Raw genomic sequence first — 72,089 nt, 5'->3', positions numbered from 1 at the left:
GTCACCCCTCAAGAAATCTTTCATTTTGGCACTCAAATGTTGTTTTTCTTTCAATATGATGCAATCTAATCCATTGCATAAGCTCCTTGCCTAAAAGGTCACATCTTGCTCCACGATGGCATGGAGGTAGCAATTCAGATCAAGGGGCTCATGTTGACACTATGCTTGGCATCAATTATGCTTTCATTCATCTATATGGTGAAAAGTGTACTATGGGCTCACATTACGCCGTTGCGCATGAAGCCCACTGGGAGATTCACTAAATAGCTCAAGTTATTGTATCTCATTTGAACATGAAGGATGATGTATCATGACTTTTGAATAGACCTACTTTCACTATTTCCAAACTCTTGTTCACTTGAATTTAAATTTGCCTCAACAGCTTTTGTTATTTCTCTTGAAATAATAACTACATCAAGAAGCTCTTTTTTGTGTGTAGGCATTGTTGCACTTTTATGCACTACCAATTGTCCTTTTGTAGTTCTAGCACCTATAACCCAGGTAAAGTGCTTAGCACTTGCCATCATGGGATCTAGCTGAGCTACTTGTTGCACATCATGTATAGTGTAATGCACAATTTGGTGAAACAAACCCAAACAACATAGACGTCTGCACATCTGTGGTAGAATTCTTCCCTCAAAGAAAATATTTGTTGCCTATTAAGCATGCTATGCCAACACATTTTATTTGCCCCAAGTTTGAATGCTAGTCCTTGGCATGTGCTCACAATAGCTTGCATGAACATCGGGGTTGAGTCACTACCTAGCATTGAAATTGTAAGGCTCCTCATTGGAGCTTCCAATTCATGGGCCTTGATTGCAGACACCTTGTTGTGCTTGTTATGCATCTTGAGTGGCACATTCACTTTGCTATGATATGATGGATGTTAGCATGGGAGAAGGCATAACTGATAGTGCAAAGTTTCTTTTACTAAAAACACCATTGACAATCACTCCACTCCTTAGGATGAAACAAAAAAGAATGGGCTAAAGAGCTCGAAGATCTTCTATGAGCCTTGATCATGAAGAACCCAAGCTTGCCAACCAAAACCATCACCTCCATGTATGATACTCAACAACCTCACAAGAGGTTTACTATGCAAGGCATCATTAAAAAGATATATAGAATCAAAATAAGCAACATGTTGCTAGAAAACAAGGTCCATGCACACAATATACCTTTTCTTAGTACACCGCAAGTACACAATATGGAAGTCTTAGGAGCATGATAAAGTACACAAAGTCAACACAAGTGGTGCTACCAAAAGAAAAAGAGGTAAGACATCTGCACAAGCACTCTATGCTAAGAAAATCAAGGATACATCTAGATTTCCATGTGTTTGATGTGGTTCACTAACATTCTTTTGGAAGTTAAGTTTATTGGATCCACTAGCAAAACTCTTCTTGCTAGCGCATGAGTTGCATCTTAAGATATTGGATGGAAAGCTAAAAGTGTATGCACTCTTTGTCTAAATCAACTATGGAGTAACAACCTTCCTAAAATTTGTTTAAAAAATATGCCAATGGCATTAAAAACATATACACTAGCATAAATGACAATTCCAATCCCCTTCGCTCAAATATGAGAGTTGACATATGAGGGTCAACTCGGGCTATGTAGCAATGTTGTGAATGTAGTTGCTGATGTCAACATGGCCCAACATGCGCTACCTCATTTTCTAATTGAGCATGAGATAGTCACGATTGCAATAAAGCACAAGCTCCACTACGCACACAACTACATGAGCAAGCTTGTCTAGCCTATGCTCACAATACATGCATTGAATGAATTATTGCATAGCCCTCTCTTTAAACAAAATCAAGTGGAGCTAAATCTACTTTGGATTGAGCACGTTAAAACCTTGCAATCAAAAGAATGAAATTCTCAAATCCAAGCAAAGCCTATGGACTTAGCAAAAGAAGAGTTGCATGCGAATACCTTGGTCCATGGTATACATTTAGTCAACAAGTAGTTGATTTTGTGGACAAAACCCCAAAACCATAGCTATTGCTCCACTAGAAGGGTTTTGAGCACTTAGTAGATTCAAAAACTTTTGGCAATCCTGACACTTTTCTATGGGCAACTTACAACTACAACATATCCAATCAAACTTCCTACCAAGACATTGCAAGGTGGGAGCTAACCAATGTTGAGAAACCATTTGCTATGTGCACTGAGAAACAATGAAAATAATGGTGTGGAAAGTACTGTCATCCACATGGGTGCATCTACAAAAAGGTCAAACAAAAGGCAGAACACTCCAAGTATAGGACGCACTACTTGACACCAACATCAAGAAGCTACTGCAATCTAAAATTGGTTATTGTGACTTCATGAACCTATGAATATCTACGAACTTTATTTTATTTTTGAAATTAAACAAGACAATTTTATTAATAGGGATGGGTAAAGTCCCCCAAAAAGTTTTTAAAAAAACATTACAAAAATGGTCAAACTAGAGGGCTAATTGCCCGAGGCACACGCAAATATGCACGAATGACTATTTCAAAAAGACAACGACCTCATGGATATGGGAGCTCACAACCTCATCTTGGGTTCCTATCGAGACTAAAAGGTACAAACTGAATCTTTTGGCGAAGAGAGCTACCATTGGGAGAAGCCACCCGCACATAGTGCAACAAATCTTGACCACGATCCCACAATATCCACGCTTTGCGAATACCTGCATCCTTTCAAAAGGGAGGCACTAGCAAAGTTCTCCTAAGAGCAGTCGCAATCAATTCCATCGCACTTCCCAACCATGCTGGCAACCCAGGGAACTCCACCCACACTAGACACTCCATGAAAACAACTCACCCACACTGAATGAAGGACTCCAAGGAAGCGATAGAGCCATGGCACCTTCAAAGACATATGATTCAGCCACCAAGTCATTACGAATGACCTCTGATGCACAACGAATTAGGAAGAAACCTTTTCCTACAAACTTGGCCAAGTAGCTAGAAGCGGGAACATCACATTCAGCAAGAAGGAACTCACGAAGCTCCAGATACGACAGTACCCTCCCGGTGAAGAATAGATAAGCCCCACCCCATGCAAGCCTCTCAAGCTCAGGCTTCACAACCTCAAACGACAACTCACACACAACAGAGTGTTCTTTATCGTCATCAGCCAAGCCCATCGTCTCTACTTCTCTTGGGCAACATGCAAGCTCTTGCTTCAAGATCTCTTGAGTCTCTTGATCAAAAAGGGATGAGAACCCACTCAGCACCTTACGAGATACCGTTTCCATGTATGACAACATCCCCTCATCTTTCCCATCCCTCTGCTCTGCATGCGCCTCAGCTTTGCCTTCGATCGTATCAACACTAGTGACAACCAGTGCTTCACCACCTCATACCTCACTTGCAACAAGAGACTTGACCTTGGAACCCTCCCTCCTCCCCTTGAGAGTCCCACAATCACTCATCAGTGGCCCCTTGGACAACCTGTCTTCCTTCAAATCGCACCGACACTTTGCACCCTTCCCTTCCACTCCATGTCTAACCCTCTTAACCACGTCGGGCATACACAGACTCTCAAACACTCAATGAGCCAGCAATTCAACATCACGTTTTCAGCATGTTTGAACATCTATGGATTACAAACACCAACTAAAGAAGTATCTGTTCACCATTCTATGACAATTGTGCTCGCCTACTTTTTCATGATGCTATCCACTGGTAAGGAACAATGGGATACCTTGCAAGATTGTTTGCAAACCTTGCAACCATGTTTGACAATACAAGAGGCATCGAACCATGCATACTATGTTGGCAACCTAATATTGTTAGACCTTGTAACCACAATACGATATTACATGCAGAGGTTCCAGGCATTAAAGACCTTGCTAAAGAAGCATACTAGTATTCTTGGAATGATTGAAGACTTCTTTTTGGTGATCGAGTTTCAAAACAGAGGAAACCAACTTGACCACAGTTTGATATGGGTAAAAGATTCACTTGTGTACATAACATCCTCGAATGAGGACATTGAGTCTTTTATTGATCAATTCGTCATGCTGGACATATCAAAGTTCATGATTCATAAAATTGACATCCAAACACATAAGCATTACAAAATGTGTACAAAAAGAACAAGAAATGTAGATTCAAATTTATGTGTCTGCCCATGAAAAGAACACATTTTTTGCTCTCACTACATAGCATACCAAAAAACAAATCCTAACAACACCACCACAAGCACATATTAAATTTCCTCTATGAGGAGTCAACATTGTTGCTAGATTTCAACATGTTCTTCAATTCCTTGGCTTGAGTGGAGAAGAATACATATTAAACTTGCGTGCTTCCCTCTCACAACCAACACTATTCCTCCAAAGACATCCAAGGGACATGTACCCTAACAACTTCAATCTAGCATTGTCAAAGTTTTGGGAGCTAATATGGATGTTTAATCTGTTTTGAGCCCATGTGATGCAGCTGCTTACTACACATCCTATATCATGAAAATGGACAAGACCACATCCGAGGCAATCAAGGCAACACTCACATAGAGCATACAAGAAAACGCTCTCGCCAAAGACAAAATTTAGCATGTTGCAATACATAACTCAACACACAACACATCAGTGTAGTTTACCTTGCCCTTTCTTTGCCACTTATGAGCTCTACATGAGAATTCATATGTATGAAGCACCGATGTCAACTACAACAAATGGACCCAACAAACATTGACATTTTCTTTGAGGACATTATGTCCAAATACCAATGTCAAAATCCAACACTTGACAACAACATGTACAAATGAAAGTGCACAAAGGTTATCTACTTTAACAAGTATAGCAAGTGTAAAGATCTCGAAAACCACATAGAGAGCTCTCTCTGCTATACTTGCCTTTCATTTCATAGGTGCATCTTCTCAATCATGCCACCTCTACATGGAATGAAATGTACATGAGTCATAAAATAGGAATAGATACCAACAAGAAAAACTTTAACAAGCTCATTTTCCTCCCAAGCACCACTACCACCACAAGTGTGAATGCTTGCACATCTTCCACTACAAGATGCATAGAACACAACGATGATGGATTCGACCTTAGCGTTGCGATGCACATGCAACCAATCAATTCCACCACCCCAACCACTTCACCTACAACCTCCTACAGAATGCCACATACTATGACTCACTCCAAATGCTAAATCCAATACGTCACATAATGTTGGAGGACGTAATGCTAAAAAAGAGGACAAATCCTAACCATCGGCTACAACTAATTCTGTTTGGGAATGTAGGGACATGGAAGACTTCCAAGTGACTACTCTTAGTCCAAGCACTTCTATGTCACTATACACATAAGGTAACTTCAGATGTAGACAGATCCTAACCATCAGCTCCAACTAATTCTATTTGACAATACAGGGATAGGGAAGACTTACAAGTTCCTACTCTTAGTGCAAGCACTTCTACATCACTATACACACAAGTTAGCTTCAGACGTGGACTTGCCAAGAGCTCTATTGCTAGCATATATTGGAAAAGTAACATTCTGTTTGGCAATGCAAGGATAGGGAAGACTTACAAGTTACTACTCTTAGTGCAAGCACTTCCATGTCACTATACACACAAGGTAACTTAAGTTGTGGACTTGCCAAGAGCTCTATTACTAGCATATATTGGGAAAGTAGCATTCAACATAGGAGGAACAACTATACACTCAGCGCTCCATCTAGGCCCTCATGACTTCTAATTACACCAACCTTTCATTAGATAAATTCCAAGCATTATTTGCTCAATACAAAGACTTGCCATTGCATGGCTCATGAAGGGAGGGCATGCCTTCTCAATTGACCTAGTCTTGTGAGCATACAAGGTCAAGCAAGCCTTTTGAATAGAGGTGTATGATGCATCGCCATCTTCTTATGTTGCCTCGATGCCCTCGCCAGAAGACAGTGCTTGGGAGATAGTGTCCAGCATTACAGGAGCATTACAACCTAGAACATTTCAGTCACATGGTGCAATCAGGTAATGGGAGGACAACAGATCACTCCAATAGTTACCCTCGTGGCCATCTAGCTGGGAATCATCTTTACCTTGTGTGCCATTTGGGTATGTGGATGTGCTTCTCTACGAAGACTTGTGCCAAGCTAGCCCTCATATATTCTTTTGCAATGATCCAATTCAATAGCAACGTTGCCCTTGTTTTGGAGAGACCATGTGCTATACTACTAGCTTACCACTCCAATTCACCAAAATGAAATACACTTCATCAATATTCTAAAATTTATCCAAGTTGATGCACACACAAAAGAAGATTTCATTCATCATAACCATTTTCTATGCACTCTAGTAGAAAAACATAAAGTCACACATCTTTTCTATACTAATTCTGCAAAGGACACACATAATCTGGAAGTCTTTGACATGCTTCAAACAATTCAACACATACTTCAAGCATAGGATTCAAGGCACACTTAGTGCAATGCACCAATAAAAATACCAAACGATGAAAAGTGCATAGGTGGATTACACAAGGAGCTTTGTCTAAAACAAGGTATGATGGTAAAGATTTGTACTAGCAATCTAGACATTTTAGATGGTTTGGTAAATGGTACAAATGGCATTTTCAAGGACTCCAACACAAAAACGTTGAATTCAACAACATGAAAATAGGGGCACAAAGAAGATCCCATAGTGCATTCCTATATAAGGCTAACACTCCATGATCTTAGACCCCATCCTCCAAATTGCACGTGAGTTTCAAATCGAGCAACTAAAATCACACTCCAAGCTTCACAAAAACTGTTGAGTTGTTGGATGGATTCACCCTAGCTCAAGGGAGTTTGATTGATGATAGATATTTAATGTCATTTGTGAGCAGTGCCTCGTGATTATCTATGAACCAATTTAGCCAATTGCAGAATAATCAGACATGCCAATGGCTAATAATTTGCCATGCTCAACATTTCAAACATGGCAACAATGCCCAAAAGGCAACCATGTTGATCTTGTGGGTAATCTGTGTGAACTCTTTGGTCCACTACCTTGCTCATCACCTCCTCCAAATAGCTCCTAGGAAGACTGGTAATGAAGTTGAAGTTTCCAACATGATGGCCTTGCCTATTAGATCCGCATTAGCCAGCACCTCCAATCCCACAAGCACTCGTGTTTCCTAGCCACGTAACAAATTCCAACACACTTGATTTGCTCCATAGGCACAACCCCTTTGAAATGTAGCCTCTCAAATTAATGGTAGAGAAAGTGCCCACTAGCTTCTCACCTTAGCCTACAAGCGATCAAAACAAACCAGATTTCCTAAGATAGACACATTTGTTGTTGAGGACATCACCGGCCAACAGCTGCATTAGTTGTAGAATAAGTCAGCTGCATCGCAATGGAATTAGACATTTTGGAAACTCAGTATGAGAGTTTAAATGAGATCAATTGCTAAAGTGAGAATATATATATGGACGAAAGATTTAGTAGATATGTGGGGTAAGAGTTGCAAGGGTTCCTATATTTGCATGCAAACAGACCCAACAAGTTGCAGTGCAAGCGTTGACATTGTATCCTACTCACATGAAGGCTCCATGATTGCAACCGCTGATAAAGAGGCTTGGCTCATGCATTTTTGGCCCTACAAGGGTCCTAAGGGATGAACTTGATTAGTTTGTGCCAATCATGTCCATCCCATTTTTGGCAATGCATCTCGTCTAGTTGACTAGTTTATTTAGTGTTTAATGTCAAGATTAGTGATAGTTTAGGCCATTGAATGAGGTTTAGGTTTACGTTTTTATCTCTTTGTGGAGATCGTAAATGACCTTGTCACTTTCTGTGGACCAAGTTTTTGGCCTTACATGAGGGATAGAGAATTATTTTGTCATTTAGCTTATATGACACCACCTTTATTAACAACATGTGATAGTATTGCCAAAATGGCCACGTCCCCCCGCATATTTAATGGTCCATCCCCTCTTTCATCTCTTTTCTCTCATCTCTTTTCACTCATCTACCTATCCCCATATGAATTCACCTTCTCTTACATTCTCTCTTTTTCTTTCCTTTCAATTTCAACCTTTCGTTTCCCTTATACAAGCTACTAGATTTTTTTGGGGTAATATTTATGTGAGCTATTTTACATTTTCTCTTAATGAGGACTTAGTGATTGTGCTACCTTGTTAAGAGCAAGGCCATAGTGGTGACTTGAGCATGGAAACCTCTCAAAGAACACCACAATCAACAAATCTACACACCATGATGGACTACTTTCATTTCAACTTAAAATTCAAAGAGCCAAGAACTTATGACTGTCATTTAGACCACATTTGGGGCAACCTTGAGTGAAAGCACGTACCTCATTCGCATACTGGATATACCATTTCATTGCACATAATACACACTAACACTTACACGTACAATAACATTCCAAAAGGCGAGGCCTTAATCATATGGGTTGACGCACCCAAAAAACATTCAAGTGATTCAATGCTACATGAAGTGATGAATTGGATGGTAATTAAGTTGAACTGAAGGAATCGATAAGGTGGGTAAGTAGAATCTTAGGGAAGCCCCCTAGAACTCGATCCTGGTTGTATACTCCATTGGGCTGTTAATTTGTATCAAGGCTCTGTGAATTACCTTGCTCGACTTCGTAAACACTGCAAAAATGGCAAAATGATAGCCTGAATCACACGTCTTGCCACTACATTCAAGAACAGAAGAATCATATTTTTGGCCATAAAGACTACTTCAACCACACAACAAGCTACTACGTGGATGGAAGTAACCTTGTGTGAGGGACTGATGGTCCACATGCTAAGAGCTTCGATATAATGATCGATGATTGTTGATGCCAAAATATTGAGGAGATTGTCGAAATCATTCAGATGTTGAACTTCTACCAAAATACTAACCATTTCGATGTAGTGCTTGCGTGCTGCTCTTGTGTACTTGTCCGATTCCAAGATCATGGAGCCTCCAAGAGCAAGGTGCAGGAAAGATCGGCGGCCACTTTTGATTTCAATGAATGTCATAGAAAAAAGGAAGCACGAAAGATCGGCGGCTAGATACTCTCCATGATCAGCAGTCTCATGTTTGATGGCAGCCTGTTGTGTGCAAGTTGGAAGGGGTAGGGAATCATCTCCCTGAGTTGGTTGCAGGAGGACGAGTTCACCGGATTTTCAATTGAGGGCCGATGACCAAAGATAATTTTCGGCTGTCAAAGGCAAGAGGAGTGGGGTACAAGTGTTGTGTGTTCATTTGTGATTTCAGCGGTAGATTTATTGCATTGGTGCTGGCACAGTGGGCAGTGATGCGTGTATGTTTTTGGTTCGTGGTTGCAGTGGGGGTTGTGGGCGTGTGACATGTAGCATTGAATGTTCGAGGCTCATGCATGTCGCTTGTGTGTATGATGCTTTGGACTGGGACATGTGGCACTTATTTGTTGGCTTGCATTGTGCAAGTTAGAAGGAGTATGGAATCGATGTTGGCCAGTCGAGAAATTGGCTCCCAATGTGCGACTCTCAGTCGCGGGAGGCCGAGAGTTGATTTCATTCATTTTCAATTGTAAAAGCAAGATTCTTGGCCGTCAAGGGTGATGGGAGCAGGTAGACAGGCAGCAATTGTCCGATTGGTCGGTTTGGCAGCTTTGACATGTGGTGTGGTGCTCTTTGCATGCAGGTGTGAGTTAGTATGGCCGCATGGGCTAGTGATTGTTTAAAGGGGTGAGGGCCGTAATGTAGTTGTAGAGTAGGGTAAGGCACATTATCATTAAAGAAGCGTGCAGATCAAATGATCGAGATTCATGCTTCCATGATTGCAACCATTTTTTAAATCTTTTTTTTTTCACACTCCCACCCCATACTCACCCACTCGTGGTCATATCGAGGGGTATCTGCCTTGGACCGGTGGATATAGGTTCCACAGCAGTGGTCAACTCATGCACACCACACATATCTAATCACATGCTATGACACCAAGCCTGAGCTTCCAAGATTTGAACACAACATGGAGGTTGGAATATCAATGCCCAAACCACTAAGCTTTCAGAAGCCTTTGATGGAACTGAGAGGGTAGTCCACACACTTTTTTTTTTGGTGAAACCAGTGACTATAAAATTAACATAAAATCAATGTACATGACATTAGACTCCAAAAGAGAGCCTAATGGAAGCACTCAAAAGTAGTGAGAAAACACTTCAAGGCTAGTAGCATCCAAATCCCTCACAGCATAACTATCATATAAAGATTGCTTGAGGGACATTCTGAAGAAAGCATATGCCTGAGGGAACTGTTGTCCCATCCTAAAATGCCATCTCTGTGTCCAAATAGTCCATAGTACCCAAAAACGAGCCCGGTGAAAGAAAAGGAGGAATGGAGACATCTGAGATGAGAAGCATCCAAACATCCAGAAGAGTTTCCCGAATCTGATCGAGGGAAACTGAAGGCGCAGCAAATGAGAGACATGAGTGATCAATATCCGAGAGTGTGGGCAAGACCATAATAGATGGGGAACTATCTCACGATATAGAGAGCAACGGGGACAGGAAGAGGAAGCAATACGACGTGCTTCCAATTTCACCCCAATGGAGAAAGCTCCCACTATACATCTCCAAAAGAAAAGCCTCTGTTTCAATGGCAATTTAGCTTTCCAAATTTTCTTGAGTTTTGATTGCCACCAAGATAAAGGCCTATCCAAATTCCAAAGAGTGTTGGCATGCTTATCAATCCATGGTGGTGGAAGAAGAAATCTGTAGACCATCGAAGATGTCAAATTATGCATTAAAAGTGAACTGGTAGTAGGAGATAAGGAAGTCAGATTCCAGTCTAGTAATCTATCTTGTACAAACAACGGAGGAACATTAATAAAAGGCTACAACATAGATGTAAGTAGCCTCCAAATGGGCCTATGATGCAGACCCAAGGGGAATGTCCTGCAAGCTTGTGGAAATGAAAGCACATAACCATGTTGATCCAACACATCTCCAACAAATCTTATGCCCAATTTCACAAGATTATATGCTTTAATAGATGCCTGTAAAGCAAGTGGCGAATCAAACACCTTGCTCCAATGGATACTTTCCAAACGAAGAGAATTACCATGATGGGAGGAAGCACCTGACCATTTAGCATAAGAGAGAATTCTCTTCCAATCATGAATAAAAGCAGTAGAAACAAGACAGCCAGGAATTTTCCCGTGAAATGTAGTCATTACTGCTTCCCAGTGATCTGTAATCCAATGCCCATATGCGTGAGACTTCATGTTCCCACACATAGCTGCTAACATAATAGCCCATGGCTATTTTTGCTGAAAAAAATCAGCAACCATAGTGCTCTTTCTTGCCAACATATGAAACCGAAGATTGAGAATATACAATCACCCATGAGTCTTAAAAGAACAAACAGACTGCATGGGAAGTAGTCGCAAAGCCTTCTTGTGAGATTTACTTTTCCAAAATATCTCCATAGCCTGGACATATAGGAAGCCAAGTGCTTAAAAGACCAGTGAAGAAGAGGCAAATAAAATTGCACATATGCCATGATGAGTCGGACATGTAAAGGCCAAGTTGACAAGTGCCAATATTCCAGCTTCTTGTTAATCTTTTGAAGCACCCATTTAAGCTGTTGTTGAGGGGTAATATTCCAGCCAATGGGATACCCTAAATGCCTCACAATGGTATGGGCAGAAATAATGTGGCCTGGCCACAGAAGTGCATGCCAATCAGCTTCTTTCAAAGCTAGAAGATTCGATTTCTAAAAGTTGATATGCAGGCCAGCAGCTATGCCAAAATCATCCAAAGTATGCATCAAATGAGAGAGGCCACGTTGAGAATTCCTGGGCATAAAATATGAATCATCAGCATATGCCTGTGCAAGAAACGGCTGTGCACCTGGAATTTCCAAGCCATGAAGCTGCCCAGTATCTGCAAGATGGTCCATATGCAACAATAACGGATGAGTAGCAATGGCATACAGTAGCGCACTAAGAGGGCATCCCTGTCTCACTAAGTGGGTCATAGTCCATGTCCTTGACAACCCACTACCAAGCAGACACTGCGCAGTGGCTTGAGAATACAACCAGTAAATAACATGAACCAGCCAAGGGCCAAATCCCAATTTATGCATAGTCTGAGAAATAAAATCCCAATGGACAGTATCAAATGCTTTCGCAATGTCCACTTGCAGAATGAGAACATCTTGTTTAGAATATTTGGCATACTCAATTGCAAGCAAAACATTGGAGATATTGTCAGTAATCTGCCTTCTGAAAACAAACCCATACTGCCTAGGATGAAGTCCTGCCTGCAAGATAACTCAAACCCTAAGGACAATCATCTTGGCAATGAGTTTGTAAATGACTGGCATAAGAGATATGGGCCGCCAATCAGCCATTGTCTCACACAACCTTTTTTTTGGGATCAATTTGACAAGGCCATGCTTCCAAGAAGAAGGAAGAGATTGTTCTGCCCAAGCATGATTGATCATAAGAAGAAGAGTGTCCTTGAGATCATCCCAAAATGCAAGGAAAAGTTCAACAGTCAATCCATCCCAACCAGGGGAGCTGCCTTTATGTAAATGACTCAAAGTATCATCTAGTTCATTAAGCATAAATGGCTGCTCCAATGCATGAGCCTGTTCCCAAGACAATATAGGCTGAACATGCATAAGAAATTGAGACCTAGTTGCATTCACTTGCATCGAATAATCAGGCTGAGGAGAAAAGAGATAATGAAAATGACTAGAGCATTGCGATTCCAATTCTGATTTGGAGGTGGTCCAGGTGCCATCATCCTGCCTGATCCTACAAATATCCTCCTTTCACCGATCCACATGCAAACTTTTAAAGAAGGCCTTGGAGGAGCAACCCTTATCCAAAAGGGGTTTCATGCGAACTCGGATTTGCCACTTCTTTAATTTGCGAAGATCATTTTGATGGATGATATGCACCGCATAAGCCCAAGAATCCTGTTCAGAGGAAGTGAGCTGCCTATAAGAGGTGATTACATCCATTTGTTACTTGTGAGATTGGGCCCATTTCAGCTTAAGCCGGAGGTTCTCCATGTGACTCCATCCATAATCTTGAATAACAGCCTGCAGGCGATGTGCAAGACTGATCCAAGAAAAATCCATATCCTCCTGAGCATGTAAGAGGAGGGGGCGGGCAGCCACTCTCACTATATTTTGAAATTGTTGATGAAGCAAATAAGCACTGTTAATATGGAGTAGACGACGACCAAAAAAAGGCATATCATCCGTCAACCGTGCTATAGATAATGCCACGCATACTGGAAAGTGATCAGACAGCAAGAGGGAATGATCAACCCATAATGCACATGTAAAACTAGCATATTGCTGAGCATGCAACAAATACCATCTGTCAAGTCGAGCCCAGTAATGAGTGAAAGTTTATGATGGTACGTATAACCCATATCTCCATCCCTTGTTGAGAGCCATAAATCTTCTGCATGCAAGGAAGAAAGCATATCCTCCCAATATCGAAGCTCAGTGGGGATCATGTGAGATTGGTGAGTGGTGTTGTCTTGCATGGTAGGCGAGTTATTAAAGTCCCCACACAAAAAGGCATTAGATAGCCATGGATATTGCTTGAGGGAGGCCCACATTTGAGCTCTTATCACAGAAGTTTGAGAGGCATAAACTGATGCTATTTCATAAAGATCAGCATGACAGATGCATCTGATTACCATCCATCGACCTTGGGGGTCATTGTAAGCAACTGTGGGCTGCATATCGTGTTTCACCAGCATGCATACCCCCGAAAAGTGCATTGTACCAGCATAAAAGATGTCATAACCAGCAAAGTGGCCTTGCTGGCTAGCCAACAAGTGTTGATTGTGTTCCTGTAAGGAAATAACATCAGGGTGCATTCTATGTACATAGTGCCAAAAAAGTCTCCACTTGTTGACATTGCAAAGACCTTGGACATTGTATGTAATGCAAGTAATTGAAGCAGACATAAGAGATATATATAGCCGAACTGAGAAACACAATAAAGGTACAAGGTGTTAGGCATCAGCCATGACATCGACATCCACCTGGCCTCCTAGATCAATAGCTCTATCGTCCTCATCATTGTCACATACAGGAATACCCTTCTTGAGCACATCAACCCACAGTCAAGAAGTCAAGCTATCAGCAGGGGTAGAGGCCTGGCCAGGGGTGGAAGTAGAGGCATCCCAATGCCGAGATTGTAATGGTCGTGGCTTAAGTGCAAACACCTTTTTGGGCTGCTGCCAGACACCCTGGGGAAAGGCATTAGATTCTGGAATTTTGCCCTTTCCCTTATCCTTTTGCTTGGCTGAAACATGTATCACACTTTCCTTGGGAAGAGCAGATTTAGATGTCACATCACCCAACTTGCTAGGCATAGCCTTAGGCCCCGGACCATAAGTTGGAGGGGTAGTATTTTCTGGAGCAATAGCCGTGGGTGGGAGCTGATGCAGGACTGAAGGACACTGTGAAGCTAGATGGCCAAACTTATGACAAGTAAAACAAGCACCTGCAAAGACTCCCCATTTCAAGTCAAAATATTTTTCGCCCAAGGGAACATCCTCCACCTCTACTGCAATAGGAGGGGTTGGGTGATCTGTGTCCCAAAGAACACAAAACCGATTTCGATTACCCGAAGGACGGGGTGGGCATACAACTTGCCCCAAAGTAGCTGCCAGACTTGGTAACTCAGCCCTCATATAATCCGGAAAATCCACTACCTCAACCCATACAGGGCAGTGATGTCGAATGAGACCGTGATAATCCTTATTTGGCGACCGTGGCATGACATGCACCATTTGTCTACCATAGAATAGAGGGGACATCTCCAATATCTGCTGACGATATGAGGCATCCAAAAAGTGCACTTCATAAAAACCTCAAGAAGCAAAGTATACTCCTTCAACAAAGCAACCTGCCAACAAAGCCTGAACCCACTGAGCCACATCATTTACAGAGGGTAACTTCCCAGGGAAAAAAATGATAACCGCTTGCTGAGAAAACTTCCGGAGAGGAGTAACCAATGAGGGCAGCTTCAACTTATACATAAGTGCCGGGGGAGGTTTGGCCCACTCCTTCCGGCTCTAGTGGAATTCATCCTTGAGCATATTGAAAACATAGTGAGCATCTTCAGAGGCTGAAGTAGGCAATTCAACTTGCTGGCGTTTGGGGTCCCAGAACAAGTCCTTCCGAGAATAACTTTTGATATGGTCCTCCATGGAGGTAAGCAGGGCAGGACTGATATAGCAAAAGAAGAAGAGAGTAGACAGTCGGGGGCCAATAAAAGCCCAAATCAGGACGAAAGAGGGTAGCAGGGGTTATGCGTAGGTAGGGAGCGGGTAATTCACAGCAAAAGGGAGCAAATCAGGCGGCAAGAAGAGGCGGACAACAGCGGCTAGAACAAGCGGACAGCAACAGCAGAGGAAAGGAGGAGCTAGAAGGGGCGGTTGGATCAGACGGACAGAAGCGACAAAAAAAAGGGGCGACGTAGTTGAAGGAAGCTCCTGATGGTCGCAGGGGCAGAGCGGGCAGACCTGATGGGCAGCCAGAAGGGCGCACAGGCAGATGCACACAGGGCAGCAGCAGCTCCGACATTGCTCCCATCTCTCTCTCTCTCTCACACACACACACACACACACAAGGGTAGCAGACACACACCCAACCACATGCTAGGACACCAAGCCTGAGCTTCCAAGATTTGAACCTATGACCTGGAGATTGGAAACCCAATGCCCAAACCAAGAAGCCAAAGCCTTGGAAGCCCTTTGATGGAACTAAGAGGGTAGCACCAATGAAAAGAAGTAGCAACGTACGTTTAATGAGGCAAACTAATCAAACTTGGCTGTATACACACAGACATCATAGAACATAAACATATAGCTCTTCGTCCTTGCAGAGAGAAGCCAAAGCTTGAATGCCAGAAGGTGCTGCAAACTCGCTCTTGCAGCTCTTCGCCACCAATGTTCTCACAGCAGCAGCTGCTGCTTCTAGAAATCCCAAGAGCCTCTAGATGAGGGGTCTTGTTGAGCCTCGCTCCCTCGCTGCTGCGATCTCTCGAGCTCGTGGCCCTTCCTCCATCCGCTCCCTCAGTGGCATTGGGCGAGGTCAGGGCGATGGCCGAGAATCGGGAATCGGACGAGGGTCTGGCGGTCAGTACGACGACGATGAGCCTCTCTTCACGGTCGGAGGTGGCGGCTACGGCCACGGAGCCCCTTTGAACTCGAATTCTGGCGGTGGATGGGCCTCCCCGCTTGGCGAAGCGGCTAGCCAAAATGCTGTTGGCGCAGGTAGAGGCTTTGTGGGTGGAACCGGCGCAAGTAAAGGTTTGCCTTCCTCTCCCCTTCTGCCTAACATCTCGTTGGGGAGAGGCTCACCCCTGCAACGACCGAGCGAAGCTCCTCTTCTTTCTGATAGGAAACCGAGCTTATCTTTGGGTCTTGGTGGTTTTGGGAGAGGCAAGCCCGTTCAAAGTCCTGTTCCACAAATGCAGCCCGAGGACCCTGTATCTGGTGAGCACAGAAGGGTTCTTCCCAAATGGGAAGATAACCTGAAAAAAATACAGCAGAAGGAGAGTGGTTTTGCAAGAGCAGAGGAACGGAAATTATTTGGGGAAGAGCGGACGGTTGTATTGGGATATCCTGGACCTCCTCCATCGCCTTTAATGGGAGGCTCTGGTCCGGGATTGGCACGGGAAGAAAATTTCAGCAGCAGAAGCATGCAGCCGCCACCTAGGCAGACATACGGGTTCGCTCAACCTTTGAGGTCATCGAATCAGGGTCGGCCTGTACCTTCGGAGCAGCAAATCAAGGTGGACAACAGCGGCGGTACAGCCCAGAGTTTCGCTTCAAGCACGGCGCAAGAAGACTGGCATTACACAACTGCCTCAAAAGGACTTGCTACTGGGCAAGGTCTGAAGTTCCAGCTCCCTTCCTCTCAGAAACGACCATCTTTTAAGCTTGCCCTTTCCAAGGTCTAGCACTCATTTATTGGCGGGACGCTGTTCTTTTTGTTTGTTTTGATTTGCATTGCTTCTGCATGCAGGTTGGCAGCCTGCTCCATCAGAGTCTTCCCATCGTGCAGCTATGGGGCAGCCACCTACTACTGCGACATCTCGCCAGCCTTCCCATCCAAGAACACCTGTTTCGGAATCGTACGATGCTGCAATCAGGCAGTCACCTCCTTCACAAATCCCAACATCGGAACAGGGGGCGGGTTATAACGTTACACCCCCTCCATCAGCAATGGCAACACGAGAGTCGTTCGATAACACAAAGGCTCAATCTTACTATAGTGCAGGCAGGCAGGTTCCTCCTGCATCTGCAACTGGGGAAGCTGACCTCGGTGCCAGCAGGCAGGCTCCCTCAAAGCCCGTCGGATCAGGCAGGGGTGAGAGTAGGCAAGCTCCTCCCCTGACATTTTCTGCCTCCCAGAGCAGGGAACCTCCCTATGATACAGGTAGACAGCCAATTCACTCAACTTTCTCTGCAATGGGGATCACACAGAATGTTTCTCCAATGCCATATAATGAGGAATCATATTACCAGCAAAGTGCAGGCAGGCAGGTTCCTGCATCTGCAAGCGGGGAAGCTCACTTTAGTGCCAGCAGGCAGGCTTCTCCAAAGCCCTTTGGATCAGGCCCGAGTGAGAGCAGGCAAGCTTCTCCCCTGATATTTCCTGCCTCCCAGAGCAGGGAACCTCCATATGATACAGGTAGACAGCCAATGCACTCAACTTTCTCTGAAATGGGGTACACTCAGAATGTTCCTCCGACACCATATAATGAAGAATCATATGAGCAGGAAAGTGGGCAACCAGGTTGGTCAACGATGGCTACCCCCGCGCCAAGCCAACAAGTTCCTACAGATTTTAAAACGGGGCAGTGGTACTATGATGGCACGCCTCAAGATACGTGGCAAGATGTTCAAGATGTTCCACACCAGACTCAAGGCCAAGATCTTTATGACAGTGGAAGCTGGCAACCTTCTTGGTCAGCATCTCCTGCTGCTGAACATAGTGGAGATTATGTCTCTCCTGAAGCAAATGATTATTACTATGATTGGGGTGGGCAACCATCTGAGTCGACAGGGCATTATTCTGATTCAAACCAACAGTATTCTGCAGAAGCCCCCTTGCATCCTGAAGTGGGATTGGACTATGATGCAAGGATTGAAGAGTGCTCCACCCAAGGAAAGTGGGAGGATATAGATGCCATTTATGGCGAGATGAAGGCTGCTAGAGTCCGAGCAAGTGCAAAAACATATGACACTTTGATGCAGACATATATGAAGCTGGGAAAGCTAGACAGAGTATCACAAGTTTACCAAGAAATGCGTGATGTAATTATGCCGGGTGATGGTACAAGTAAGACACAGACTGTTGGAGCAAAAGAGGAGACCACAAGAAGAGCCGTGAATGTTGGGGATAATTTTTCAAAGCCAGCATATTTTGAGGATAGTACCGAACAAGCTGGATATGCAGCATTTGCATCTGAACAAACTGAATATGCTGCGCCAGAGCAAGTGCCTTATTTTGGAGATGAATTCCAGAATTTGGACAACATGGTAGAAGAGGGGGGACAAGCATATGGCCAAGAAGGGGGATCCAGCATGCCAGGATATTCTTCCAAAGAACCCACATCATTCATGCATCCTGATGTTAGTGCACAGGCTCGTCCGGCATTTGGGATGAAGGAATCTGCTGTCGGGTGGGGGGCAGGAAGGGGCGCAGGCAGGGGTGCAGGCAGGGGCAAGAGGGTGGAAAGTTCTTTTGTTTTTCCTGGTTCAGAAGGCTCAGCATTGGGCATGGAGAACTTACAGGTCGATCAGCAACCAAAGTCAGAGAGGAGTGATGATTACAGTGAAACGTTCAGACCAGTTATACAACCAGAATTTCTGTACGCCTTTGCTCCACAAGGGCTTTCTCCAGGACCAGGTGCAACATTCTCCTTTTGATGTCCCATTTTGGTATTCTGATGAAGGGTGCACTGTTCTACCAACATTGGAAAACAGTCACTGCCTAGTTCCCTCCATTCTTTTCTTAAGTTTTGCTAAAGTTGCTGTTATTTAGCTGTAGCACCTCGATTCTGTTTGTAGAAGGTTTTTTACAGAATCTCTACTTTTCGATGTTGGAAAGTAATGCTTTCCTAAAGAGTTTATGCCTGTCTACAATTTGAATTGTAAACACTGGGCTGTGTCTCATCCTATGCATAACATCAGGGATTTTGTGAGATTTTTGAATCCGTCTGTATTGTATAAGAATGGTGATGTCTGATCTGACTACCTTTCCATTGGAGGCTTTGAGGGTTGAAGTAGGGCTCGATAGAATGCAATTGTAACTGAGGGCCAAATGAGGTGAATACTTAGCTGTGGACAGCAAGCGGGTGTTTGGATTATAGAGTAGTGAAAAAGGCAATTGCGGAGGTGAGCATAATAAGTCCACCCCACCACTTATTGATCACCAATGTTCATATGTGCCCCTTTCCACGTTGTTGAGATGCTACCTCTCTATGACCATATTCCATACAATATGGCTCGGAAAGCTCATACATCAGTAGGCAGTGTTTTGTTTTCCAGTCCCAAGTGTCGGTAGCCCCTAGGCATTCATTTAAAAAAATTGCCATTGTCTCCACAGTCCATCTATCCTTCTATCAATGCCACGGTCATCGAACAGATCTACTTGACCACAGGGCAGTCTCAGGAGCTGCTAAACCCTCAGCCAGGGTTAGATCCAGTCACAGGAGCCATGGCTTTCCTTTCGATATAGTTAACGTCCTTAATTTTGTCTTTTCTTTAATCTAATAGCTCCTAGTGTCAGGGCAAGTCACAGAAAATATGATAACCCTTAAGATTGTTAGAAATGTCACTGCCCCACCTGTGAACCCCCGATTCGAGGGGACAAGGGGGCAGGAGACTATATGGGGATAAGGGCTGAGAGTACCTGGCTGTTTGGAGGCAGATCTCTTCCAGATCTGTGGCAGCACCCTGTGTGGAGGATTGTGCCAGCACCATGGGCCCGTGCGGGGGCATTTGCAGCAGTACCAGGACGAGCCAGCAGCAGCCCAAAGGCCCAGCATATAAGGCCTTATATAGGCCAGGAGGCCGGCCCAAAAACCGACCAAGGGGCAGCCATTTTGGCCCCTTCAGAGGTCGGTGCAGTTGGCTGCAGCCGACTGGCCTAGTCGGTCAGTTTGAGGTCACCAGGCCATCCTATAAAAAGGGCTCCATTCCCTCCTTATTTCTTATCAGCTGCACAGACCAGCCTTGCACCGGCAAGTGTGCTGGGAGAGGAGTAGACAGAGGATTTGGTCCAGCATCTCTTGGCTGGTTGTATGCTCATCTTTGAGCTTTTGTCTGCCCACATCTGTGGATTGCAGAAGTCAAAGATGGTGGATGGACTTCCACCGATTGCAGGCAATGATCGTGTTTGCAGGGCTTGCTTGGAGGGCAAGCAACACATGGACAAGTTCCCACAGGAGGCCTCATCACGGGCCAAGAAGCTGCTCGAGTTGGTTCATTCCAACATCTACGGCCCGATGTCAATAAATTCATTCGCAAGTTCGCGGTATTCTCTTTTATTTGTGGATGATTTTAGTCGCATGACGTGGGTATTCTGCCTGGCCAAGAAGTCTCAGGCTTATGAAAAATTCAAAGATTGGAAGGCTCAGTGAGAGAAGGAGAGCGGGGAGGTAATCAAAGCCTTCCGCACAGACATAGGGGGAGAGTTCACTTCTACCGAGTTCAATGGATTTTGCAAGAAGCACGGGATCAAGAGACAGCTCACTACAGCTTGAACTCTCCGCAGAACGGAGTTGGTGAGAGGAAGCACATGACCGTCACAGAGACAGGTTTGACCATGTTGCGAGGGAGGAATCTCTCAAACCCGTGAACATCGCCGTTCACATCCTCAACAGAACCAAGACCAAGGCTGTTGATGACAAGACTCCATATGAAGCTTACTATGGTAAGAAGCCCACGATATCTCATATACGGATTTTTGGTTCTAATGCATTTGTTCATGTGCATAAAGATGAGCGGACAAAGCTTGATTCCTATAGTTGACGATGTATCTTTGTGGGATACAGTGAAGAATCCAAGGCCTATTGACTGGAAAAGAAGAAGATCCTTATCAGCAGAGACGTGATCTTTGAGGAGTCAAAGCCACCGATAGCAGAAGAGGTTCTTGAACTTCCTTCATTATCCCAAGGTCACCATCCAAGAGGTGGAGATGACTGAAGAGGAGGAGGAGGAGGAGCATGTTGTTCCAGGACCGGCTCCCAAGGCGACTCCAGCAAAGGCACCTCCATCAGAGAAGAAGCTACCTCAGTGGTATTTAAAGACTTTAACAGACTCACGGGTCACGGACATTCCCGAGAGCAGTTCCGGAGTGTGGCGGTCTTGACGCAACATAAAGACTCCCTCCGTGAACTACGCTATGGTGGCTCAGCTTGAGGAGCCCCGTTCCTTCTAGGAAGTGAAGGATATTCCAAAATGGCACGAAGCCATGTAGGCAGAGATGCATGCCATTTTGAAAAATGACACCTAGGATTTAGTATCCAAACCAACCAAGCGTCAGAGAAGAAGCTACCTCAGTGGTATTTGAAGACTTTAGCAGACTCACAAGTCACGGACATTCTCAAGAGTAGTTTTGGAGTGCGGTGGTCTCAACGCAACATGAAGACTCCCTCCGTGAACTATGCTATGGTGGCTCAGCTTGAGGAGCCCCGTTCCTTCCAGGAAGCGAAAGATATTTGAAATTCATGTTCATGCCTTGCAAGTGATTGCTGGTTCATCGTTTAAGGGAAGTGGTACTGGATCGGGATAGAAGGAAGGAGAGAGAGAGTGAAGGGTGATTTCGTTGCAAGATGTGACGGGTTGAGAGAGAGGGAGAGAGGTGTAGCTAGGATGAGGTAGTGAGGTCCGAGTAGAGGAGTGAGAAGGGAGTTGTGAGAGAGCGTAGAGCTGGGGCGAACCAAGGGGGATTCCGTGGGTGGCTGGCTGCTCAGGGGACGTGATGGCATGTAGAAGAGGAGTGCAGGAAGGTGCATTGCAGGATAGGGCTAGATCGCAATCTCGGCCATATGCTTTTCGGAGGGGCCTAGAGGCTTAAAAAAGCACTATCCCTCCGTTTTTGGAGGGTGAGCTTTTGAAAAGCAGGGCTTTACTAAAAGCCTGCTCTCCCGTTATTAATTCGGCCACCTTGCCTTCTCTCCTAGCCTGTGGATTGCACAACCTTCCAGCCCCTCTACATCTTCACGCTTGGGAGCCAGAAATGCTGTATGGCCTGCTGCAGAAATCCGTACGGACAGCCAGGAGCGGGAGTCTGGGTTCCAGGAATCCGAGCGGATTGTCAGCTCAGCCCAGCCTACCTTCTTCATTGGCTAGTCTTCCCTTCTTCCGTTGTCTCCTCCTTGGCCAGCTTTCACTTCGTCTCTACCTCCTAGCTCCGAGGCCACCTGCTTGTTTCTCTTCTCTAGCCTATCTTCTTTTTCAGATCAGATTTCAGTCATGGCTGATTCCGTAGACCCCGGGCTTGCGATGGGAGACCAGGATATGAACTACCATGCGGATGATGACCAGGCTCTCTACGATGATTTGATTATGAAGACTGCCTTCAGTGAATTCACCACTGCTCTCGATGAAAAGTTTGAGCGGGTTAATACGAATCAAATGGGGTTGACACAGCAACTCCAAGGGATTCAGACTTCACTCTCACTTTTGACTAGCACTGTTCAGGCGCTCACGCATGTGGATGCCTTGGCTTCAGTGTTAGGTCCGAACATCACTCCAGATCCTTATCCGGAGATCAGAAGTCTCGTATCAAGGAGGTGGTTGACACTTGGTTGCACAAGTGGCAAGTACACTTCCAGTTTCACCCTTACCCAGATGACATGAAAATGTAGCTTGCAGCAGGATATATGTCAGGGAAGGCTTTATTGTGGTGGAAGGAACTTCGACCCAAGCCTCTAACATGGATAGAATTCGAAGAGGTCTTCAGGAAAGAGTTTCTGAAGGAGGAGGAAGATTACGATATCGTAGGCAAGCTCAAAGCCCTTGATATGTCCAAGCTGAATCTGACTTTTGAGGTTTATCTTCAGAGGTTTCGGGATTTGTAGACCAGAGCTACAAAGATGGATCCAGTGACCTTGTTAGGTTTCTTTGTGGAAGGTTTGCCTGACTGGTACAAGCTACAGATCAAGAACAACAAGTGTACCACTTTGCAAGAGGCCATGAATTACGTGCGCATCTATGATGATACCATGGCCAGCGCAAAGGGAACCACCATTCCCGACACGGGTGGGAAGAACAAGAGGAAGTTCTTCCAGTCTACCATTGGTACCGGGGAGTCGAAGTCTATAGACGACGCCTCCGAGAAGAACTCGACTCAGACGAAGAATGGTCATGCCCGTTTCCTCCGCACATTGAAGTCAAAGAAAGAAGGACGTTGCTTCATATGCGAGGAGCGGGGCCACACTAGGAATGATTGTCCTAAGCGCAAGAAGTAGATGCAAGTACCGGGACCGAAGCTCCATGCGGGTCCAGGTACCAAAGCTAAGGGAGCTAATCAAAGTTTCGATGACAGGTATTTCTATAAATGTCATTACCTGCCCACTTTCTTGTAATTGCACTTTTAATAATTTGTTATTTGGTTCCCATGATCTTTTTTGAGTTTATAGAGAAGTTAAGGACCAAAGAGTTCACATTCTCTTTGACCCGGGCAGCTCTCACAATTTTGTTAATTACAAACTTGTGCAGAGGATGGGACTGTCCACTATACCTAGCGATCACACCTACGAGGTGCAGCTTCTAGCTTTCAGCTGGGAAGCAGTTATGGGATCGCAAGATTGAGGCACTTTCTATCCAGATCTACACGGCTGCTCTTACGTGCTATGTCATGCACTTGGAACATGTGGACTTGTTAATCGGAATAGAGTGGTTTAAAACCCACGATATTCGGATTGGATGAAAAGAGCATACCCTTTCTTCTTTGGATAAGGACACTCAATTTTGTATTCAGTGTGATAATATTCCCTCTTCTCAGGGACCTATTTTATCTGCGATGCAGCTTCGGAATATAATAAACACTTCTCATTATGATGTGTATCAGTGTGTTTTGATTCCGCTTTCTTTATTTGTTGTCTCTGTTAATAACAAAAATGATTTAAGCGTGTTTGAACACCGTGAATTGAGAATGTTGTTGGATGATTTCATGGATGTATTCCTTGCTCAAGTGCCAGAAGGTTTACCTCTAGAACGGGCAGTAGACCATCGCATAGATTTAGTTCCTGGGGCTCAACCTATTAGTGTTCCACCTTATAGGATGAGCCAGCTTAAGGAGGATGAGTTAGCTTCACAGCTACAAGATTATCTGAATATGGGCTATATTCGCCCAAGTAAATCACCTTGGGGAGCACCTGTCCTCTTAAGAAGGAAGAAAGATAATTCGTGGAGAATGTGTATAGATTATAAACGATTGAATAAAGTGACAATTAAGAATCGATACCCTCTTCCTCATTCTGATGATTTGATAGATCTTTTGGCAGAGCGAAGTATTTCACTAAGATTAATTTGCATACGGGTTATCATCAGATCTGTATCTATGCTAAACACACAGATAGAACCGCATTCCGAACTAGGTATGGCCACTATGAGTTTCTTGTATTACCTTTTGGTTTGACCAATGCTCTTGCCACCTTCCAGCAAATGATGAATGATTTGTTCCGAGATTTTCTAGGCAAATTCGTTGTTGTGTTCTTAGATGACATCTTGGTATATAGCCGAATGCTAGAGGATCACATCGGACACCTCCAGGTTGTCTTAGTTATTCTAAGACAGCATAAGCTCTATGCCAAGATGAGTAAATGTGTTCTTAGATGACATCTTGGTATATAGCTGAACGCTAGAGGATTACATTGGACACCTCCGGATTGTCTTAGTTATTCTAAGACATCATAAGCTCTATGCTAAGATGAGTAAATGCGACTTCTTTATGAAGGAGATCATTTACTTAGGATACAAGATTTCTTCTGAAAGTATTAGCATTGATCTAGATCGCATCCAGAAGGTCTTGGAATGGCCTATTCCTCAGACTGTGAAACAACTTCGTTCTTTTCTAGGATTTACGGAAGTCTGTGCGTGATTATTCACACATCATGGCACCCCTGACTAACATATTGAAAGGTCGTGGACGCAGGTCTACCCAACCGATCTCTTGGAATGATGCATTGAACAAGGCTTTTGAAACCTTGAAGTTAACTATCAAGGAAGCACCCGTTCTTGCATTACTTAATCCTACCCAGCCCTATGTTTTAGAGGCCGATGCGAGTGATTTTGCGATTGGGGCAGCTTTATTTCAAGAGGGCAAACTTGTAGCTTTTGAGAGTAAGAAGCCAGACGACATGGCCTACATCATATGGTGACCAGAGGTGTTTACAAAGAACACAATAGTTTATTTCATTCATTTTGGAGGACTATCCAGGCAGAGTACCTTGACTCAACATAAAAGAGAGATATGGAGCATATGTGGAGCTGGTTCAAAAAGCATAATCATCATAGGAGGCCTTATCTTGTGGAGGCACATCAACCGAAAGTAAATTGGCAGTTTTTGGTTTTGTAGTTGCTTCCTTTTTGGCCTTACAAAACTTTTCATGGTGATTGTTTTGCCACAATATTTGCAAGGATTGATCTTGAAGCAATCTTTTGAGAGGTGATTTGTCTTCCCACAATGTTTGCGAGGTGGAAACTTGCCCATTTGAGTATTTATGGCATAGGCTGTGTCATTGCCTCTCCGGAGTTCCTTGTGCCTTTCTTCTTCTTGAAGGGCAGTAATAAGACCTTTAAGAGTAGGATTAGGAATATTTTTCAATGTGGTGACAACATGATCATAATCTTCAGGCATACTTTTGAGCAATATTGCCATTGCATCATCCGTAGTGATTGGAGAGTTGATAGAAGCAAGTTGGGTCATGAGACTCCGCATGTGATTGACATGGGCAGCCAAGGGAGTGCCATTAGCCATCTTTAATTCAAAGAAAGCAATCTTAAGTGACAATTTTGAGATGTGAGAGCTAGCACCAAAAAGAATATCAAGCTTTTGCCAAGCTTCAGAAGGAGACTCCATATCAGAAATGTGATGAATATAGTCATCTCCTAAGCCAAGAGCAATAATGCCATAGGCTTTCTCCTCTTTAGCAGGATCTCGTGCCGGGCGTGTAGGAGCTGAGGATTCTCCAGCATTAGAGGCTGTTGAAGAAGAAGTTGAAGTAGGTTTGACAAGCCTCCAGAGGTTTTCCCTCATCAATGCAAACTTAATTTTCATTCGCCATGTGTGAAAGCCTTTATCATTGAACTTATCAATATGCAAGAAGGTAGCCATGAGAGGGTCTAACCCAAAATGGGCAATGTCTACTCTCTTACAAGGCTAGAAAAAACTGAAAAGCTTCAAAGTATAAGCATTTTGTGTAGAAAAGACTTGTAACCAAATTCCATAATAAAAATCATAGTGGAAATGATACTTCAACTTGCATGCTTCATAGAGGTGGCTAAATGAAAGTATTCCAAGCAAATCCAGGTATAGAAACCTCAAAGAAAGTTGTAGCCACAATTGTACTGATGCTATTCAACACTTTGAAATATCAGAAATGCCAAAGTAGCATCTAATGTAGCACCAAATTCATAATATTGTCAAAACTGTCCAAAACAGAGGCCTGATCTTGGAGGGCTTGGATCTCCCTCTTCAAAGCAAAGAAAAGAGGGCTTCCTAGCTCAAATGAAAGCTCACATATGGGCGAATCTCTAGTGCAGAGGTCAGGCGTAATGTCGCGCGGCGTTGTTGGCTGGAACGTCGTCAATGTCGATTGGTTTTTGGCTCTGTTCTCTTTGAATATACAACCATTGCTGCTCAAACTTGGATACAAGATAGTCCAAAGTATGGGAAAGCTTTCCCTAAAAGGAATTAGAAAGAGGTGGAGCAGAGAAGGAGAATACGCGAAAGAGAGCTTCGACAAAATTCGGGGAATGGCGACCAACAGCGACGATCATTCTCTAGTTCCTTGCATGTGGAAGGTCGTCTATACGAAGGGTCTCCCTAGCCAGAAGGACTCTAGAAGAGGTCGCCTGTAGGAGGAGAATTCAGCCCTCCAAGTGATTGGGTAGAAAGGGGCAAAATGGAGACGAAGGTGGAGGTGGGGAAGAAGATGATGACATGGCATAAATGGGCTCAAGGAGGATCATAGTGCTCTGATACCATGTTGGAGAAGTGAAAAGGAAAGCATGGAGCTGAACACAAAACAAGAGAATGCTTATAGAATGAAGAAGGGTGAGGTCCATATGTAGGCACCTCTACATGAGCCACCAAGCTCCACAATCATCTCTTCAATCAGCTCCTGGAATCTCTCAATCAGCCTATGTGGCATCTACCACCACCTAACAGTGCTTATGGGCACCTAACTGTGCCTCTAGCACACACACATAGAACCCAAGGTGTGCCTGGGGCATACACCTTGAGATATCCCAACAGACACTACTTGTATGGTTCGAAGTTTCTTGTATTGACCGATCACCAGTCAATCAAGTATGTGTGTGACGGGTTGAATTGAGAGGAAGAAAGGCTAGATGGACATAGTTAATGCAAGATTTTGAAATACGTTATCGAAAGGGTTCGCTGAATAGTGTGGCGGATGCCTTAAGTCGAGTCAAGTTTGTAAATGCTATGTCATTTACGGAAATATCCTCAGACCTATTTCAATCCTTGAGAGGGCTTTGCACAACTGATAGTCATTTCAGTTCTTATTGGCAGAAAGTCCAGGATGGGAGCTCCATGGTTGACCAGGACTCGGGGATTGTGCCACCTACTGTATAGGCGGCAGGAGGTCAGTGGATGATTAGGAATGGCTTGTTGTTCCGGAATGGAAAGATATGTGCACCAGATGTTTCGGATCTTCGATCCAAGATTCTCTGGGAATGTCATGATGCTCCTAGTGCTGGACATCTAGGTATACATCGGACTCTGTCTCTTGTGAAGCATACCTTTTATTGGCCTAAGATATGTGCATTTATTGAAAACTATGTGGTAGGTTGCCGGGTTTGTCAGGTTACTAAGGTAGAACGCCTTCGAAGCGTGGGTTTATTACAGCCATTGCAAATCTCGGTAATAAATGGGAAAGTATTTCCATGGATTTTATTACCGGTTTGCCTAGAACGTGCAAGGGTCATGGCTCCATTTGGGTCATAGTGGATCGTCTGACAAAAATGACTAGATTCTTACCTACTAGAACAACCATCTCAGCTGTTTAGCTGGCTCACGAGTTTGTGGACCAATTGTTGAAGCTGTATGGTTTGCCCTTTGACATAGTCAGGGACAGGGACTCGAAGTTTACAAGTAACTTTTGGACACTTGTTTTTGAGAAGTTGGAAACTACTCTAAGTATGAGTTCCTTAGATCATGCACAATCTGATGGCAGTACAGAGAAGGTCAACCAATTGGTTGAAGATATGCTTCGGACATATGTTTCTAAGAGACAGTCTACAGAGAAGGTTGACCAATTGGTTGAGGATATGCTTCGGGCATATGTTTTTAAGAGAGGGTCTTCATGGGAAGATTATCTCCCTATGATAGAATTTGCTTATAACAATGCAAGCATTCGAGTACTGGTTATAGTCCTTTTATGCTTATGTACGGGTTTCAACCTAAGTCACCAGTTATGGTTGGGTTACAGGGAATCCAAAATGATGCTGCAAAGACATTCTTGCAAGACATGCAAGAAATGTTGCAGTTTGCCAAGGAGTCTATTAGAAGTGCCCAAGATCGGGACATTTTTTATGCTAATAGACATCGTTCACCTAGAGAGTTCTCTGAAGAAACGATGGTATATTTGTGTATTCCCAAGGAATCCAAGAGTCTAGTACTAGTTTGGTTCTGAAGTTATCCCCCAGATACTGTGGTCCATTCAAGGTTATTAAAAGAATTGGACCAGTTGCATATAAACTAGAATTGCCTCCTGATGTTAAAGTACATCCAGTATTTCATGTCAGTAGACTGAAAGAGTTACTAGGTGTTGGAATGGTCACCTCCCCATCTATAAGCCCCCATATGAGGAGAGCGTGGGGGAGGGAGACCTAGGGCAGGATGTGTGCCCAAAGAGAGATTACCTGGATGTGTGGATCTGGGACAGATCTGGAGCATTCATGGTTTGTGGGGTATCCCAAGGATGAAAGGCTGCATCAGGAGCTGCTCATGTGCCGGAAGATGGCGGGGACACATTGTCTTGGATCAGGCCTGGCATGAGGCACTTAGAGGACAGCTTCAGGATGACACAAGGCGTGGAGTCATGGCTGGACTGTGGGCAGGATTGCGACCTGCAACAGACACCAGCAGATGGCGTCAGCATGGCGAGCCATATGGCAAGGGTAGTGGGCAGGCGAAGGGCCTGCAACAGACCCTGATGATGGTGCATAGGTTGGCGCAGCAAAAGCAGGGTGAACAGGTGCTGACATGGCAGGGGATAGAGAACAGCACATGGCAGCCCATATGGAGGGCTGGTTGGGCTGGGCAAAGCCAGCCAACCAGGCCCTATCTAGGGCTCAGCCCCTGCATGGAATCGTGGGCCAGCAAGCCCTGGAAAAGAGAGCCCAGGAGGGCGATTTTGTGGGGCCAGTAAAGGGCCCTATTGGGGCTGGTTGGGCTGAGCCAACCAGGTCGGTTGGGCCAGCCAACCTGGTCTGTCCACTCGGCCCAGGTTGGGACAGACTGGTCGGGTTTCTCAGCAGGCCTTAGGGCCTATATAATGAGAGGCTCTTGGCCTCATTCATTATCCAGCAACCAGCAGTTCCAGGGCAGAAAGGAGCAGCAGGAAGCCTACTCTCTGGGCCTATCTACAGGAGGTGAGAGAGTGCAACAGGTGCTGCAGACTTAGCTCTAGGGAGAGGGTGGACCTTGGCTGTCTTCTAGGGCAGCAAGGTGCTGAGATCATCATACCTTTTGGAGCAGCCATTCACAAGCAGGTTGGAGCAGTGGAACAGGGACCTGTGTGCTGCAGACAGCTTGGCAGGGGCTGCCCACCTAGGCTGATTCACAGGCAGTAAGGTGGAGAAGAACACACTGGACGGAAAGTCTACAGACACTTGAGGTGGAGCAGTGGACTCGAGTCTAGAGATAGCCGGCAGATAGGAGAAGGACCTTGTGGTTAGATCAGAGGACCACACCATTGGTGGGACTCTGGATCTATCTCTTTTGTATTGTGTCCATAGTTTTGGATGGAAATATATAAGTTTTGGTGTCTTCTATATCTAGCTGGTTCATTGTCTATTGATGAGTCTGCATATCTATTGTATGCACATTAAGTAAAGAAGTTTGTGATTCCACACCCCACACGCACACTGTGTGAGCTCCTGGGCATTACTATAAGTCTTCCGTTGTGCGTACCCTCTGTTGGGTCATTTCTAACACTAGGTGCGGATGATTAACTTGTTTCTCCTCAAGAAATAATAGAAGTTACAGATTTGACTTTTACTCCACACGAGCTTGAGAGTATTCTTGAATTTCGTGAAAGACAGATTTGTAATAGTAACTATCATGGAATACAAGATCAAGTGGAAGGATCGTGTTGAGGAGGATGCAACATGGGAGACATTACAGAACCTCCAAAGGACATTCCCAGGTTTTTTAGTGAACTCAGGCGTGAGTTCTTAGAGGAGGGGAAGTATGTCATGTGCACGGATTGGTATCTGATGTGTACTGGGTACACAAGACTAGCTCAGGTAGCCTGGGGAGGCTTAGGGCTAGGCAGGCTTGATTCTCGGGTTGAGTGGCAAGGGTACGAACTAGTTAGAGGTCTTTGCTATTTTTGGCGCTTGGGGCCCGAGTCTATATAAGGGGCCCGGAGGTTCAGTTCTCAGAGAGCTGATGGGAGCAAGTCTCGTTCCTAGGTGCTAGGTTTGATCCTGGATTGAGTCGCGGATGCGTGCTTGCATCATAGCGTAGCCCAAGGCCCAGTAGTAGATCCCAAGCTTCACGGCGCCACATGGTGGTATGGGACACCAGGCTGGTTAGGATCTGGTTGGGAGTTTGTGCCAGTAGCTCAGCTCGTGGCTGGGAGGGGACATCTCCTGATTCGGGATCGCATCCCATAGATGTCGTGGGTGGGCGGTGAGCAGCCTGCTCAGTTTCCTCACATTTGGTGTATTCTTGTGTTTGCTTGCAAATCAGGGTTTTCAAGAGTGCTGGGGTCGTGTCAGTGCCCCACTTGTGAGCCCCCGATTCGAGGGGACAAGGGGGCAGGAGACTATAGGGGGATAAGGGCTGAGAGAACCTGGCTGTTTTGAGGCAGATCTCTTCCAGATCTGTGGCAGCACCCTGCGTGGAGGATTGCGCCAGCACCATGGGCCCATGCGGGGGCATTTGCAGCAGTACCAGGACCAGCCAGCAGCAGCCCAAAGGCCAAGCATATGGGGCCTTACATAGGCCAGCAGGCTGGCCCAAAAACCGACCAAGGGGAGGCCATTTCGGCCTCTTCAAAGGTCGGTGCAGTTGGCTGCAGCCAACTGGCCTAGTCGGCCAGTTTGAGGGTACCAGGCCCTCCTATAAAAAGGGCTCCATTCCCTCCTCATTTCTCATCACCTGCACAGACCAGCCTTGCACCGGCAACCGCGCAGGGAGAGGAGTAGACTCAGGATTCAGTCCAGCATCTCTTGGCTGGTTGTATGCTCATTTTTGAGCTTTTGTCTGCCCACATCTGTGGATGAATATATATCTGAGTTTTGCTATCTTTCCCTCCCCTTCTCTTTGAGTGTTGTTCGAGCTGCAATCGGGAGTGTGAGGAGTGAGTGATTCTATCCTTTACTTTCCAACAAAGATCTCACAATGTTCCAGATCCTACTCAATGTGTGGAGAAAATTACTGATTCAAACCAAGGCATGGATTTGAAGATAGGCAGCCAGATCTGCAACCAAAAGCATGCATAGAAATGTCAAAGAAATAGGACCAAAGACAGCGTACAAAAGGAACCAACCTATACTACGTAGACAACAGGATGCTGCTTGACGGGTGCCAGATCCAAGGTTTCCAGATGCTACCTTATCTGCTGCTTTCTTCTGCTGCTGCATGCCTCAAACTAGAGGTATTTAGTGGCTACAGGAGGAGCCCAAAATGTGCTTCAACACTCTTTCTGCTGCTTGTGTCATACTCTCTTGAAGGAGCTCTAGACACTACAAAGAGCTGCTGGATCAAACTTGCTGCCTTTATATCTGGAGGGGCTGAGCCCTCCCCCTTTCTGAGCTTGCCAACCTGATCTTATAAAGGTCAATTGACTGTGGAGGGGGGTTACCAAGATGGCCAAGCCTAGATGTGCTGCCCTGCCAGCTTAGCCTCTTGGTGGACCAGGACCTGCTTTGGAGCATATATAAGCCGCCACTCCCAGCCTCCCCAGCCTTATTTCGTGGGCCTTATCCCAGTCATTGGCTCCTTTCATTAGGCAGCCAGTTCTGCAACCAAAAGCATGCATAGAAATGTCAAAGAAATAGGACCAAAGACAGCGTACAAAAGGAACCAACCTATACTACGTAGACAACAGGATGCTGCTTGACGGGTGCCAGATCCAAGGTTTCCAGATGCTACCTTATCTGCTGCTTTCTTCTGCTGCTGCATGCCTCAAACTAGAGGTATTCAGTGGCCACAGGAGGAGCCCAAAATGTGCTTCAACACTCTTTCTGCTGCTTGTGTCATACTCTCTTGAAGGAGCTCTAGACACTACAAAGAGCTGCTGGATCAAACTTGCTGCCTTTATATCTGGAGGGGCTGAGCCCTCCCCCTTTCTGAGCTTGCCAACCTGATCTTATAAAGGTCAATTGACTGTGGAGGGGGGTTACCAAGATGGCCAAGCCGGGCAGGTTCATTCATGAGGCAGCTAGGCATTGCGAGCATCTATTCTGACTTCAGAGACATGAAGAGCAGGCCCAGTTGGACGCATCTCAGAGCATGATCATTGAGTTCTTTCAGTCGGATCACACAGACACCCATTCCACAGGTCTTAGACATGATCGTGACCCGGAGCCAGTGACACCACAACTCAGAGAGAGGGTTGATGCACATATTGCACTTGGGGACATTCCCTTCATGTGCGACAAGTGTGACGGTCGCCCTCGTTAGACTAGGAGACATCATAAGACGGCACCCACTTGGGGTCACCAGCACTCCATATCTGATTTCATGCTATCACTCCCTCACTGTTGACGAGGGGAGGGGCCATATTGTCCTATAGCACACTTCATTCTTTCTTATGACGGTAGTGGAGGATGTTTTTGCTATAGATGATGACTATTATTGTTTGGTGTGATTATGTATGATACAGTATTCTGTTTCTACATGGGTGTGGATGCTCGGTTAGTAGCTCCACCCCTCTAGCTGGATTTGTATGAGGTTTTTTCATAGTCTTATAGACCCATTGGTCTTCCGAAGATTTAAATAAACTTTCTTTCTTTCTTTTCTCCTCATTTGGGGGCTTACATGCGGGGAATTGACATATCTATCCCAACATCGTGAGATTGAAACCATCCAGTCACACAACTTCTCTCATCCTTGTGTGCTGCTCCTTGCATGGATGGGGAAAGTGCCAACCATGGGAGTCTACCTCTATCGTCATTGATTGCCCATGTTGAGAGCTTGGTCAAGGTAAGTGATGACTTGGAAGGAGATGTTGATGTGCAAGGGCCCCCTTTGTCACGATTTGTGGTATATTATAGACTTATGCATGGATGGACACTTGTGAAAGGGTATTTTCTTTTGATGGTACACATCCCATGTGCCACAACCCTTCACAGGAGGGCCTCATTGTATGGATCATGTATCTTCAGAAATTCAATGCAATACAGATTTCTTGTTCTTTGCGAGCCTTGCCTTGACTATTGCGGGGCATGCTTAGGGCCTAGAGAGCTAGGCCCCTGCTCTTCCTCATGTATTGATTTTGTATCTGTTCCACCCCCGATAAAAGACGTGGCATGAGTTAGCGAGCGTTCATCTTGCCTTTCCTAATTAAGAAGAATACAACGAAAAGTTGGTATTTTATTACCATCATGACCCTCGTGATATTGTTGCACCCACCCACGCGTGCGCTACACACACAAAACAAACCACCACAACCCACCGTGCCGTGTTGCCATACCTGGTTTTGACGAGGTGCTTTACTTGCTTGGAGAACCTAGGAATAATTTGTACGATTGGATGGATTCTAGTCTGACAAAGGTTTCTTTTTTTTTCCCTCCTCTTTCGTTTTCTCTTTTACTTTCATTGTAGAATTAAGGACTTTCGTTTTCTTTTTTTAGAACAACAAAAATCTGATTTTGTACGATTGGATATATTCTAGTCTTACAAAGGTATATATATATATATAATCTTTGTGAAGCTTTGGAGCGCATCCAGTCCTTTTTTAGACATGTAGTATATCCTAGACATTTTTTGACGCCCATATACACAATTGGTTATGTGGCTTGTAACAAGCTTATCATCCTTTCATTGTAATTTTGACTCTCTTTAAGAAAAGCTATACCAACTTCAAGCGAAGATTATTTGATTTCGTCTGACAGTAAAGGGTTTTGTATAGGGGTTGGCCGAGGTAGGCCAGTTTCACCTCAAGGTTATGACTCGGCTATTGGTGGGCCGTCATCGCCTGAAGCTTATAACACAGGTGTTGGCCGAGGTACGAAACTTTATCCTCAGCATGTTCATCCTCCTCCTCAGTCAAAACCACCATTTTATGCAGAGGGCATAAGCAGGGAACAGCGATTGGATCATCGTCAAGAGCAAGCTCGTCCTCAGCTTTCCCAACAAGAAGCTGGGGATAGGGCAATTGAAATTCTGGAGCAGCGACTTAGAAGAAAAGTTCAGAGAATGGAAGAATGGTCAAAAGATGATGATGATGAGCGTGTCAGGTCTGAAAGGAGAGCATCTGTATGGATGCCACAGGCTAGAGCTCCAAAAGAAAAGAGAAAACTCGCAAAACGTATTCAGCCAGAAATTGAGCTTACAGCAGAGGAGGCGGAGAAGGAAGTTGAACGTTTGAAGGCAATGCAAAATAATGAAAAGATTGAAGAGGTCCAGCGTACACTTTCTCAATTTATGAAAGCTTATGGCGAGGTATGAAATGGTTACACAGCAGTAATTCAGTAAATCTCGTCTTTGTTTGCACATCGTTGATGAAGCATTCTGCATTCTATGTATCTATGCATTTGAATGTATGTATCCACTTGGATGTGCTTTCCCTGATTAATCATGATTTTCCTTCTAAAACTCAAAGTGATATCTTCCATTTTGTTTCTGTTACTTGGTAAGAGGTTATGCCTGTTTAGATAAGCTTGTTTGTGGACTTGTTCAGGGGTCATGCCTCTTTAGATTAGCTTGGTTGTGGTTCTCATTTCTAAGGTCAGGTCTATGTGCTGATCCTGGTAGTTGCAAATAGAGTGAGGACCCATCTTATCTTTGCAATTTGTGCTGTTGCTTATAATGGTGATCTCCTTTTTTCTCTGCAATACAGATGGGTCTAGAGCTCGAATATCACATGGGAGATTTCATGACAAACCCAGATATAGACGAGAAGCCTCTGCCACCACTTGAGGAGTATTTGGAGAAAGCCAAGCCAAATATAATGAGAACTGGCATCGTACGAAGTGAAAATGAGTGGCAAGTATGTAGCTTTGCATTCTTTTTTTCGCAGTAGAATAACAGGAGTTATTTGAAATCAAGAAAGTGTGACAAGTATAGCTTTGTCTCCTATATTTGTTGTTAGTCTGCTTGATAGCATTAACCATTGTTTTGCCCAAGCCTTCCACATTGGTTCATGCAGAAAATCAATGAAAATAACGTAGCGTACATTTGTGCAAAGTGTACTTAGTTTGTGTACTGAAGATGTAAGCTGGGTTGCTACAGAGTCAGGTTTGGAGTATATGATTTGAAGGTTTCTGAGTGGACATTTAGAACAGAAGTTTAGGATGATATTTCTATTTGGGATCAAATTTTAAAGAGCTATTCTTTGCATGTTTGCTCATGCATTCACGTGTGTTCCTTCTTCTGAGCTTTAATTCATAGTTTCTAGAATTAGACCTATCAAGGGATACATAAGGCTCTTGGTCAGGCTAAAAAATTTAGGGTTGTATTGTACAAAATATCATCATAATGCATGTTTGGGCTGTTCAACATTGTATGTAAAAGTTTTCAAAAGGGAGGACGTTGGGATTTTAGAGGTCACCTCCCCACCTGTGAGCCCCCAAATGAGGATATGAGGGAGGTGTACCAGCAGCATGGTTGGGGTCAGAGAGGGGCCACGTGGACAGGTAGAAAGTCTGCCATCTGTACACATGCAGGCTGCCATATGGGCAGCACCCTATGCTGTTGCACAGGCCCTGGAAGAGGTCAGATGGGCAGACTGTGGCTGCAACAGGAGCAGCAGGTTTGTGGCTGCTCAGGGGCTGTTCATAGGCTCAGGAAAACGTTGATGGATGGGACAGGGATCAGACTGAGTCAGCAGTCCGAGGGATCAGACTGAGCAGCAGTCTGCTGGCTCAGGTCAGGCCCAGTCTTGGCAGTCGGCAGAAGCAGGACAGGTTGGCAGACTGGAGGCAGCAATCGGGCCAGACAAGGAGCAGTCTGCAAGCAATACAGGAATTGGTCAGGCCAGCAGGCACCTGCCACATGGCAGACCAGTTGGCAGTAGGGCTGATCTGGTTGGGTATTCAACAGACCGGCTGACCAATCTGTGGGATTTGGTTGGCCAGATCAGGACGGTGTTTTCCCATAAAGGTGCCCCATTGTTGGGGGTCCAAACATTATCTTGTGCCTCAGGTCTCGGATGCATCCAGAGTAGCAGTACTGCAGAGCACCAGGGAGGCCAGGGATACGTCCAGAGAACACTCTCTGCTGCAGAGGTCTTCAGCAGGAAGAAGGGCAGCAAAGAGAGGTGTTGGAGCAGGATCTTTCCAGCCCACTTAATAGCACGCAGGTTGACAAAGATCGGAGGTGCTCTACAATGGTAGAACGCAGCCTATGGAAGTGCCAACAGTCCACATCTAGGCAACATACAGGCTGCTAGATGGTGGTGGGTTGAGCACAACAGTTTGTGACAGAGTTTGCCTATTTTGTGCAATGCAGAATATTCATCATGAGCATGCTCAACATTTGCATCTGTGACTTACGTCAGTAGTACTTATGTGCACACATCTATTGGAGTCAGATTTCTTTCACGCATCGTGTGATTCTTGGGCATATTCTTCTGCTGCAGGAGTGTTGGCTACCACAAGCAACCTCCAATGTTTTCTACATGGTATCAGAGCCCTGAGGGGGAGTCACAAGTGGATAGAGCTTAGGATGAGAACCTTTGGATCTCCAGGCTACAGCAAGAAACCTCCAATGTTTTCTACATGGTATCAAAACCCTGCGGGGGAGTCAAAAGTGGATAGTGCTCAGGATGAGAACCTTGGATCTCAGTTTAGGCTTGCAGAAATTGACTGAAAACGTCTGAAGAACACGTACCTGTGCGAGTAAGTCTGCTGTGGTCAAGTAAGGGATTGCAATTGTTTGTATTAGTTGCATATGTTTTGTTGATCTTCAGTCCAATGGCTTCACATTGCGAATCCCTAACTTCAGAGATGCAAACTGGGTGGAGATAATTACCCTATCTGGAAGGTGAAGCTGCTGAGTCACAGTGTGGTGGCAAGGAAGTTATGGCTGAGTCTGCCCTTCACCTCCGGAGTGCTGACAGAAAGTCAGTACGAAGACTTTGTATAAATGGATGCTCAAGTATGTGTGGGTGTGTGGATTTGTATGTGCGAGAGCATATTTTATACTATGGTCTACACCCATTGTTGGGCGCTGATGACGTCAGTGGGGATGTCATAGTAGCTAGTCTCTGTTATGTGTGATGGAGTTTATGGTTTTCAACCTTATGAGTGACTATCATGAGATTGAAACTGCACTATGTTGTGGTTTTAGAGGATGAGTTTGGGAATGTTCCTGGATTCATCTAGGTATGTATGGAAGGTGAGGATGGGTCGAAAAGGATGTAGAGGTGTGATAAATGCTTATTGCAACGACAACAGATGTGGTGATTCTGCACATTTAGTTGGCAGATACCTTGAAGGAAGCTTAGGACATCTTGAAGGACTCGTACAAAACAAACAAATCTACGAGGATGAGAAAGAAAAGTTTATTAATCTCTACGAAAGACCAAAGGGTCTATGAGACTGAAAAAATCCTTGATACAATGGAAGCGAAGGGTGGGGTCACTAAACGGGCATCCCTACCCAAGGCTGATGTCTGTAATGAGAAAAAGAAAGCAACACATTGCACTATCGCTGCAAGAGACACCCAAAAAGGAAAAAACTCCGAGGAGAACCTCTTGGTCGTCTGCCAATTGGTCAACCGTCCATTCGGGTGGCTGGCCCTGTGTATGCTGTCTTTGAGACCAATTGCACTAGAGAGTGACAAGAGTAGCTCATCTAACAGTGGCTCGGGATTCTGTGAGGGCTGGCATCGAGGAAGAAAGTCAGTGATAGATTGTTGGTGGTGGATCTAAAGTTGTGTTTGACTGAAACACAGCCATGGGGCATCCCCCATGGCTTATGATGAGTGGGCCTTTGTTGTGACTTGCCATTACAATCTGTCAAAGCATGATGCATCTTTGTCTGTTTCAGATTTTATGTCTGATTGGTTTTTTGATAGTGGGATTTTGAGCATATTACATCTTGCAGACAACTATTTCAGTTGTTGTACGATGCACTCAAGGGTGGTATTGTACTTAAGCAAACAATGCATTCTTATCCCGTGAGAGGGATTGGCCAAGTGCAGGTCATCTCGGTGTCGGGGGTTGCAGTGACTCTTGTGGAAGTTTTATATGTTCTAGGTGTAAAAAAGAACCTGCTTTCTATCTCAACCATCTCCAGAAATGGCTTCATGGTTATTTTTTATGGTTATCGCTGTGATGTGTATGACAACTGAGATCTGGCATGATAACTGTATTGTACTTACTGGCACACTTTTCAGAGGGCTGTACCATCTTGATGCATATGAAAAACAAGCTGTTACAGAAGCAAATGTAGCTGCTGAATTTGTAACTTCAGATACAGACTTGTGGCATGAGAGATTGGGACATCTCAATTATGGAGGTTTGGTGAAAAATGGATTCTACGGACATGGTGGTAGACCTTTCACCCATGCACTCATGTGCTAAACATTTGTGTGAGGCCTGCTTGTTGGGTAAAATGCATTGGTTCTCATTTCGAAAAGATGGGACTGTTGGTGCATCTAGAAGTTGCATCTAGTGCATAGTGATGTATGTGGACCGATGCGGACAGCATCACTTCGGGGCTATTTGTACTTTGTCACCTTTGTGGATGACTTCACCAGACATACTTAGGTTTATCCTTTGAAGTCCAAGTCTGATGTCTTCTCTTGTTTCAAGCCCTTTCTTGCCATGGCTGAAAACGAGAGTGGAAACAAGCTCTTGACCCTTTGCACTGACAGGGGGGTAAGTATATGTCTCGTGAATTTTCAGATTTCTTAGCAGCCCGTAGCATAATACATCAGTGCACAGTCCGATACACTCCGCAAAATAATGGAGTTGTAGAGCGGAAGAACATGACATTAATGGAAATGGCCAATGCATGTTGAAGGGGAAGTCTTTGCCCAATAAGTTTGGGTTGGATGCAGTTATGTGTGCCAACTATGTGCTCGATAGAGCACCCACACAAGCATTGATGACCATCACTTCTTGTGAAGCATGGACAGGACGGAAGGCCTGAGATTTCACACATGCAGGTGTTTGTGTCCTTGGCTTATGCACATGTTCCCTCTCAGCTGAGGCATAAGCTGGAAGATGACTCAGTCAAGTGCATTTTCATTGGCTACAGCTCACAGAGCAAAGGATACATGTTGTATGAGCCTAGAATAGGCAAGGTTATTGTCAGCAAGACATGGTTTTTTACTGAGAATGCAGCTTTAACTTGACTGGACTGTAGAAAACAGCCATCGGAGATGGCTGATGTCATTCCTTGCTGCCCCTCTTTCACAGCCCATGACTGCATTATCCAATTCATGTGGACATAAGATCAAAAGTTCTGATATTATCTTCATATAAGGTCAATGTTTATATGCTTAATCCCTAATGTTTTATGTGTCTAAGAATTTGTGTGTGGGGGGATGCCATTTTAATAGCTTATGCATCTTAGCTAGTAGCTTCATTGTCGCTACTCAATCACATATTTTACACATCACATTGAGAGGTTGTTCTTGCTTCAAGCAAGTGGGATCGTTCTCAGAGGTCACTCGACCTGATTTGCACGTAGTACTCTAAATCATGAAGATTTGAAAAGTAAAACAAAATAAACAAACGTGATTAAAAAATATAGATGCATCAGGCCGAGAGCTGCTCCTTGCTGGCTCCCCGCTGCCCCCTTGTTGAGAGACAATCTCCCTACCCAGCTTCCGCCCAGTAGATTTGAGGACCATTGCATTGTGTCTCTCCCAGGTTCTATGCCGCAAGAGTCAGTTTTCTTACAGACTATCCAAATCTATGGAGGGTGAGTTGGAGCAGCAACTCCTCCGTGCTGGTTTTATATGCCCTTCATCTTCACCTTTTGCAGCTTCTACATTATTCATTCAGAAGAAGGATAAGTCAGCACGATTGTGTGCTTACTATTGCGCACTCAACAAGTTGACGATCAGTAGCAAATTCCCAATGCCTTGCATTGAGTACATCGTGGAAAGGCGCAATGGTGCAAGGTATTTCTCAAAGATTGATCTCAAAATTGGTTACCATCAAGTCTGTATTTTTTAGGCTGACATTCTGAAACGTCATTACGAGTTCATAGTCATGCCATTTGGGCTTAAGAATGCACCCCTCACCTTCAACAAGATTATATTGAAGATATTTTGAAGTATATTGGTGAGTGTGCATTTATTTTTCTGGATAACATTTTGATATTATCCTCATCTATGGAGCAGCGTTTGCAGCATGTTACGCAGGTCCTTCAGGTCTTACGAGACAACCAGCTCTAGATCAATGCGAAGAAGAGCGCATTCGGACAGCTTGAAGTACAAGGGCTATATAAGGCATCTACTTGGATTGCGAAAAGTTTCTGGCTATGCAGGTTGACCTGTCCGCACAACAGTGCTAGAAGTAAGGTCTTTTGTTGGTCTTTGCTAAGGATATAGCTCACATCTGGATGGCTTTTCCACTTGTGCTGCCCCACATATAGATCTACTCAAAGGGGTGAAGACACACAAGCGAAAGATCTCAATCACCGACCCAGTGCTAGAGGTTTTTCAGGAGTTGAAGACATTGGCCTCTAAAACTCGTCTTAAGGTTAGCATCTTGGGATGACCCCTTCTTGGTGATTAGTGAGGTCACCGATGCCAGTAATGTGGCCATTAGGGTGGTACTCTAGCAAGAAGATCTGCTAGTAGCATATTATAGCATGAAGTTGAATGCGGCCAAGCGGAATTATTGAGTCTATGACAGAGAGTTGCACGGGGTCATTCAAGCATTGGAAGCCTTTTTTATATGGGCGTACATTCATAGTCAAGACCATTAGGCTCTCAAGTGGCTTCAGACAATGCCCAGTGCCCATTGGAGTGATCAACAAGCTAGGTGGAGCCAAATCCTTCAGCAATTTGGTGGTATGATATAGTATGTCCGTGGCAAGCATAATCAAATGCTGATGCTCTCAGCTGCAATATACTATTCAGGGGGCACTTGTGCTTTAGATTCAGGGCAAAGATCTTGAGCGCATTAAGGCATAGTACGTAGATTCAGCCAAGTTCGGCACCCAATACCATTTGGTGACATCTCCTAACCCAGGCCATTATTCTATTTAGGATGGGTGGTTGTTTTATTAGAATCGACTTTGTGTGCTTAAATACAAACGGAAAGCTCTTCTCCATGATGCCCATGATTCTCATCGGGATCCATCGAGGCATTAATAGTACATTGGAGAAGCTAGAGTGGTTATTTCATTGGCAAGGATGCGACATGATGTTTATAGCTATGTCCAATGCTGTCAAATCTGCCAAAAGGTTAAGGCATCCCATAAGAAGGTGGCAGGCTTGCTCAAGCCATTGCCCATTCCGGAAGGCCCCTTTCAGGATATATCTCTCGATTACATGGGACCTCTCCTAGTGTCCACAGATGAACGCAAAACACAATGCTTGACTATGATTGATTGGTTCAGCAAAATTTGCATGCTTATACCTTGCATGTAGACGATCACAGCAGAAGATGTCACGTGCCTTTTTCATTCGGTTTTGGTATCCCATTGGTGGCTTGCTGCAAACGATTTCCTCAGACAGGGACGCCAAGTTCACTTAACACTTGTGGCGTGCCTTATTCAAAGATTTTGGAACCAAGTTACAGTTGCTCAGTGCCTTTCATCCACAGTTAGATGGGCAGACATAAGTTTATAACGGTGATAAGGAAAAAATGGAAAGACAACCAGGAATTATGTACTTCACCACGTCAGATAGCTGAGACTTCATAGGGATCAGCTGCAATGTGGGCTCGTACATGATGAGCTTATGAACCAGATTCCAGAGTATGTGTCTTTGTAATAGGCACCGAGACAAACCCCCATAAAAACTGACTGAACATAGATCACACAGACTCAGAGAGAACCAAAGGACTACACAACCCGAGACAACTAGACTTTAGAACTGAACTTTCCTCAACAACTCAGAGAACAGTCAGCCTCAGAATACTACGAACCCACAGCCCACATGAAGACATCTCAAGCAACAGCCTCAGCCTCTTCTATTTCCCGTATTGTATGCTTTCCGTCATATTTGTGAGTATAGGGTAGAGAGAGAGCAAGAGAGAGTGAGCTGAGAGCTGAGAGCTTGAAAGCTTAGTTGCAATAGAAGAGTGTAAGAGTACAACTGAAAGAGTAAGAGATAAGGTTTTGTCCTAGTGACAAAACCTTAGTAGTCACTAACCATAGTTAGTGAACTAACTGTGGTTAGGGGGGAAAACCTCTTAAAGAGGGAAAAGTGCCCCTAACTAGCTTATTAAATTACATTGGTCACTGCTGAATTATATCTATAATTCTAACACCTCCCTGCAGTGCCAATGTTGTTGAGAATATGCATCTCCAGGAGTGGCTGGCCGACCAGCCCCCACGCAGCAAGGGGGGCCAGAGGGGGTAGGCTGGCTGACCAGCTGGTCGGCCCAGTTGGCCTGACCGACCAGGCTGGTCGGTCCAGGCAAACTGGCCGACTCCCCCCCTGGCCTGCCCTATAAAAGGGCCTCCTTCCCTTCACTTCCTCCATCACTTCTTGCAGCTCCTCAAGGCTCCAGCATACAGCCTGCTCCTGACCATCCCCTCAGAGCCCCCTCTCAGCTGCTCAGTTGGCTGCCCACACTTCCGCAGCAGATCTTGCCTCTTCAGGGCTCTTGCCTCCTCGCTCCAGGCCTCTACAGTTCCCTTGTTCCAAGGTTCCTGCCTCTTCACCCAGGCTCCTTCAGCCTCCTCTTCTCTAGGATCTCGCCTCCTCAGTTCAGGCTCCTCTAGCCTCTTCACTCCAGGCCCCTGCCTCTTCGTTTCAGGCTTCTCCTGCCTCCGTGCTCTCAGGCTTCAGCTTTCTTGTGTTCCCCTTTTTCTCTGCTTCAGTTCAGCCTCTCCTGCAGCCCTTGTTTTCATATCTTATTCAAGATATCTTGTATTTCAGTTGCTGCCCTGGTTTAAGGGCTGATTTACAGCAGATCAGTTGTGGCACATTTTGTTATCTCTAGTGTTCTCTGTATGGCTCTATAATTTCAGTTTGTTTGCATCTTCCGCTGCCATTTTAATATGGTATCAGAGCACCAGGTTACTCTCTGATCTGGGAACTTCTATATTGATGAAGTTGAAGAAGTTTGTCCTCGTCAGCAACTCTCCTTCCCACTGACTACAGAGCTCTCTTCTCCCCTCCCTATATTTTTTTTTTTTGCTGCCTGTCGGCAGCCCTGTTCTAGACCTTGATCTTTTCCTCAGCCCCTTGTTGCTGTCCATTCCCTGGTTTCAGTTATGGCTGATGAAACAAAGGATTCTACTCCGGATCTTCGCGTATCCCCTATGTCCAGTTTCTTTCAAGAGTCTGACAAGCCTGTACGTATTCCCACTCTTCCTACATTTCCAGATACTCGGCAGTTAGATGGGACCAATTATTCTCTTTGGAAAATTCAGATGGCGTCTGTATTGGAATCTTATGATCTTGCTGAGTTTGTTTATCCCGGGATCCCTCGTCCGTCACCTGAGGAGGAGCCACATGCTTCTCTTATCTGGGATAAATTGAATGCTCGTGTACGTTCGTTCATCTTTCTCAATTGTCAACCAGGGGTTCTCAATCATATCAAGCATCTTACTTCTGCACGTGCTATTTGGGAATTTCTTGATGGCATGTATCTTCGCGTCACTCCCATGAAACGTATTTCCTTGGAAGTTCAGCTTCGTCGCCTCGATCCGACTACTTCCCCTTCCATACGGGACCACATCAACAAAATGCAGAGCATGCATCAGGACATCCTCCATGCAGGCAAGGCTATCTCCTCCGAAGATATGGCTATTACTCTCTTATCTCATGTTATTACTGACAGTCGATATGCAGCATTCTATTCTTCTCTTATTACCTCTGGCCGCCTCAGCACCATCACTTGGGAGGAACTTGTCCCCATGATGATGGATCAGGAGGAACAGTTCACTAAAACCTCTGATGGTTCTTCTGAGGCTCTTGTGGCCCATCGTCCCAAATTACGATCCAAGAATGCCCCGTCCTCTGCCAATAACTCATCTCCTTCAGATCCGTCCAGTGACCGTCCTGCTCCCAAAGGTAATTGCAATCACTGTGGCACTCCTGGCCATTATTGGCGCAATTGTCCCTACCGCAAACACAAACGAGCTGACGCACCTCTGGCCGCTGCGGCTGATGCTTCCCTTACCCCTACTCCTGCATTTGTTCACCTTGAGCTCTTGAATTCGGTCCCCCTTCCTGCAGCAGAGTCATTGGCTCTCCATAGCTCCGATGCTCGTGAATGGATTGTTGATAGTGGGGCCTCTCGGCATATGACCCCCTCCTCCTCACTGCTGCAGGATCTCACTCCTCATTCTGGTCGTGTCTGCATCAGCGATAAGCATTCTATTCCTGTTCATTCAGAGGGCTCTCTTGATATTATTCCTGATGGCAAAGGGGGTAAACACTCTTCTCGTGTTCTTTATGTTCCGTCTCTCGGCTTTCATCTCCTTTCGGTTCATCAGATTTGTCAAAACAATATGAAAGTTGAGTTTAAAGCAGCCTCTGTCACCATCCGCGATCGTGCCACCGGACAGCCGGTTTGGACCGGCCATTCTACTAATGGTATCTACAAGCTTGTCGCCCTTCCCTCCCTTACAGAACCTCTCTTGGCGACCTTTGGCATTATCGGTTTGGTCATTTACACATTGATGCTCTCCATCGTGCTTTTCGTGATCAGCTTGTCCTCGGCCTCCCTAACGTCGGCACTCGCCAAGGTCTTTGTCCCTCTTGCATATTGGGCAAACAACATCGCGAGCCGTTCGCTCATCATGCCTCTCGCCGTGCCACTGTTCCGCTTGATCTTGTTCACCTCGACCTATGTGGCCCTATGCAGATTATGTCCCTCAAAATTCTTCGTGCTGATAAAGGTGGTGAATTCACCTCTCTCGAGTTTGATCGGTTCTTGAGTAGTCATGGTGTCAAACGGGAATTTGCCAACACAGGTACCCCTTCTGATAATGGTGTGGTTGAACGTAAACATCGTACCGGTGTTGAAATGGCTCGGACCATGCTCACTCACAGTCAACTCCCTCAGTCTCTCTGGGCCGAGGCCATGATGACCGCCATCCATACTCTTAACCGCTCTCCGACATCAGCAGTCCCAGGCATGAAGGCTACAACTCCGTCTCCACTGGCTATCGCCTCTATGATCCTCGCCGCCGCATTATCTCCGTGAGCAGGGATGTCCTTTTTGACGAGCAGGTCCTTCCGCCATCCTCCGACTCTCCTCCTGTTCTTGGAGATCCGTCTGATGCCCCGGAGCCCTCTCTCCCTCCACCTGCCTCGTCTCCCGGTACATCACCTCCTATTCTCTCTCCTCCGCCTCCTTCTCCGGCTCCACCCTCGTCTGCTCCTCCTTTGGAACCCCGCTCGGTACGTGTTCCGCGATGGCTCATTGATACTCTCCGCTCCTCCGGTCTTGAGGATCCCTACTCCGAACCACCCCCTGATGATGGGCCTCGTCGCTCTCATCGCCATCTCCCACCGTCCTCTTCTGATCCCCTTCATGTCAATTACGCCCTTATGTCTCGCATCCTCGCCACTCGTGAGCCCACTACCGTTCGTCAGGCTCTGGCCCAGCCTCATTGGAAACAGGCTATGGAAGCGGAAATTCATGCTCTTCTTCGGAACCACACCTGGGACCTTGTCCCTCGTCCCTCACATCGTTCCGTCATTGGTGTCCGGTGGATTTTCAAAACAAAATACGCCTCTAATGGTTCTGTCGACAAGTATAAAGCTCGGCTGGTGGCTAAAGGCTATGCCCAACGACCCGGCATCGACTATGGGGAGACCTTTGCACCTACCGCCCGGATGAGCACCATCCGCACGATCCTCGCTCTTGCAGCCCACCATCAGTGGCCCATCTTTCAAATGGACGTCAAATCTGCATTTTTGAATGGTGATCTTCATGAAGAGGTATATGTGGATCAGCCACCCGGCTTCATTAATTCTCGTTCTCCTTTCATGGTCTGTCGCCTTCGCAAGGCTCTCTACGGTCTCAAGCAAGCTCCTCGGGCCTGGAATCAGCGTATTGATACCTTCTTCTGCCGCCAAGGACTTCTTCGCTCTCTGGCTGATCCCAATCTTTATCTTTTTCATGAAGGACAGCTTCATACCTTCATCATTCTTTATGTGGATGATTTAATCCTCACCGGGAGTCATACCAATCATATCCTTGCCATTAAAGTTGCTCTTCAAACTGAATTTGAGATGACGGATATGGGCCTTCTCCATTTTTTCTTGGGTCTTGAGATTTGGCAGACTAAGAGGGGGTATTTTGTCTCTCAGCAACGCTATGTTCACGAGCTCCTCGAAACTTTCCACATGGCTGACTGTCGGCCCATCACCTCTCCCATGGATCCCAACGCTAAACTCTCTGCTTCTGGGTCCACTGCTTATCCTGATGCCTCCCTCTACCGCCAGCTTGTTGGATCTCTTCTTTGGCTACTTAACACTCGACTGGATCTCGGCTTCTCTGTCGGCACCCTCAGTACCTTCATGCAAACCCCTTCGCTTTCTCATTGGCAAGCTGCTCGACGTCTCCTCCGCTATCTTCAGGGGACCTCTACTTTCGGGCTCTTTTATGCTGCCGGTGGTTCCTCTCCTTTCCCGCTCACTCTCCGAGGATGGAGTGACTCCGATTGGGCTGGCGACCCCGATTCTCGCCGCTCTACCACGGGCTATGTTTTCTCCTTTGGCTCTGCGGCTATCTCCTGGTCCAGTAAACGCCAACCCACGGTCGCCCTATCTTCCACCGAGGCTGAGTATCGGGCTATGTGTAGTGCCACCTGTGAGGCTGTGTGGCTTCGGCGCCTTCTTCTCGATTGTGGTTTTCAGCAACCCACTTCTACCACACTTTTTTGTGACAATCAAAGCTGTATTGCCCTTGCTCGCAATCCGGTTTTCCATGCTCGGACAAAACACATTGAAATTCAGTACCACTACACGCGAGAGAAGGTTCTTGACGGTACCATTGTGCTCCTATTCAGCACCACTTTCGACAACGTCGCCGACATATTTACCAAATCTGTTTCTCCTCCCCTTCTAACGTCATACCAGCTCTCTGGGTCTTGTGCCACACCCTGGAGCTGAGAGGGGGTGTTGAGAATATGCATCTCCAGGAGTGGCTGGCCGACCAGCCCCCACGCAGCAAGGGGCGCCAGAGGGGGGTAGGCTGGCCGACCAGCTGGTCGGCCCAGTTGGCCTGACCGACCAGGCTGGTCGGTCCAGGCAAACTGGCCGACTCCCCCCCTGGCCAGCCCTATAAAAGGGCCTCCTTCCCTTCACTTCCTCCATCACTTCTTGCAGCTCCTTAAGGCTCCAGCATACAGCCTGCTCCTGACCATCCCCTCAGAGCCCCCTCTCAGCTGCTCAGTTGGCTGCCCACACTTCTGCAGCAGATCTTGCCTCTTCAGGGCTCTTGCCTCCTCGCTCCAGGCCTCTATAGTTCCCTTGTTCCAAGGTTCCTGCCTCTTCACCCAGGCTCCTTCAGCCTCCTCTTCTCTAGGATCTCGCCTCCTCAGTTCAGGCTCCTCTAGCCTCTTCACTCCAGGCCCCTGCCTCTTCGTTTCAGGCTTCTCCTGCCTCCGTGCTCTCAGGCTTCAGCTTTCTTGTGTTCCCCTTTTTCTCTGCTTCAGTTCAGCCTCTCCTGCAGCCCTTGTTTTCATATCTTATTCAAGATATCTTGTATTTCAGTTGCTGCCCTGGTTTAAGGGCTGATTTACAGCAGATCAGTTGTGGCACATTTTGTTATCTCTAGTGTTCTCTGTATGGCTCTATAATTTCAGTTTGTTTGCATCTTCCGCTGCCATTTTAATAAATGTCATGTACAAGGCTGATCAATCACCAAACGGATATAAGTTTAGGGCACTGCGAAATGCCTCAAACTTTTCACGTGGTAGTGCTTTGGTGAAAATATCTGCAACGTTGTCATGTGTGGACACAAAGATCATACTGATCTCTCCTGCATGCAACTTCTCTCTGACGTAGTGATAGTGAACCGCAATGTGCTTCGTGCGAGCATGAAACACTGGATTCTTTGCCACTGCAATGGCACTCTGACTATCAGTGAGAATTGGAGAAGGACCCTCCAAAGACAGATGAAGATCAGCAAATAGACGTCGCAGCCAGACACATTCAACTGTTGCTGTGAAAGCTGCCCTGTACTCAGCTTCACATGATGAGGTAGCCACTGTAGATTGTTTCTTGCTCAGTCAGGAAATGCAAGATTTACCCAAAAAGAAACAATTGCCACTAGTGGACTGCCTAGTGTCATAATCACCAGCTCAATCTGAATCATTGTAGGCATGCATCTGCAAGTCACCCCCCCTGGGAAATAACAAGCCAAAAGACTTCGTGCCCTGCAAATAACGGAAGATGTGCTTAACTGCCTGCCAATGCATAGTTTTTGGGCTGTGCATATACCTGCTCACTTGAGATACTGCAAACTGAATATCAGGTCTAGTGTTACAGAGATATATGAGGCATCCAACAGCCTGACTGTAAGATGTGGCATCAATTGATTCTCCTGGATCATGCATTGTGAGTTTCAGCCCCGGCTCCATGGGAGTGGCTATGGGCTTACAATCATGCATGTTAAATCTGTCCAAGAGTTTCTGCATATACTTGGACTGAGACATAACAGTGCCACGTCCCTCTTGAGAGAACTGGATCCCCAAATAAAAGTGAAGCAGCCCCAAATCTGACATGTCAAAGGTGGTCTGCAAATCAGCTTTGAAATCTGCAATATTATCTTCATTGGACCCTGTGAGCAGTAAGTCATCGACATAAAGAAGGATGACTAAAATTTCCCCCCCATCCAGCTTGATGTAGAGGGTGCTCTCAGTAGGACTATTGTGCAGCCCCTTGCTGGTCAAAAAGGCATGAATCTTGGCATACCATGCACGAGGGGCCTGTTTCAGCCCATACAAAGCTTTGTTTAGCTTGCATACCTGAAGTGCATTTGTTGTAATTTCAAAGCCTGGAGGTTGTTTGACATAAACCTCTTCCAGCAAGTCTCCATTTAAGAAGGCTGTTTTTATGTCCAACTGATGAACATTCCACTCAAAATGTGCAGCCATTGCAATAACAGATCGGATGGTGGTCATCCGGGATGTAGGAGCAAAAGTCTCTTCATAATCTATGCCCTTTTTCTGAGCATAGCCTTTAGCAACCAGCCTTGCTTTGTATCTGTCAATGGAGCCATCTGGCTTCCGTTTCACCTTGAAAACCCATCGTGTGCCAATGGCATGTTTACCTGGTGGCAAGTCTACAACATCCCAAGTCTGATTTTTCTTAATGGACTGCAACTCATCGTGCATGGCATTCATCCAATGCACATTGTCCTTTGCTTCTTCGAATGTTGCAGGCTCCTCATCGAGAAGAGTACGTGCATATGTTGATTCCACTGAATTAGCACCTTTCATGTGCCTTGCTGCACTGCGAGTCCTGCCAAGTAATGGAGCATCAATCTTACTCTCTCTGAGAGTCTGTAACAGCCAGTTTGGGACTGTTTTTGCTGCATGTATGTCTGCAATTTCTTGCTGAACCACCTGTTCCACTGCCTGTGGAGGTGGCAAGACATCTTGTGGCTGAACTGGAGCATCGGGAGTTGGCTGTAAATTCTGATTTGCATCAGAAATATCAGCAGGGGAACCCAAAGCAATGGGTAGTAACCCCTCAAAAACATCCTCTAAAGAAGAAGGCATATGAAATTCAGCCTGAGTGTGAGCTGAATTTTTTGCAAATATCACATCTCTACTGACAATGATCTTGCGTGTAGCAGGATTGTAGAGATGGTACCCCTTGCTTTCTGCACTGTACCCAACAAATATGCACTTTATTGCCTTATCTGACAACTTATGCCGAAATTCAACTGGCACATGAGCATATGCAAGGCATGCAAAGACTCAGAAATGATCCACTGAAGGCTTTCTCCCATTCCAGACCTCATAGGGAGTTTTTGTTTTCAAAGTCTTAGTGGGAGCCCGATTTAAAATGTAGTTGGCACACGTCAGACCTTCAAGCCAGAATTTGTGAGGCATGTGTTTGCTTTTCAGCATACATCTGTCCATCTCCACTAGAGTTCTATTTTTCCTCTCAGCTTTGCCATTTTGCTGAGGGGTCAGCCTCACTGTGAGCTGATGCACAATACCCTTGCCTTTCAGAAAAGCATCAAAATCTGCAGACAAGTATTCCCCACCTCTATCTGTGCGTAATGTCTGTATCTTGAGTCTAGTTTCATTTTCAACCATGGCTGAAAAGTGTTTAAACACCATGAACACTTCTGATTTGCACTTCAGCCCAAAGACCCAAGTGAAATTGGAGTAATCATCAATAAGAGTAACAAAGTAGAAATGACCACCCAATGATGGAGTCCTCATGGGACCACAGACATCACTATGTATAAGCTGTAATTTGCAGACAGCTTTAATTGAACCATCCTTTTCGAAGGGGAATCTATGCATCTTGCCTAAAATGCATCCTTCACAGGCATGTGGAGGAGGTATCTCAAGAGGTGGCAATGCATCAACCATAGAGTGCTTTTGAAGCGTCATCAAGCTGTTGTAGTGCATGTGGCCATATCGGGCATGCCATAATTCTGCATTCTACATGGCAGCAGTAGGAGTAGAAACTGCAAGAGCATGGGCTGCTCTTTTCTCAAAAAGATCAAGCTGAAAAAGCCCACGCAGCAGAGTACTAGATAATCTCAAGGCATAATCATTTTCCCTGTCTCGGACAGCACATTTGTCATCCTCAAAGATGACCTGAAATCCAGCCCTGTTAAGAGTGGACACTGAAAGAAGATTCTTGGTGATACCAGGCACATATAAGACATGTGAAAGTCTGAAAACTGAGCCATCAATGGTAGTAAGCTCAACTTCTCTTGTGCCACGTACTGAATATGACGAGTTATTGGCACAAGTGAATTTCTTACCAACGGGAGGTGGATGCAAGGAAGTAAAGAGACACTTCCTAGAAGTGATATGCTTGGATGCACCGCTGTCAAAATACCAAGTATTCAGTGTTTCATTGACACTGAGAGCAGATGCATCCGTAGAAGAGTCATAACTGCAAGCCAAAAAGGCATATGTATCATCATTACAAGTGGCTGTACTATCCCAAGCATCTGGAACAGCCAGCCTAGAATCTGAAATGCAAGATAAAAAGGCATAATCCTGTCCAACAAAGTTGGCTGTAGCATCCCCACTGTCAGATGCATGAGGAGCTGAATCTGAAACAGCCATACCGGAGCTGTTTTTCTTCTCTTTTGCAAGCCTTTTCATGCATTCTGCAATGTGATGACTTGGCTTTTTGTAGTAATGACAAAAACCCTTCTTCTTGGGCTTACTTGCATCATTTTTAGCCTTTTGTGAAGGCTGTCCTGACCCACTGGAAGGCTGATTTACTGATGTCTTTGCCTGTCCCTTTGTTTTTGACTTAAACTTTGAGAGCATAGCTTGTTCACCTGCACGTGAAGCCAAGTTTTTCCTGGTCTGCTCTTCCTGAAGCAGAAGTCCTATCAACTTATGAAAAGTGGGAGGATTTGCACCCCCCCTCAATGATAAGTTCAGCAAGGTATGAAAGCTGAGATAAGACTCAGGAAGAGAATTCAGAGTGGTGGTAATCATCTCTGAATCAGGAATAATCTCATCTATGTTCAATAATTGCTCTCTGAGATCCTGTAGCTTTGTGAGGTGGACTGACATGGAGTCACCCTCTTCCATATGTGTATTACTTAACTCTCTTTTCAAGAAAGATACCCTTGCATCATTCCGGGCTGCATACATGCTTTCTAAGATATCCCACGTTGCCTTCGAGGTCTTACACGACCGGATATGCGGAATGATAAATCTTTTCAGTGAAAGAGAGATGCATGACAAAGCTAAGGCATCCCGTGAATCCCATCTCTTCCGCTCTGGAGTAGTGGCTATAGCTGCACCAACAACTTGTTCTGCAGCTGCACCCTGTGCATGACCTCTTCCACCTCCTTGCTGAGGAGGGGTATTAGGTGCCATACCTGCTGGTTTGATCTCACCCCCATTCACATAATCCCATAAATTGCGAGAAATCAGAATATTGTGTACCATAAAACTCCAGAGGGAGTAGTTGGTACCATCCAACTTGTCTTCCTGTGAAAGACCACCGAACTGGAAATCATTCTGATTTTGCTGGGCCATATCTAAGAAAGAGATTTTAGTAGATACAAGACTGAATTCCCTTACTGGGAATGAAATGCACAACTCCCAAAAAACACAGCCAAGCACTGGCTGTAAATGCAACTCAGATTTCTGCACTTGCACTGTCAGAAATCTGTCCAAGCATCAAAAACTCTCCAGAATCTGCCAAAAGTGCTGCAAAACACTTCAAGAAAGGCAGTATGAACTGAAATCTCCAAAATTGCTCTCCCAACACAAAAGCCCCAAAATAGGCCCGAAATTGCAACCGGAAAGGGGCAAATTGATCAAAAGCCCCAAATGTTGCAAGAATTGCGCTCTGTTTGCAAAAGCCCCAAATTTCACTGCGAAATTGCAGTGTAATTACAAAATCCCCAAATTTCTTCAAGAAATTGTGCTGCAGAATTGAAAGCCCCAAATTTCGAGCTTGAAATTGCAACCAGAAAGGGGCAAAAGCACAGAAAGCCCCAAATTTTGCAATTTCAGCAGAAAGCCCCAAATTTCAGACCAAATCTGCAAATCTGTCTGCAATGTTTGCTTCACAAGCAACTGTGAACTTGAAAATACCCAAATAACTGCAAAGGACTGCAAATGTCTGCTGGTACAATGAATACAGATGACCAAGTACAGATTGTACTGATAAGCAGGTTGTACAGTCGCAGGTATGGACGGGATTGCAGGATGTACGGCGACGGCGGGTTGTACGGAATCAGGCCCTGTACAGAAGCAGGTACGGTGACCTGCTGTACAGCTTGTACGTGCAGGTACAGCTGTAGCATGTACAATAGGTACACGTTGGTATGGCGACGATTACTTGCGACGGCGTGATTGCAGGTATGAGCTGTACCACGCTACAGATCATGGAATGTGCAGGTACGGCACGTATGGTAGGTACGGAATGATGCAGGGTACGGCATGTACGAATAGCGATGACGCAGTAGGTACATCAGGGAAATCGTACGGTCGTCAGCGCAGATACGTGCGTGCTGGAGTAGCAGGTCCGAACGAGTGACGCAAGTGCAGTGCGGGACTGTACGTAAACAGTCTGTACAGATTGTACGGACGACGATGGAGATGAAGCAAAAGCTTGTGGGCTCGTGATGGAGGCTAATATGCAGTAGGAGCGGCAGCAGGAGCTTGGGCTGGAGGCAAGAGCCCAACGAGGCTCTGATACCAAATGTGAGTATAGGGGAGAGAGAGAGCAAGAGAGAGTGAGCTGAGAGCTGAAAGCTTGAAAGCTTAGTTGCAATAGAAGAGTGTAAGAGTACAACTGAAAGAGTGAGAGATAAGGTTTTGTCCTAGTGACAAAACCGTAGTAGTCACTAACCATAGTTAGTGAACTAACTGCGGTTAGGGGGAAAAACCTCTTAAAGAGGGAAAAGTGCCCCTAACTAGTTTATTAAATTACATTGGTCACTGCTGAATTATATCTATAATTCTAACACTATTGTGCCCTAAACCTCCATGATAGCTATGCTTCTCACAGCCAAGAAACCCACGACTCCAGTAAGAGTAAACAGCCCGTACTCATCACGTACATGCTAAATCTCTATGGCTACAGTCGAGCAAGTGCCTGGCTAAAGGTCACTCTCCTAGTCACTCAAAGACACTATCCCCATCTCAAGATCTCCCAGCTCATGTGGTCACCAATCAAGTACTTTCGTAAAGCTCCCTCCAAAGCAATACTCTACACAATGATGGCTTCTTAACCAAGTGCCAACTGCCTGCAACCTTCAAAATGTCCACTCAATCCCCTGTGTGCTCATGCTGCGATATCAATCAGCCACAATACACACATTATCTTGTCTTCTACAAGACAGCGAATATCTTCTTTGGTTGTCCACGATCTCATTCTGGAATTCTCCTGCAAACCCAAGCTCCATAGTCGCGATGGCCTTCCAAGAAGCTCTCTTTCCTTTAGTTTCCTGTTTACCGAGCAAGCTTCTTCCTAGACCTTATGCCTTTACGAACCTCCACACCCGTCACGTACACATAATTATCACCGTAGCTTTCAGTGCTCATCGCAAAACTCACTTCCTTACACACAACGAACCGAGACGCCCAGCCAGCAAAAACTCCCACCGGGCTACCGTCTCCCGTGACTCCTCCCTTCTTCTAAAAGATCCGAGGCCTCCCTTTCCCTGCGCAATCCTCGACCTCCTTATACTCCAGCAGCTCCTCCTTCAACGAACTCATGTTCTCTTGCAGCCGTCTCTTCATGAGGCACTTCCACAGTCTCTCCAATGCCCATCAAGCTCCCTCCCCACTACAGTTCACGATCTTCTTCAAGCAGCTTGCAGTTGCGCTCCTCTTTCATGGGATGATCATAAGTGTTGCTACTCCTCTTTTGCTCACGGTGCCTACTCTGGCACCCTCGGTATTCATCCCAAACCTCCATAGTGGCATACGTCGTCCTCTTCAGTAGCAGCAAGAGGCCCCGATCTCTTATTGCCTACTGTCCTCCCAGCCTACAGTCGCGATGCGCCACCTTCCCTCGTAACTCTAACACGTATATTCTCGGCCTCCCCTTCTCTGCGCAATCCTGGCCCTCGCGCTTTTGAGCTCCTTCTAGCCACTCAGCAGCGACCTGCGCTCTCTTCCAGAGCTCCTCTCTGCCCTCTCAGATCCCCTGTTCAGCAGCGCGATCCCCCTCTTGCCAACTCCCTCTCTGCGCAATCCTCCTCTTTCAGCAACAGTCCCGTCCTTCGACGCCCAGCCGCCACCTTGCCATCTAGAAGCGCCTCCTTCATTCTCACGTAGCCACATTCGCATGAGCAGGATGCCTTCCCAATCAGTCCAGCCACGTCAGCCTAATTTGCAACCTCATCAGTGACATTTTACCACTCTCAAGACATTTCCCCCAAATCACATTAAATGCACATTTTGGACCTTTAGTCACACAATTCCCCCACACATTAGCATGCACATTAAAGCTTGCATGCAACCTCACACACACATGAAAAGCCCTTTGACATGGACACCATAACATATCAAATTCCTGTAACATGCAAGTGCACATTGACTCAGGAAAATATAAAAAAACCCTTCATGACTTGACTTTACATGACCCCAAAAACTTTTCGCTTGATCACACACTAGACACCTTTGCTTTGGAAGTCTGGTACAACCACATTGCATTTCATCATTTCCCATGAAGTCCCTGCAAAACATACTTTATTATCTCAAAAAAGTATACATTAGTCCATCATGCTTGTGAAAGAAAAATCCACAAATGCCAAAAGCCCACACCTACCCTAGATGTGTACAACTATGTGGCTACCCATAGCTATATAAGTGCTCAAAAACTTGATACAGATTTTGTCCTATCATTTTGCCCATCCCAAGTCTGCAGACATTCATGTCTTGCAGATAGAGGTATATAAGATTTGCATTTCTTCAGAGATATCCTCATCCATGAGGTCTTCTGACTTGTCTGATTTCATCACAGTAGGTCCACAGCTGCCCACACTCATGATCCTATGAAAGTATTTCTTTAGTTTGAAGCCATTGACTCTATTCTTATGCTGTTGGCCATCCAAATCCGCAAGTTGATATGATCCATTTTTGAATTTCTTTGTCACACGAAAAGGTCCATCCCATTTGGTCACAAATTTCTTCTTGAAGGTAGAATCCAGACTACTGTTGTATCTCAAAACTAGATCACCCTCCTTGATTTTCTTATCCTTGAATTTCGTGTTTGCTCTCTTTTGATTCTCCTCTTGAATTAAAGCATAATGTTCCACCGCCTTTTGTCTATCTGGTTGTGCTTCCTGCAAATCCAATAACCGGTTCTGGAAAGTAGAATTTGAATCCTCGTTTATCTTCATTAACATCTATAATGCAGGAATTTCTACTTCCAAGGGCAATAGAGCTTCTTTCCCGTAAACAAGATGAAATGGTGAAAATTGGGTGCCTTCTTTTATTGCAACTCTGTAAGCCCATAAAGCCCAGTGCAAAGCAAGATCCCACTCCTTCTCATAGGTTCTCATAATCTTTCCCATGATATTAGTACACACACCATTAAATTTTTCATTCATCCCATTACATTGAGGGTAATAGGGACTTGCATATCTGTGTTTAATCTTCAGCTTTCCACATAATAAATCCATCAGTTCACTCCTGAAACTTGGACCTCTATCAGAAAGCAATTCCAGTGATGTTCATTATAAAGGGGATGATTGGGTTTATTTATGCATAATCAAGCAATGGCTTAAGCAAGCGGGCAAGTGATACCCCAAGCTGTCAGGAGGTTTGGTCCTTTCCGCATCATCAAAAAGCTCAGTGATGTCTTGATGGAGCTGTGTTTGCTAGAAATTTAGACCATGCATAAGCATATATTTGCCAAGCCCATAATTCGGGGCGAGATGTTCATTATAAAGGGGATGATTGGGTTTATTTATGCATAATCAAGCAATGGCTTAAGCAAGCGGGCAAGTGATGGTTGAAAACTGAAAGGAAAGCATGGAGTGAACACAAACTGATAATTCTTGCTTTTGGAATGAAGAAAGTTGAGGTCCTTAAGTAGGCACCTCTTACATGATCACTGACATCACTGATGACCTCTGAGCTCCACAATCATCTCCTCAATCTGCTCCTAGATTCTCTCAATCATCCTATGTGGCTTCTACCACCACCTAACAGTGCTTATGGGCACCTAATTGTGCCTCTAGCACACACACATAGAAACCAAGGTGTGTCTGGGGCATACACCTTGAGATATCCCATCATACCCTCCCTCAAGGGAATGCCTCAGGCTATGTCAAGGATACATCTAGTCTCATAGTTTCTCATGCGATCTCATGGTGGTCAAGGATAAATCTATGGCTAGGTTCTCATGCTAGCAAGGGGTTCCCAAGGGTGTGAAGTAAACAAAAGGGATACAAAAGACCTTCCAATGGTTATCTCCCCTGCATGTACATGCACACAATGTCTGTAGGAGGTACCATGGAGCAAAACACATACACATGGCCTACATCATATGGTGACCAGAGGTGTTTACAAAACACAATAGTTTATTTCATTCATTTTGGAGGACTATCCAGGCTGAGTACCTTGACTCAACAAAAAGAGAGATCTGGAGCATACATGGAGATGGTTCAAAAAGCATAATCTTCATAGGATGCCTCATCTTGTGGAGGCACATCAACTGAGAGTAGATTGGCAATTTCTGACTTTGAAGTTGCTTGCTTTTTGGCTCTACAAAACTTTTCATGATGATTGTTTTTGCCATAGTGTTTGCATGGATTGATCTTGAAGCAGTCTTTTGAGAGGTGATTAGTCTTCCCACAATGATTGCAAGGTGAAAACTTGCCCTTCTAGATTTTTATGGCATAGGTTGTGTCATTGCCTTTCCGGAGTTCCATGTGCCTTTCTTCTTCTTGAAGAGCAGGGATAAGACCTTCAAGATTAGGATTAGGAAGAATTTTCAAAGTGGTAACAACATGATCATAATCTTCAGGCATACTCTTGAGCAACACTGCCATTGCATCATCTGTAGTGATAGGAGAGTTGATAGAAGCAAGTTGAGTCATGAGACTCCGCATGTAATTGACATGGGTAGCCAAAGGAGTGCCACTAACCATCTTCAATTCAAAGAAAGCAATCTTAAGTGACAATTTTGAGATGTGATAGCTAGCACCAAAAATAATGTCAAGCTTCTGCCAAGCTTCTGAAGGAGACTCCAAATCAGAGATGTGATGAATATAGTCATCTCCTAAGGCAAGAGCAATGATGCCATAGGCTTTCTCCTCTCTAGTAGGATCTCTTGCCCGGCGTGTCGGAGTTGAGGATTCGCCAGCATTGGAGGCTGTTGAAGAAGAAGTTGAAGCCGGTTTGACAAGCCCCCAGAGGTTTTCCCTCATCAATGTAAACTTAACCTTCATTTGCCATGTGTGAAAGCCCTTACCATTGAACTTATCCATATTCAAGATGGTAGCCATGAGAGGGTCTAACGCAAGAATTGGGCAGTGTCTTCTCTCTTACAAGGCTAGAAAAACAATTGAAAAGCTTCAAAGTAAAAGCATTTAATATAGCAAAGACTTGTGACCAAATTTCATACTACAAATCAATGATGCTTTCACTTGCATGCTTCACAGAGGTGGCTAAATGAAAGCTTTCCAAGCAAATCCAGGTGTAGCAACTTACAGCAAAGCTGTAGCCACAGTTGTACTGATGCTATTTAACACTTTAAAACATTATAAATGCTAAAGTAGCATCTAATGTAGCATCACACTCACAACCTTGTCAAAACTGTCCAAAACAGAGGCCTGAACTTGGAGGGCTTGTATCTCACTCTCCAAAGCAAAGAAAAAGGGGCTTTCTGAAGCAAAAGAAAGCTCACATATAGGCAAATTTTTGGTGCAGAGGTTAGACAGAATTTCGCGCGATGTTGCTGGCTGGAGCGTCGTCAAAATCGACTGGTTTTGGCTTGTTTTCTCCTTGAATATGCAGCCATTGCTGCTCAGATTTCAACACAAGATAGCCCAAGGTATGGAGAAGCTTCCCCTGAAAGGAATTAGAGAAGGGTGGAGCAGACACAGAGAAAACGCAGAACATAGATTCGACGATTTTCGTGGAATGGCGACCAGCAGTGATGTTGATTCTTCAATTCCTTGCAGGTGAAGGTTCGCCCATTCGAGGGGTATCTCCAGCAGGAAGGGCTCGGAGAATGGCGGAGAACTGAAGGAGAACAAGCTTTAGCAAGATTTGGGAAGAAAGGGAAGAAATGGTGAAGATGAAGAAGAAGAAGATGGAGAAGAAGAAGATGATGTGGCACAAATGGGCTAACGGAGGATCAAAGGGCTCTGATACCATGTTGGAAAACTGAAAGGAAAGCATGGACTGAACACAAACTGAGAATTCTTGCTTTTGGAATGAAGAAAGCTGAGGTCCTTAAGTAGGCACCTCTTACATGATCACTGACATCACTGATGACCTCTGAGCTCCACAATCATCTCCTCAATCTGCTCCTAGATTCTCTCAATCATCCTATGTGGCTTCTACCACCACCTAACAGTGCTTATGGGCACCTAACTGTGCCTCTAGCACACACACATAGAAACCAAGGTGTGCCTGGGGCATACACCTTGAGATATCCCATCAAGTGATACCCCTAGCTGTCAGGAGTTTGGGGCCTTTCCCCATCATCAAAAAGCTCAGTGATGTCTTGATGGAGCTGTGTTTGCTAGAAAATTTGACCATGCATGATGTCTTCCATTCTCGTATCTCAAGCCTTACATTGGACTATCCCTTAGTAGTGTCCTAGATGAGCCCCAGCTTGAGGTGATTGACGAGGCAGAAGTCATTGAGCCCGAGCATCATAAGTTGGAGCATGGGTCAGGACGATGCATTTGGGAGTTCTACACGATGTTTCGAGCTTGCGGAACCCATGAGGTGGTTTGGTTGGATGAATTTTTTTCCCAGGATTGTCGTGAGATTTTGGCGGACTACTTGGAAGCCATGAACCTGTGATTAGTGCAGCGGATCTGAACAGAAGTGGAGAGGGCAAACCACTCACAAGCTGAACTGGAAAGAAGAGAAAAAGACGAGCGACTGCAAGGGATCTTAGGACAAAACTCCACAACTGCTGGGGGAAAAGCTCTGCTATATAGGCACAGCTGTGATCCACACAGAGATGCAACAAGTGAGGGAAGGGGGGCCTATATATGGGCAACCCCCCCAAGTTGGCTGATCAAGTGGACTGCGACCCTTGCCCTAGGTGGGCCGACCCCTACAGCCCATGGGGGCTGGCATACAGCCCTTCAAAGGGGCTCCCCCCCTGCCCTACACTGGGAGACTCCACATAGTTAACATCAGTCCTTTCCACTGCCTCGCCGGCAGCATTAGGATCTTTTGTTACCCGCCTCTTTTTGTACCGTCAAGAACTTGAAAATTCTTGACCCCTCCACATCGGAGGAGACTTTTCTTGTACACCGTTCGGGTCCCATGGGTCGTTTTCGGCCCCCCGTGGACGATAATAATTTCTACTTCTACTTCTACTGGCTGACTAGGTATAAAGGGCTGCCACACAGCCAAATAGGGGCTGAACCCTTGCCGCCCGACTGAGCTGCTCCAAAGGGGCCGACCCCCTCCAGCCGTCTCATAGACTGCCATGCAGCCATATAGAGGGGCTGAACCCCCCTGCCTATAGGCCGACCAACATGGCAAGGTGGCCAACCAGCAGGTCAGCCCACCTCAGCCTGTAAAGGCCTCCTAAGGGGTAGGTCTGCAGCTCCAGGGGCGGCCACGCAGGCCTCTAACCCTGCCCAGCAAAATGCGCCACAGCAAGGGTGACCCATGGCGACCAACAAGCCGAGATGGACTCCCCAGGTGGGGCCTCCATAGTGGGCAGATTTGCACTCAGCCCTACCCTGCTCTACCCTCACATGGCGGCCACCCCCACAATGAAGGCCCTCACTCAACGTTGGTTCAACCTAGCCTAACCTCTGACGGGCGGGCCCACCCAAAAGCAAGGCCCTCACCCTCTACCTAACCTACCCATGTGACATTAGGAGATGTTAACTTCCAAGACCCCCTCTCAACTCCTGGTTGGAACATGATCTCTAGGGGCCTGGGTGTGCCGCTGGAACAAGTGGAGGAATCCATCTTGTGATGCTCTGTTGCCGCTGAGGACCGCCATAGGTATTGTCAAAGAATCCCCCTCTTGGCTTGAACCGTCTCAACACAATCACTTACTGACTCCTAACTTATGAAGGGTTGCCCCACAGTCAAATAGGGGCTGAACCCTTGCCCCTCTGCCCGACTGAGTTGCTCCAAGGGGCCTAACCCCCTCCAGCCCTCTCATAGACCACCACACAGCCATATAGAGGGGCTGAACTCCCTAGAGGCCTATAGGCCGACCAACAGGACAAGGTGGCCGACCAGCAGGTCAGCCCACCTCAGCCTAAGGGGTGAGTCTGCAGGGGCGGGTCTTCAGCTCCAGAGGCAGCCACATAGGCCCCCAACCCTGCCTAGCAAAATGCGCCACAATAGGGGCTGACCCATGGCAACCAACATGCCTAGATGGACCCCTAGGTGGGCCTCCAAACTGGGCAGACCTACCTTGCTCTATCCTCACAAGGGGCGGGCACATCCACAAGCAAGGCCCTCACTCTCTACCTAACCTACCCATGTGACATTAGCAGATGTTGACCTTCAACAGAACCTACTGCCAAGTTCAGTAGGAGGAATGCCACATGCACCCTTGCTGTAGGGTGCGTTGTTACACACTCGACTCAATATTAAGTGCATAAATGTACAAAAGTAGTTACCCTGATAAGTGCTTTTGTCGTATGCCGTGCCCCAGTGTGAACCCTTGTCTAAGGATGTGTCAAGCACGAGCTGCGTAGGTCGACTCCCAGCCTTTGGTTTAGGTGCAAGTAACTTGTACCGACTGGAGAACTAGCTAGGATAGTTAGGCTCAGCCTAGGTTAGTAGTTAGGAGGCAACCTTAACGTTTTCGCAATAGTTCGGTCCATAGTTTCCTTGCAAGAGCCTCTATAGCCCTTGCTTTCCTCCATTTTTTCTCAGTCACGTCTCTTAGCTCTCCGTTCAGTTTCTACTTCTTTCTATTCTCAAACTCACACATGCACCGTGCAATCCTGTGGACAACACTATCCTCTACTCCAGCCTCGTAGAAATGGTTCTCATCATAGGATACAGTGAGCATTGCAGCGGTGGAGCTTTTTCCAAGTTTTGGGGTTTTGCTCTGTTCTAGAAGCTGCTCTTCATGGCTCTTGTAAAGAGTGTTTTTTAGTTGTATTCTCCAAAGTAAAATAAATCCCCCTACACAACAAACTTTAGATTTTTGGACTTTGGAACAACAAACTTTCTAAATTTGTACGGTTGGATATATTCTAGTCATACAAAGGTATATATTTTCCCCTACACATTGTTTTGGAGTGGGGTGGTCCTCAGTGGGTACAAGGACCCAATTGGTTGCTACCCCCCCCTCTCTCTCTTTGTTCCAGCCCTCTGAGGCTTGTATGAGATCATCCTTTTTGGTATACTTTGTACCTTGTCCCAAAGGCCCACGAGGTCTTCCGCGGATGTTAATAAATCTCTCTCTCTCTCTCTCTCTCTCTCTCCCCCCCCCCCCCCCCCCCTTCTCTTTTCAGTGGTGTCATTGAAGTATCTCGCATAAAGGTTTCATGAAGGTCACATTGTTATTACTTGAACATGACCTATTGCATGTTGTGTGTGTGTGTACACATATATGTATGTGTGCATGCGACGTGCATGCGTGTCTTTTGAGTGGTAGGCATTCCACTCTAGGACAGCTATGAATGCACATTCTATTTAATAAAAAGGTTTCTTAAAAAAAAAAAAAGTGTGTGTGTGTGTGGAGAGAGAGAGAGAGAGAGAGAGAGAGATTGTATGGGCCTATGAGACAGTACAATCAACAGAATGACTCATACAAGCTGCGATGGGCTGAAGCAAAGGACTTGCTAAGGCCCTTGCCGAGTGCTAAGCTAAGCTAATGATCTCATAAACTCAAAACCCGAAAAACACTCTCTTTGAGGCTCTCAAGAGACTCCAGTAGGTAGTACAAAAGCTCCGGGGACATATTTGGAAGTCGTGGTATCCCTCCGATGTCGTGTATTTGTAGCTGTCAAGCTATCTTTCGCCGTGGCAAGGGGGATCTTTGTATGCGGTGGGCGAAATCCAAGGTGACACCTTGGGTCGGTCTGTCTCCTCTAAGTAGAGCAGAGATGGGCTGGACCTCTATCATGTGCTCTGGTCATCCTCTGCGGTGCTTGATGTGCCGTTCTGCGTCGTCTCTGCTAGGTAATCCATGCTATCCTCATGTTTGCTATCTTCTCATTCTCTACTCTGATGTGTCCTGGGGCTGACTGGCATAAAAATCAATGACGTGTCTTTGTGCCCGGTCAGTGTCATGTGTGTTGGAATGGTCACCTCCCCATCTGTAAGCCCCCAAATGAGGACAGCGTGGGGGAGGGAGACCTAGGGCAGAAGATGCGCCCAGAGAAGAGAAAGGGAGGGGACTGCCACATGGGCAGCACCTCACACAAAGCAAGAAGGGTACCTGGCAAGTCGTGGAGCTCCTGATGTACAGGGCAGACACGTGGACATCAGGGATCTGCAGCAGCCTGATTGCGCAGGGATTTTCAGCAAGGACAGACGGCGCAGCAGTACGGAAGGGTACGGTATACATACGTGGCTGTACGGGCCTGGTATAGACCTGGCAGGAGGCAAGGATGCTGCAGCAGAGAGGCGCAACCATGGCGCTGCAAACAGGGCGGGCTGGAGCCTGCAGGAAGGCCCGCAATAGGGCGCATATGGCATGGGCCAGTGGCGCAGTGCCACGTGGCAAGGTGGGTACAGATGGGCCTGCAAGTGGGCAGATCAGAGTGGCGCAGCAGAGGCGGGACAGACCAGCACATGGATCAGCCAGGAGAGGGGCTGGTTGGGCTGCTTTGAGGCAGCCAACCAGGCCTTATATAGGACTGACCTAGGGGCTGGGCCCTTGCCTAGATTGGAGGGCCAAAAGCCCTAAAAGTGTGGGCCATAAAGGCCTGTTTTTGTGAGCCCTTAAAGGGCTGGATCAGCAGCAGACTGGTCGGCCAGTATGAAGCTGGCTGGTCAGTTTTCTACAGCAGGCCTTAGGACCTATAAAAGGAGAGGCTTGATGCCTCACAAATCATCCAGCAGCCAGCAGTTCCAGGGCAGAAAGGAGCAGCAGGAAGCCTACTCTCTGGGTCTATCTACAGGAGGTGAGAGAGTGCAACAGGTGCTGCAGACTTAGCTCTAGGGAGAGGCTGGACCTTGGCTGTCTTCTAGGGCAGCAAGGTGCTGGGATCATCATACCTTCTGGAGCAGCCATTCACAAGCAGGTTGGAGCAGTGGAACAGGGACCTGTGTGCTGCAGACAAAGCTTAGCAGGGGCTGCCCACCTAGGCTGATTCACAGGCAGTAAGGTGGAGAAGAGAACACTAGACGGAAAGTCTACAGACGCTCGAGGTGGAGCACGCGGGCTCGAGTCTAGAGATAACTTACAGATAGGAGAAGGACCTTGTGGTTAGATCAAAGGACCACACCATTGGTGGGACTCTGGATCTATCTCTTTTGTATTGTGTCCATAGTTTTGGACGAAAATATATATTTTGGTGGTTTCTCTATCTGGCTGGTTCATTGTCTATTGATGAGTCTGCACATCTATGTGATGCACATTAAGTAAAGAAGTTTGTGATTCCACATCCCACACACACAGAGTGTGAGCTCCTGGGCATTACTATAAGTCTTCCGCTGTGCGTACCCTCTGTTGGGTCATTTCTAACAATGTGGTGCTGTCCCCTCCTGATGTCTATCTGGTGTAGCAGAGTCTCTGTGTCATCGCATCTCCATGAAATAGAGGCCAACAAAAACTTGGTCATGGAAGTGGATCAAATGGGAGAGTGGGCCGAACCAATTTCCCTCTTGAGAGAAGCAATGATAGCGTCCTCGGATCTCATATTAAGCAGGGCAAATACACGGGAAGTGCTCCTCTGTCTTCACTGCTTCCTGTGTGCATAGGTTGCCTACAAGTCCGTTGCAGCCCTCCTTGCCTCGTTCCTCAGCGGATGAGAGGAGACCCGCATTTGTCCTATGCCTCAACGCATGGGTAACCTGTCTGTCCTCCAGATATTGGGGCTTGATGATTAGTCCCTCCTCTGATACTCTGAGGAAGTGATCCTGGTAGAAGTGGATCTTGGTAGAGAACTCTTGGTCCCCTTCCTAAGTCCGTGATGTGTATAGCTATAGTAGGTCCAACCATATGATATTGTTATCTCATTTCGTGGGATTTGGAGGGATGGGGAGTCCAAACTATACTGAAAGGGGGGGAGGCGATCCATCTGAATACCCTGAGACCAAGACCAACTGGAGATGCGTGCATACTAGGCTTTGCTGTCCCGCTCTCAGCTAGCCGTCTAGATGACTCTAATGCCAGCCTAGGCAATGTCCATTTGGGCAAGGAGCAAGGCCCATACCTTGTGTAGATATGTCACTGTCTGAAAGATGGCATCGAGATCATCCTGGATCCCATCATAACCTGTAGCCTCTTGAATCTCCGCCACTCAGCTGTCGGTAAATCACATCCCTAGAAGGATGCTGCATACATGGTTGTCGGTCTCACTAGTGTATCAACCACCCCTTCATCGAGGGATCCGGGAAGTGTTCTTGGAAACAGTCTCTCTAGACGAGCTAGAGCCCCTGCCCTCATGTAAGTCGTGCTCGGACTGTGTGTCATCGTTAAGACAGGTCTCGTGCAAACTGCTCCAAGATAGGTATACGATTGTACTATCTCCACTGGCTCCCCTTGGTATGTGAAACTATGTCGCTGAAGTTCTGCTCGGGAGGTGTTGAAGATCATGATAGATCGACTGTCTGGAAGTGTGGCCGGTCGTGATCTCCTGGGGGAGAGAGAGAGAGAGAGAGAGAGAGACGCGTGCGCTCGCATATATGAGATAGATATATAGGTGTATGTATAGATGTATATTTATATGTATATGTATATATATGCTGGGACAATGCCCAGTTAGAGGCGCTGTAGAGAGGGCCTTATATAGGCCAGATTAGGGCAGCAGGTCAGCAGACTTGGCTGCCAGTCGAATACCCCACAGGCTGGGACCAGCCTGTGTGGTCTCTAGGCAGACTGCGATCGGGTCAAAGAGTGGGCCAGTTGGCCATGTTGGGAGGACTTTAACCGTGTAAAACGGACCTCACTTAGAGGCCATTGGCAATCCAGCCAAGGCATTTTGTGGGCACTGCAGTGGGCTGTGCAGGAGCATATAGTGCAGCGCCAGCAGGGCTTCTTGAGATGATACTGACTGATGCAGGTGACATGGAGGACTTTTGGATCAAGGGCATGATGCTATTGGTGATCTCATTGAAGACTTAGTGTCGGAGATCGGGAAGCCAAGAGAAAAAGAGGGAATACAGGATATCGTAGTGGGCTCAGGTCCAAGAGAAAAAGAGGGAATACAGGATATCGTAGTGGGCTCAGGTCAAATGCCAGAGAGTCATATGGAAGTTTTTTCCGAACGGTATGGATGCATAGTCAGGGAACTTGGGCTAGAGATACATGATTAGATTCTCCAACAAGAACAAGTTGGGTGAGAGACTATGGCATGAGCTAAAGGAGTGGGGTTTTGAACCAAGCCAAGTAAAGGAGTGCTACAGTGGATAAAATGTATTTATTATTGTTACTCCATGTACTGTCTGTATTTTTAAATGTCGTTCTTTTGATACTGCAGAGGATGGTCAAGGACGTGCTAAGTAATGCATCATACTTCGAGGAGTTTGTGGAACGACATAGTGGACCAGGAAGGTACACAGCAAAACAAGAGAATGAAGATTTGGAGGAAATTGCAAACACTCTCCCTTCAGACGTTGGTCCAAAGCTGCAGTCCCTTGTCCAGCGAAGCTTGACTACATTGAAGGTTGGTATTGTGTGTAATGAATGATAGATTGGATCTTACTGTGAATATAGTTAATCTGTGCATCGTTCTATGTTTGAAACTGCCATAATGTTTTTTGGGTAGTTACTTGAATGGAAAGTTTACATGTATTGAGTTATGCAAACAAAGTAATGGATGCACTAGCTGCAAGTGTAGCGTCTCTAGGTAAATGAGATCACCTTGGTAATCTGTCCCCTTAAATCTTGGATTGAATTTAAAATGCCAGGCTTTAATGCAGATTCTCTTGTAGAGTATGACTAGGTTTTGGAAACCAAGCTGCAAATTTTTTTTGAACCAGTTGACCATTGTTTGATTTCAATGCTTTCTTCAAGCTGTTGCTCCTACCCTGAGCATCACAGTCTCACTTGGATATTTAGTACTACAGTGTCATGGACCTGAAGTGTAGCTTTGAAAAAGGAAGTCAAAATTGGTATTGAATACTATGATCATAAAACGTTTTCCCCTTCTTTGAGGCCCTGTAGTTTAGGTGGTTCACATTTAGATACTCGGCCTCTCAAAGGACTTCTTAGGGAACATTAAATGCGATGGCAAGCTTAGGGCTGCTGACTTGTTAACAGTTGCTCATCTATCTTTCTTGGAATAGCAGAGAGCAGACATGGCATGGTGGTGGTAAGCAGAATCAGGGCTCATTATCTTTTGTAGCTCATTGCCGCCTTCAATCCTCGCATGGCCAGTTCTGTCTCTTTGAAGTTTGAAGATGAATGGTTGTCTGCAGTTGATCCTTGTTTGTTTTGTTTTTTAATATACTTGACAAGCTTTTGGTCTGCGCTGCACTGCAGAGCAATCCTGGAATGAATCTCGATGAAAAGCAATGGATGCTTGCAAACATGGTGGATGAACTTTCTCAGTACCAATATGGTGCCGCATCCCAGTCCTGATAACATCAAGATGATTCAAGACCAGTTGAGGTTTTATGAGCTAGCACATGGTTTCAATGCAAAGTGTCTGGGTGACATCTACTGAATAGGTCAGTCTTTGCAGATTAGCTGTACATGAGTTCATACCTTCTTCAGTTCTGTCGAGACCTTCCATTCGAAGTTTCAAGTTTGATCATTCAGATTTAACAGAGTAATAATTTTTTGGAGCAATACGACATTCTCCCCTTTTCTTTTTCAGCAGTTGCAAATTAAATGCCAACCACTCGTAGAAATTGGAGCGTTGTTGCTCCTTATATTTGGTTGCAATGCAATTTCGAATGTCAGATTTTAAATCCGTGGATTAACTTTTTACATGAACAATTCTGAAACAAGGACAACACTATTCTTGGAGGCAAAGCATATTCTCATGTGCAATTCCAAGCACTTTATTTGTGCTCATGTCCATGATAAAGCAGCGCAGTCAGGGGTAGGACAAGCGAGCGAGGATGGTTTTTATAATGCAGAGCGATGCCTCATATTTACCTCATTGAGTATGTTCATAGTTTTAATAAGTCAAGCACAATCTAAGGCTTGTTGAGACTGTATATGGTGAGTGGTTCTCGAATGGTTCAATGTCAAAGGTTCTGTGCTCACTTAAAAAGCTAACAGTTCAAACTACTGATTTATACTATAGACTTCATAGTCTTACCTCTTCAAATATTGTATGAAATGGGCCATGTGTGTCTTCCCAGATTTACACTGTCTTTGAGAGAAAAGATGAGATTTTTAATATCAATCGATGAAATATTTGCTAGTAAGTTGGTAAAATGGTGTTATAATTGTAAGAAGTTTTACTCTGTGGATCTAAAATCTTGGTACATCCATAGATGTGGAGTGGTGCCCATGAATTGCAGGACTTCAAATATCACAATTACTGCAGTCTGCAGCTCACTAAGATATAGCTTAGGAGCATCTGCTCCTGTTTTGCTCGACGGATCATTAAAGCTCTTCTCATATGTCACTTTACCATCCCATGAAAGGTGCTAGGTGGACATATTTTCCAATTCCTCTGTAAAGGCATAAGGCCTTTGTGGCCACCAAGCTTTTTTAAGACGCAGTGACTGGCGTTTCTGACCAAAAAAGAAAAAGAAAAAAGGATAGACCCATTTCTCTTACTCAGTTGGGCTTTTGTGGCCTTATATTCTCAGCATGTGTAATACTTGAGTCGTGAGTATCTCTCTTTGCTTCGAAGATAATTTTCAAAAATCTAATCGTTGACTCACGCAAGGCTTGTTGTAGTCTATGTTCAGTGGTTTTCCCGAGATTTTCACATGCATCATATTCATTCCACTCCATGTTCCTTATGTGTGATATGTGATATCTATACCAATCTTTTCCCCTTCTCTACTTCCCTATCCTTGCCTAGTTGGCAGCATTAGAAGACCTGCACATTCAAGATCCTTCACTGTGCATAGTTGCACTCTCTCTATAGGTCTTGTCTCTTAAGATAATTGCCTTTTCTACCTACATTATTAATCACCTTTGTGGCTTATCCTTTTTGGTTGCTGGTGAGCGTATTGGGTTCTTCATTTTGCTGTTCCTAACTGCTGATTGATTAGAGGAGCCATCAAGGAAACTAGACGTTCAAGATCGCGACGTTAAAACTCTACGGAGACAGCCTGGAGTTCAAGGTGATCAAAAGTCAAAGTTGTATTTGATGCCTCTATCATAAGGTGAGCATCAAGGCCAACCTAATTGGAGCTAGAAGGACCAAAACTAATATTTTAATTTATTTGCAAAGTTGGAGGTATAAGCGGCATATTTTTTGCTATAAAAGAGAACTTTGAAAAGTTGTAATTGATCATGGTTTTATCTAATTGATATCTATATATAATAAATGTTGGGGGGTCATCAATAAAGGGAAATACCGTGTATGAGGGGAGCCTCTCCCAATTGTGGTTTTTAAATATTATTTGTATGGTTCTTTTCAACGGTAACATCATGCTCCATAGCTTCATGGTTGGACTCATGCTTGTGAGGCTGAGTTGTGAGTTCAATCCTGATGCACATTCCCCTCTTCCCACATGAGACCAAATTAATGTAAATTTCAAAACAAAATAGAATGTGTCTTGGCATAGCCAAAACATTAACGGATGTCATTGAAACATTAGCCTATGCAAAGTGATGGTTAATTGGGCAAAGTGGGCATTAAAATAAGGGTGGATTCTCCTCCCTTAGGTGACAACATTGAGTCTATGCCACCTTTGCACCCCTTGGGTATTGTGATGTTGATCATGGATGCTTGGCTTGACTCATTGGCTCAAGTCCCTTTCGACCATTTGTTAATTCCAATCTTCTTCGGACACCTCTATTCTCGTTCGCTATACTTCTCTACCACCTTCAAGATTCTCCCCAAACATCTCAGATTGTATTATTCTCAAAGACCATCAATTCCATCTCAAACCTTCACACACACAACACACATTCATGCACTATGTAGTCTTTGTCTTTTCTCTTATAAAACCCACTTGTGCTTTTTTTTCATCTCTATTTGGCCGTACCTCAAATGTGAGTCTTTCATTAGTTGCAAGATTGCATTTGTAGTCATAGGCTCACATGACGTGAGGCAAAGATGTAGTTCATCTTCTTAAATGGACTCAGAAGTATAAGCTTTAAAACCATGTAAATGAAAAGGGAAAGACGAGAGAAGGTCCACAACACAAAAGGCCACTTATTATACAACATGATCTTCTAAGTTGCACATCCCCCCTTGACCCCACACCATGTATATTCTCTACACAAGGATTCCCATTGCTTGATGAGAGTGAACACGGCATTGGTCATCTAGACATGGCAAGTGGTCACACACCCAAAACAAAACAAAGGACCATGAGATGAACCATAGCACTAGCATGTAGTACCATGATTCAAGATTAACATTTGGCAATAGTGCTAGGGAATCGAAAGTGGTCTGCATTGGAGAAACTAGTGGATTGCAAGAAAAGAAAGTAGTAGCAAATGTTGGAGCCAATGCGTGCAAGAACCAAGCGTGAACTAAGATACCAACAACAAAGCAAAGAGTGGATCACTAGAAGGAAAGCGTGCAAGCCAAAAAATTTGCCGCTACAAACATTGAACAAAGACAGGGAGAAGGCCATGACCAAAAGAGTCAAGACCCCACCTCTAGCAAATTTGGGTGAGTTTTGGCAAGAACAAAGAAGCAGATCTTGACAGCCATCACAAGGCGAAGGACCAAACTGGGCTAAATAAGCCAAAATAGACAAATTTTGAGCCAGCCCACCACAAAGTGATGAGGTAGCAAGCGGACGAAAAGTATCAATGAAATTACAAAAATTCATGGGACATAAGGGGGAGAATGCACGATCTCATCTACATAACTTTCTATGAATGGTAGTGATTTTGCAAGCTAACATGGAGAGAGAGTACTTGATCACTTTTGCAGACAAAGCCATCAAATGGTATGAAAAATACCTTATGAGTAGTTTGCCACATGGGATAATTTGAAAGCTGCGTGGTTTCAGGAAGATGAATTTTCTAAATCTCAACAACAGAAAGGCAAATTGGTGTGCAAATTTGTAGCATAAATGACAATCACCTTGACTAATTAGCTCGAGAATGCACAAGATGAAATGACGTTCATAGTCTTGGTTAATGACTTCCCTCATGGTGGAGCTCAGTTGCACAACATGAGGCTAACATATGTAGCAAGGATGTACAATGAATCTATCAATAGAGTGATTGTGGTCAAGAAGGGAAACATGGAACCCTGGGAAAAAAAGTGGTGATTTGAGAAGT

General features: G+C 45.4%; 1 protein-coding gene across 2 annotated transcripts; it reads left to right on the top strand.

Annotated features, from left to right (window-relative positions):
- The first annotated feature begins 15,856 nt into the window (after positions 1 to 15,856).
- On the top strand, positions 15,857 to 69,308 carry LOC147882295 (hydroxyproline-rich glycoprotein family protein). 2 transcript variants are annotated; one of them, XR_015543858.1, is made up of 7 exons: positions 15,857 to 16,876; positions 17,010 to 18,899; positions 34,558 to 35,090; positions 35,488 to 35,637; positions 67,192 to 67,377; positions 68,196 to 68,383; positions 68,533 to 69,308. XR_015543858.1 is itself a non-coding variant. In XM_087400389.1 (6 exons), exons 1-6 carry the CDS (start codon positions 15,979 to 15,981, stop codon positions 68,292 to 68,294), a joined length of 3,756 nt encoding a protein of 1,251 aa, XP_087256515.1. In that variant the 5' UTR covers positions 15,857 to 15,978; the 3' UTR covers positions 68,295 to 69,308. The 2 variants fall into 2 exon arrangements, 1 of the variants encoding a protein (XP_087256515.1); XM_087400389.1 differs by having other exon boundaries at positions 68,196 to 69,308.
- Positions 69,309 to 72,089: the final 2,781 nt, after the last annotated feature.

This window comes from Dipteris shenzhenensis, chromosome 29 (genome assembly GCF_047967505.1).
Source record: "Dipteris shenzhenensis isolate YYH24624 ecotype China chromosome 29, Dip_SZ_1.0, whole genome shotgun sequence".
Lineage (NCBI taxonomy): Eukaryota > Viridiplantae > Streptophyta > Polypodiopsida > Gleicheniales > Dipteridaceae > Dipteris > Dipteris shenzhenensis.
Note: the sequence above shows the minus strand (reverse complement) of the source record. Positions and strands in the feature narration are given on the sequence as shown.

What these genes read in the sequence shown, in the direction of transcription:
- LOC147882295 (XM_087400389.1), top strand. Translation starts at nt 15,979, where the DNA reads ATGAGGGGTCTTGTTGAGCCTCGCTCCCTCGCTGCTGCGATCTCTCGA. An exon ending in AGGACTTGCTACTGGGCAAG is followed by an intron (nt 16,877 to 17,009) that starts GTCTGAAGTTCC and finishes TTCTGCATGCAG; the next exon opens with GTTGGCAGCCTGCTCCATCA. An exon ending in GAAGTGAAAATGAGTGGCAA is followed by an intron (nt 35,638 to 67,191) that starts GTATGTAGCTTT and finishes TTGATACTGCAG; the next exon opens with AGGATGGTCAAGGACGTGCT.